Source organism: Haplochromis burtoni, unplaced genomic scaffold (genome assembly GCF_018398535.1).
Source record: "Haplochromis burtoni strain Fernald_Lab_line unplaced genomic scaffold, NCSU_Asbu1 Contig_65, whole genome shotgun sequence".
Classification (NCBI taxonomy): Eukaryota; Metazoa; Chordata; class Actinopteri; order Cichliformes; family Cichlidae; genus Haplochromis; species Haplochromis burtoni.
The window spans coordinates 171,468-233,807 of NW_024582426.1; the positions used below are offsets into that span (position 1 = coordinate 171,468).

Consider the following 62,340-nt stretch of genomic DNA (forward strand, 5'->3'; position numbering starts at 1 on the left):
ATGAGGTGGGCAGAGAGAGGGGTTTGGGCTTCTCTTCGAATCCTGTCAATGGGACTCAGACCCAGAAAAGTGGCAGAAATTGGATGGATGGATGGATGGAGAGACAAATAAAAAAAAATTAATTACATTTTCCTACGCTAATTATTGTTAATAATTCACGAGATATTCTCTCATAGTAAAGCAGTAGATATGAGAATATTTCCTCAATTCTCTGAGGTATAAGTCACTTTAATTTCTGGAAAAACACGAAAAACGTGCAATTATCTTTTTTTTGTTGTTGCTTTTCAGTCCATGAATCACAAGTCCGACATATTCAATTAACCTTTATGCACCTGGGACCACAGGTGATCAGGAGATGCCACAAATGTCCTTATGACAAAATGATGAATCCGGGATTCAATTTCAGGTATTTCATTACTGCTACAGTGCTAATTATAATTACAGGGGTTGCACACAGGTTAATCAACGTCGTTCCCCCTACATTATGTTTCGCCCACGCCACGGTTTGTAGGTCGATAAAGTAATGGGCCTATTAAAGTGATCTGCAGGTCCGCTAGGAACTAGAGAGCATATCGCTGTCCGGCTGCTAGGAACAGAAGCTTGAAAGAGAAGCTCTGGGCAGAGCAAGCATTTCCTAACATAGACGAAATGCACAGCACACAAACATGTTGAGACACATCAACTGATAAAGGCCAAGTTTTACAGTTAATACCGCTAACGTTAGACGTTAGCCGTGATTTGCGACATTTTTTTCTCTCGCGGGTTTATATGTGTACACACAAAAAAAAAAATTCGACTCTAAAACAGTAAATAGAGTTAACTTTATTGTTTCTAATGCTGTCTCTGAAACATTATTAAGAAAATAAGCATAGTATCCTACCGCTAATCGAGATACTCACAGAAAACCTTCCGACTCCACTTTTAAATCCAGGAGCCCATAACAATAACGTGATTGCGTATGACGTAAGGCACATGCCTTCTGGGTTTTGTAGTCAAAAGGTCCGTAATTATTTTTAGCCTCAAAATTACAGAGATATCCTCGATGTACACTCACTTAGTAAAATACACTGCATTCTAAACGTATTCTAGTTAGCAAAAAACAAACAAACAAACAAAAAACAGTTCAAATATACCCCGAAGCTAAGATTTTTCATCGAGGACGTTGATTGGCCAAAGAACACCATGTCCCACAATGCAAAGCTCAATGTTGACACGCAACAATGGCGGCTTCCAATGTAAGCGTGGAAAGTGTAAGACGACTGTTAAACGACAGTTTAACAAATCTGGGATTTGAAGTTTACCCGTTAAAGGTATAATGAATTGTATAGTTTTATATTGAAAAGTATGAAAAAATCATTCTGATCGTAGAACTATTTCTTTTATATTTCCCAGTTAAATATTTACGTTTAAATATTAATTGTTAAACATGCTACAACAAGTAAAAAATAATGATAGATGGTTGAATACTGCATGTTTACTGACGCATTACTGGTTCTTGCCTTTAAGGGAATGTGCGTGGATCATTTTTTTCTGTTCTTTTATCTCTTCCGCGGAATTGAAATTTTCAGCCAAATCAGATGATTTGTGATGCACTAACCTGCACATATTTGGTTCTTACTCCCTAACATGTCCCTCTGTTTGCAGATTGGCTGGTACAACTCTGTGCTACCTCCCACCCTGCACCTGTCGTATCCAGATGATACCCTGGCTGTGGTGGTGCTCAGCACTCCCGCCATGTTTGAAGAGGCCTTTCTGCCTTTCCTCGAGCAGAGGTGCTACCAGGGGCTTAATGACCCCATAGACCAGTGTGTTAGACAATGCATCACCTCTGCTGTCTCTCAGGTGAGGATGGAGGAGTGGTGACCAGGGTTATTTTAGTTAAACTAATTAAAAAGTAAAACTAAATTTTGAAAATGTAGTAATAATAATGATGATAATAATAGTAGCAGTAATAATAATAACAAATATACAGGAAATATTTCTAGTTTTAGTCATTTTTTTTTTTTATTAATGAGAAGCCAACATGAGAAGCCACTGAGGTCTGTACTACAATGCAGGATCTTGGCTTATCCAGGTAATTTTAAGGTTAACTCTTACCAGGGTAAATGGTAACATATACCATAGGCCTAACTCCTTTGAAGCCGATTATGTTTCAAATTAGAGATCAACAGGGACAAAATTACCACCTACTGATCAATCAGTTGACTGGAAAATAGCACTTCTGGAAGATCCCTCAGGCTGTTGGCGGGTCTGAAGCTTTTCAGTAGCGTCTACACTCATACCACTGATTTGTCTGCAGCTGCCAGCACACTTATCCATGTCTGTGATTTGTCAGATGCTGGCAGTACCACTCCTTTCATGTGAACATGCTCGTAGCTGGATTGATAAACCCTGAGTTAATTTTTGAGTTGATAAGCGGCTTCGTGCGACCGCTCAGTCTGATCGCCACTGTTAGGTTAAGTGGGTCCAGACAACGGAAAGATACCCTGGGTATGCTGAACTTTCTTTGTAGTGTAGAGCTCAGATGCACATGTGTATTGAAAACAGGATGTCTATGTTTGCGTAGTTGTGTTCCAAAATCATACTGTTTTTAAATCTTTCTCCTTCCCTCTGAAAAATGCCACTTATTTCTGAATAAAGGAAAACCTAAAAGTAGCACTGAAACTGATCAAAAATTAAACTAAAACTAAAGCGAATACACTAAAAATGGTTAAAAATACTTGGCTATAATAATGGTGGTAGTGATTGCAAAAATCAGTTTCAGTGGTTCACTTCATTTAATTTCAATCTGCAGTTCATTCACTGTTAGTGACCTAATTATAATTCTTCTCAAATGCCTGCATTCTTTTGTCCGTATTCTTTTTCACTATGACTGACTTTTTCCAGCATCCTAAGGCCTGTATTACAAAGTGAGTTCAACTTACAGTATACCTCAATGGGTATTTGCACTGGGAAAATACAAAGGCTTTAAATGCTATTGAAAAACTTTAGACCCTCCTATTCTCCATACACAGAAGTCTCAGGTGTCTTCCAAGTATTGTAATGCTATTTTCCTGAGATCTGATTAGTCAGAAGGCGGTGATTTTATACCTATTGATTTTGATTTTAATCTGGGGTTAACCCTAAAGTTACCTGGCTAGATGAAATCCTGCCTTGGAGTGCAGGTTTCTGCTGAAGGCCAGTCTTGTATAGCGCTGCTATTTTGAGACAGTATTCGAATTCTAGACACTTATTTAACCACATGTATTCCTTCTTTTTGACATTTTTTAGCTTGGCTAATATAATTAGCTTTTCTTTAATTATCAAAGAGCCTTTGCAGAAGTGCTGGCTTCTGAAAATGGGGCTCTCCATGCAGTTATGTTATTTCCAATATTTCTAATTAACTTCACGTTGGATTAAATGGAAAAATAAAATACTCACATACTAAACGTCTAAGTCACTCCTTCATTTTTGTTGTTTCTCATTAAATTTTTCTATATGTTCAGTCTCAGTTAGTTTCCAGGCAGTCATTGAAGTCACTTAGCTTAGACTGGCTGTACTTGACATGAGAAGTCGCGTGTTTGATGAGCCCACTGGATTATTGAACAAGGCTGTGCAATCAGGGTAATACCTATAAATCTAAAGAGCTGCCATCCACTAAGGATGTGCCTTGTGTCACCCTGTTTCTTATCAGATTCACTGAAATTTAATAGGTTATGGTGGAAGCTTGTTTCTGCCACTGCAAAAAGGCCACCCTTTTCCTGACCTGCAGATCCTTTTTTGCCATCTGTAACTCACATTTTCTGTCATTATCACATTTTGAGTCAAGTATCTTGAAATGTCTCCTTACGAACTCGCACCTCTGAGAGAGTAACTCAAACTTGAGAAAAATAACCCAAAATTTTCACATACTTCTGGTGACTTATGGATGAAAAAAACAACTTTTTTTCAGTGCTGAATCAAGCTTCCATACTATGATCTGTCTCTGCACCGTGTTTACTAAAAACTGATGTGACTTTTTTTTGTTTTGTTTTGCACGACTGAACAACGCTGATTTATTAGACCACCTGTCATAAAAACAAGAAAACAAAATATTTTAGAAACCTCTCAAAAACTTGTTTAAATTAAAAATTGCATTGTTATTTATTAGACAAATAACAAACTCAAAGTCAGAAATGAATCATAACATTAATGGTAACGTTCAGTGACCAAAACGTAATTTTTGATTTCATTCAAAATAACCATAATTTAGCATCTTATTCAAAAATGTATATTTTTAGTTATATTTTAGAATTGAAAATATAATTTTGATTAAGGCGCTTGTGCATACTGGTATATCAACTGTTATGGAAATATAAAAAAAATATTTTGTAATAACCAGTGCTGCTAATTTAGGGCACTTGTAACTTAAACCTTACATTGCGTGAGTGAGCTTACAGTTTGTGTGTGCATACAGTTTAAACACAGTGTAAAGGTTACTGGAAGCCTATAGCACATGAAACTTTATGGGAAAGCCTCTGACGGTCTCACAGCATCATCATGCCGGCTAACTCTATTTAGATTGCAACTATAATCATATTCATGAACTTTTTCTCACGTTTAAACATATTTCTTACTTGATCCTGCCCTGCAGTGTTTTCCAGGAGAGAAGGTGGATGTGAGGTACGACTATGAGCTACTGCCCAGCAGGAAGCCCAAGTTCTTGGCTCAGACTGCAGCTCACGTATCGGGAGCAGCTTTTTACTACCAAAAGGCTGATGTGACGGAGCAGCCCTGGGCTGAAAAAGTAATCACATTCTTGTTTGCTCCCTTGGCACATTTTTTAAAGGCAGTCTTTACCTTTCTTGTGTGCTGTGATCCTTTGATCCTTTTGCTTTCAGAAAATGTTTGGAGTGTGTGTGCATCCGCGGTTTGGGGGCTGGTTTGCCATCCGAGCTCTGTTGGTGTTTGGAGATGTCACGGTGGGCTCTGAGCTGGTGCAGCCTGTTCCTCCTGACTGTGTGCCATCCAGAGAGGGCAGGATAAAGCTGCTGGAGGCTTTTAACTTTCACTGGCAGGTAACATCTTTTAGTCATAAAACCTGCATCACACACAAACTGTAGATAGACACCAACAACTGTTTTATGCTCTGTGATGGAGGTTTTGTTCTCTGAGAAGAATTGACTGCGCTGTAGGGGTGATGTGGAAAAGGACCCATGTTGTTGTCCTGTTTCCTATTTCATGACGCTAAAAAATTGGCAAATTTGATGAATTTCATATCATTGGTTAGTTTTTAAAGCTGCATTTTAGTTTTCCAATCTTTGGGAAGTTTCAGTATGTCAGATTAATGTATAACTGAATTTTTCCACCATTCTGCCTCATCAGGATTGGAGCTACCGAAACATTATCAGTCCAATCCAGACCTACTCTCAGAAACAGAGGGACTACTTCTCCACCCCTCCTGCCCAGCGTGTGGCTCTGCTCAGGGCTTGGAGCTATCTGCCAAGTGACAATAATCAACCTGAACCCACCTCGGACACACAGAGTCAAGAAATTGGACATGGGTGAATTGTGGAAGCACCGCCTGTCCTTTCTGAATTTAAACCTCTGCTGTATCTAGAACTTAAATGAAGTCTTGGTTGAACACCTTTTTAATCAAACAGCTTCTTATTGAGACCAAAGCTGGGATTTTAATGTAGGCTTGGCTTTTTGGTGAAAGCTGCTTTTTCAGGGTTGAAAATGTGTTTGATTCTTTGTTTTGTTTTTTTTCTTAAAAGTTTAACACTACTGGAAATATCAGTAACATATCAGCTTCCTCTACGTCTTGTATTATTAGGTAATAGCTGATATTATTGAGTGGATGTTTGCCGAGTAGTATTCTGTTCAGGAAAGCAGAGTTTGCAGTCTGATGTGCTTTTGCATAGTAATGCACTTTAGTTTTTGTTGTGTCCTATCGGGAAAATGGAGAATGTGTGTGTCCAAGTAGCAACAGGAAGGTTTTGCTTCACATTTTGAATGACTCAAGTTGAAAATTGAGTTAAGCCATGTGTCATCAGCATGTTTAATCTGCATGCAAGTGCCTTGATTAAAAAAAGAACACTATTGTTTTTCTGTATAATGTTTTTATTTGATTTAACAGTGAAGCAATAAAAGTTGAGACTAAATGGCAACATCGCTTTAGTCTGTGAGCAGAATGACTCAAAAAATTATAGTTGCTTGAATATTACTTTTTTTTTGTCCAGAGATGAGACTTAACCCAACAAACTGAGAAATATCTGAAGGATTCTTTAACAATGCTAATTCTTGTGTTATGTCTTTCTCTATGTTCTTTTCATGCTTGCGTGGATTCCCTGTGGATACTAAAGCCTCCTCTCACAGTCCAAAGAGATGCGTGGGGTTAGTGTAATGGAACTCTAAACTGGCCCTAGGTGTGAATGTGAGCGTGAATGGTTGTCTGTTTCTGTTTTAGCCCTGTGACAGACTGGTGATGTCAGCTGGGATCGTCACCAGCCTCACACGACCCTGAATTCTGAATTGCATAAGCAGAAGACAAAGTATTGATGATATATGACAATATATTCCTTCTGGATCCAAGAAGGATGTAAACCTGTATATATGCCATCCATGCATGCAGTCTTTGTGCAAGGCTTTGAGAAAAATATTGATCACATCTGTAATTTTTTCCAGAACAGTGTACTTGTTACAGGAGTTTTTCTTTAAGTTTATAGTTCAAACTGAATGAACCTACTTGCAGAAAATCAACGCTGAATATTGCAGCACAAAGTCAGAAATTATTATTTTGTTAAAACAAACAAACAAACAAACAAAAAAGTCCATCCAGTTATCTGTCTCCAGTATTCATTCCCTCCATTGTTTTGTCCTTGTCTCTAGTTTACCTGACACTCAGCTGATGCATTATAGATGTGAGCAGCCTCTGCCCACCTGCCTGGTGACAGACTGACTACCTTTAACTGTGACTAACCTCGGTGACGTTGAGTGAGCACCCAGCGTGCTACTGTGATCCCGAGAATTCTCACTTTGTCAGGTTTATCTGCTCCTGTCTGTTTATTTTTAAGAGAAATGAGTACAACAGAGTCTAATGTGCACTGAGGGGTTAACTGCATCTGTACGGGTTCAGTCCAGGTCACGTTTACACTTACGCCTCTAGGTGTCGCTGTTGTCGTGAGGCTGAGGGTTTGCGCTGCTGTTTCTGAAGCATCTGCAAATGTTCAGCACTTCATAAAGTCAAGTACTGACTGCAGATAACCTGCCTCAGATTATGAAGTATACATTTGCACACAGCTCAGTGAATCTCAGACAACTCTTTCACTCTTAGTTAAACGGCTGTCCTCTCTGCTATGTTTTACTTTCAATTTTGGTAACTTTTTTACTCCACTGAGCCCTCTATTGCTTAATTTCCTCTTTAATGCTCAATCCAACACCCCATCCCTGACTCCTTTACTCTCCTTTGCTCTTATTGCCTCTCTCTCCTCACCCCTTTCTCCCGCCCGTGCTATTCTGTCTATCTGTGTACTGAATCAGCATTTCAGAGCAGTATGCCGCAGGCCTGCAGAGAGCCAGACCATGGAGTTAATTATACTCCCACAGATACTCCATCTCTCCTCTTTCCCCCACCACTGTTACTCCATCCCATCCCACCTCACTCTCCCCTTTTCTTGCTTTCTCTGTGTCATTTTTTTTAGGAGGGGTCTTCATTTCTCAGCCCAACATACTGTGAGCTTCTAACATTTGATTTTCTGAATTCTGAATTTGATCAAGAAGACAAGTTACTGTTAAAGTTAGTGAAGCAAAGTTATGTAACTTATCTTTGGCTGTACTGAAGTGAGGCAAATTCTGCATGCTACATTTGCAGATGCAGATGTTTAGCACGGGTGATATATTTGGCACAAATTTACACACCAAGAACTGAAGCAAGCACAGAAATCATTAGCAGAATGATGCTTTTCTAGCTTTTTTTCCCTCTTCTTTCCTTCCATCTTTGGTTAGTTCTGAATAGTCATTCTGATGAGGTGCAGGGGTAATTTTCTTTGTGAAAAAAATGGGAGAAGCCAACTCTCGGGTTTCTGAGTCCGTAGAGGTGAGTAGTATGCCTCACCTCTCTGCAGCTGGCAAAAAACACATATATGGAGCAGAGCATGTCTGAAATGAAGCAAAAAGACAAGCAAGCGGGATGTAGGGAGATACTCCTGATGATCAAGCTCTCCCTTCGCATCTGTTCAGTATCCTGCAGGAAAGCACATTGCAGATCGTGTTGGCAGGCAGAACTGCAGGCAGAACTGCACCAGCAGGTTCTCATGCTTCCAGTGTTTTTGCAGAACTACACAGGCAGTTTTTGGACTTTCACTGAGTTTAACAGATTTGATTGTTGGAAACAGTAAAATGGTTTAAAAAAAAACAACCCTTTTCATGATTCACAACAACACGAACAAAAACCATCAACAAGAACATGAAGCACCCAGATTCTCAGATCTGTCATAGTTTTCTAAATAGTTCAAAAATAAAACAAGTTATGAATATATCTGCAAGGAGGAATGATGCTAAAAGTATACTGGATGCTGCTCCTCTAAAATCCAAAGATGGAAAAACAACTCTGGGCTGTAATTTAATGTGTTTGCTGCACAAATTATCTGAATCTCAGATAGTTTTGGGCAGAGATGAAAAAGAGGAGGAAAAAAATGAGTGGTGTTTCATGAGTTGTGGATCAGTGAAGCAGTGTTATCCGCCCACAGACATAAGCTAACAAGAGGAGAGGGGAAAGGGCAGCAGAGTACCAGCAACAGAGGAGGAACTGAAAGCCGAGTGGGGGGAGGAAAGGACCGGCATCTAGAGAATTTAGTGGAATTTTGAATTTAATGTTTATTATGCTATTCTGAAACTGAGACAGAAAAGGGAGAATTTAACACTGAACATTTAAATAACCGAGGTTGAAGTTTATGAGAAAAGGGGAGGATCCTAATGATAACTCTTCTCCATTTCCTGCACATCCCATATTTGCTTATTCTGACGAAATAGTCTCACTTTATTCCTCAAAAGGTCTGCCTCTCTTTAAACCACACTGCCTCGGTGTGTATCTGTGTGTTTTAGGAGGTTTTAAATTTTTAAAACCGCCTCCTTATCACTTTCTTGGCTTAGCATAATTAACTAGTCTTTTGCATCAGAATTCTCCCTGCAGCCAATTGGTTATTTAGCTGTGCCTGTGCAGTCCAATGGTTGTGGACAGGGAGTGGTCAGCAGGGGAAGAAGGGAATACTGAGAGAGAAAGCGAGTGGAGGTGGGTAAGGGGAGAACTGCCCAATTGTCTTATCAGACACCACCTGCAATAGACTAGAAATCCACCCTCTTTACACAACAAAAAATAAAATAAGCACAAGTACTATTTAAAACATCAATAAATCAGGTGCATTGCATCATCAGCAAACCTGCTCAGTTCCCCCAGCTGTAAAAGTGCAGTGAACATGTCAATGTGTACATTTAGTTTGTCAGAAAGGGAGAATTTGGCTGATCTGTCTGTGTGCAAACTCTTCATTTGTGCTAAATGCCATCGGGTTGCTTGCACATGTACTTAAGTATTGCCATCATTTATTTTTATGTAAATCCAAGTATATGCAAACTTAAAACAACAACAACAACAACAACAACAACTAAGATTTATTGAATGTGAGGCTAAAGATATTACAACGGCAATATTTCTGTTTCTTTTGGACAACAACATAACAACGTTCACCTGACACCGCATCATCTCCACAATAACCGAGCCATCACGCAACAGGGTGGCAGGCAGACAGCAGAGGATTAGCTCGAGCTAAGACTCCCCTTACATAATCCACATTTTTAGATTAACTTCATTTCCTTGAGACAGTGATATATTTCAGCCTTTGAACCATAAAAGAGGAATGCAGCCTCACAAAAAAAAGAAGCAGAAAACGAAACGGAGGGTGGTTGTCATTTACAACATAAAATACTCTCCTGTGTCTACTGAGATGGAACGTTTATGCTGTTGTGGAGTACACACAGCAGTGCTTCTTCAGTTCTGGGAGTAAAAGAGGCCTTTATAAATCTTGGATGAACCTGCTTTGGTTACTAGCAACAGTTATGGAAAAAAAAAACTGGAGATAAAATTTAGTGGCACAGGAGCAGAGATAAAATAGAAAGACTCAGTAATGCCTGTTATGCTTCAGCCCCAAAACAGCTATCGTGAGCCATCAGCATGAACTGCTGCTCATACCAGATCGAGTCTGCAGCAAAAACCCTAAATGTGTTTTTATGTGAGAGAAAGAAATGAGAGCATCTTATTGGTTATGGATTCGACATTTACAGAATGAGGAGCGAGCTATTATTTATTGTCCTTGTCTTATAGTTCTGCTTTAAGGTCAGAGTCGGGGCTTTTTTAAACTCTTCATATCAAGCCAGCGAAGATGAAGTCAAAGCCATTATTTCCTATTTTCCTTATATGGAGATGACCTGCTGAAACTCAAACCGATCATCAGAATGGGGAAGAAATGTAATTAAAGTGACTTTGAACATGACATGGTTGGTGGAAAATGGCACCAAACCAGGAGAAAGGTGTCTGAAAATCCAAATAATACTTCACATCCATGAACAAGAGCAGTGATTGATTCCTCTTTTGTGGTGAGGAAAGTTATACTGCACCCATTTTTACCCCTCAACCGTAAATATCTGATGCTGTTGTCATACCACTGGGCGGGTGGGAGGGCAGGGTGGACACCCAAATTTGTGAATGCAATAATTCGGGAACGAGACAATGTAGGATTTTGAAATTCATACTATAGGTGCAATCTCAGATGAGTTCAAATCCTGGTGACCTCAACCTCAAGGTCAAGATCAGAGGTCAAGTTTTCTGAAGGAAGAAGTAGGATTTTCTCCATACGCACGTCTACTAGGAGTCTGAGGAGTGGAGTTGGCAACCACCAGTACTTTTTCGATTCGTGGTGGGGAGTGTTCTCGCTCCTTTCTCCTCGCTTTCTATTGTTTGATTGCAGTGAGCTCCATGCTTCATATGCTTGGTCTGCTGCTCTCTACCAGTGTTGGTCAAGTTACTTGAAAAAAGTAATCAGTAACTTATTACTGATTACTTCCCAAAAAGTAATCCCGTTACTTTACTGACTACTTAATTAATAACTGATTAAGTAATTAGTTACTTAGTTACTTTTTAAAACATGATTTATCCCCTAAATGGGTAATAAAGCAATAGATCTTTCAGCCCAATTCTACTTTTTCTGCATAATCAATCATATAAAATGTAATCAAATGGAAAAGTCTCTTTTTAAAACTTGTTTTATTAGTTTTAATCTTTTAACTTTATGCATCAAGCAAACATTAAATTATATGCAACATTCTCTGACTGGAAGAAATTTGTTTAACATTTAAACCTATTTTCTGCACATTCCAGCACATAAAATAAAATAGTTTTTTGTGTTTACACTCACTCTTTCAAATAGATGCAAGTAAAACACAGCAGAAAATAAATAAAATCAAAGATCAGCGGCCCTGTTGCTCTATTTTCACCTGTATAGCAGGAGTGGGGCAGGCGGAGGTTTGCCCTGGTGCAGGTGTGCCGCAGCAGTAGGGCAGTTTCTCTGTGAAGGATTTTGGAATTTCACATTCCAGCGGCAGCTTATTTGGTGCTTGCTCGGACGTTTAGGGTTCCCACGCATTGAGCAGTGGACGCTAATGTTTTTGTCACTTTTTATGGAATCAAACTCAAAGTAAGGTCAGTACTTCCACGCTTTAAACGCTGCACGCTCATACTCTCTCCTGCACTCGTATACTGATCCATTGTTGATCTGCACACAGCTGTTGCCACGTAACGCGCACTCGCTTACGTCACTGTCATGAGACACTCTCCAAAAAATCACGGTTTTAGTAACGTAGTAACGCAGCGTGCTCCTACGGGAAAGTAACGTAATCTAATTACCGTTTTTGCAATAGTAATCCCTTACTTTACTCTGTTACTGAAAAAAGTAATCGGATTACAGTAACTGCCCATCTCTGCTCTCTACTAATGCTCTCATACACATATGTGTTTATCAGCTAATTTATAGCTATGCATTAAGCGTTACATCACAGCTGCTGATGAACTCTAAATCTGCCACGTATGAGTGAGGCCTCTTAATGCGTTTCTCTGAAACACAAGGAGAAACAATTACATCATTCACCTCAGCTTTGCCTTTCACTTTTCCTCTTCTTCTGTTCTCTCTTTCTACATGCGTGAAGGATTTTTTGAAGGAGGTAGAACTGTAGAGAAAATAGTTTGATCATCTTTCTGCGATGTCCTCCTGTGTCCTCGCAGTTTGTCGTATTGGATGGGACTCATTCATAATTATCATTAACTGTTTTGAATTGGCAGAGGGAACATTTTTCTAGTTCTAAAGTGTACGTAATAGACTTTTTGCCACAATACTGGACCTAAAATGTATTATGCCAGTCACCTGTAAACAAAAAGAAAAGCCTGTGTGGAGTTTGATTGTGCACAAGTGTTTTAACCTAGAAGTAAAACTTGATAAACCACAGAAATATTGTCCTAAAGCATTAGGTGGTACAATCACATGTTTATATTTATATTTAACATCCACTTTGCTAAATCTGGTGTTTTGCATTCGACATGATATATGGGAATTAGGAGTATGCGTATGTGCCTGTGCATTGTGATTTATTTTTATGTAAATGAGCTCCATTCTGAAGCAGCATTGCTTCTGCACTGTATGGCTGCAATCCAGCATAATTAAATTGATTTTCATGCACATGCACAAAGCAAAATCCTGTTCAGTGTTTGTCCTTAAAGTCAGAACAGGGCTGATGTGGAGCTTCTGGGGATTGGTGACTTAGTCTGATTAGTTGTGTGGTGTCAGTGAGCCAATGATCACCTCTAAGTAAAATATCCCCAGTAATGGAGATGTTCGCTGGTCAAATCTTATTCAAGCCAAATGCTTAAATATTCACAGGCTGATGTGGAACTTCATCTGCACCCACTGAGAAGGCAAGAAGAGGCTGCAGGCTTTGCTTTCAAGCTCTTGAGTACTCAGCGCACCTGTCGTTCACCATTCAGCGTCAATAAGTGTAATGGGAGAACAGCTGAATTCATTAGGCTCAGATTGACCTGCTATGACGAGCAATTTAGTTTCAAACACAGTTAGGCACCTGCGGGAGAGAGGAAATTAGCAATTTAAATAGGGACGATTATAGGCCAGGCCACTGTGTGCGTGTATGTCCTTGTGTGTAGCCAGACACACAGGCATCTCCACTCTACTCACTTACTTGAGTAACACATCGTCGAGGTTTATACCATCTGAAATATTGACACAGCATAATGCTCTCCTCCCACGCCTCAATGCACTTTTTATAAATAGAGTGCCTGTGCTGAACGCAGCTGGAGAGCACTTCTGAGAGTGCTTGAATCTGACACAACACAGAGAAACCACTCTGCCTACTCCTACATTTAGCTGGCAGGCCTTGCAAAGTAGTTACCAGTTTGAGCATTTAAATTACAGATGACTTTGATGTGAAAGTTACAGAAAATGAGTTTTAAAGTTATGGATACAGTGTCAACTTATGCTAGAGTTTGTGCAAGATGCTTACTTGATCATTTAGTAACTTGATCATTTATTTAGTAACTTGATTGGGTGGGTTGTCTAGTGGATTTTATTAAACTATTTCTAGCAATGTTAGTGGAGCGACTGGAAGTGATTATACTGTATTTGAACAGAGTGACCATTTAAATCACTTCAAGGAAACACTCATACACAGTTAATTCAATTTGGGGATCTCCCATCAACATGCAGACCAGAAAATCATCAGATTGGACCATGACCTTCAGATGAGAGGACAATGTACACACATTCATGGTTTCCAGAAGATAAATTCTATATTCTTCAGTTATCTCTTGACTTTTCCTCCACTGAGGACTTTCTTACAGCCAAGAAAGCACTGATCACTGCGTGGCCAGGCGAGAATGATCATGTTGTACACGTTGGAAATGTTTTGAGATGTTTAAAGTGTAAAATTAACCACACTGACTAAATTTTTTGTTACTATTACAATATTAGTCTCTTTCAGCAGTCTAATGCACCCTGCCACAAATCAAAAATGATTCAGAAACAGTGTTGGTCAAGTTACTTGAAAAAGTAATCAGTAACTAATTACTGAAGTAACTAATTCTTACTTCCCCAAAAAAGTAATCCGTTACTTTACTGATTACTTATTTTCAAAAGTAATTAATTACTTAGTTACTTTTTTTTAAAAACACGATTTACAACCTGAATAGGTGATAAAGCGATAGATCTTTCAGCCCAATTCTACTTTTTCTCATAATCCATCATACAAAATGTAATCAAATGGAAAAGTCTCTTTTTAAAACTTGTTTTATTAGTTTTAATCTTTTAACTTTATGCATCAAGCAAAAATTAATTATATGCAACATTCTCTGACTGGAAGAAATTTGTTTAAATTTAAACCTATTTTCTGCACATTCCAGCACATAAAATAAAATATTTTTTTGTGTTTACACTCACTCTTTCAAATAGATGCAAGTAAAACACAGCAGAAAATAAATAACATCAAAGACTAGCGGTCCTTTTGCTCTATTTTCACCTGTAAAGCAGGAGGGGTAGGCGGAGGTTTACCCTGGTGCAGGTGTGCCGCAGCGGTCAGTGAAGAATCCGCGAGTTTCTCTGTGATTTCCCATTACGTCGTTGCGCACTCGGTGCTTGTTTTTGTCACTTTTTATGGAATCAAACTCAAAGTAAGGTCAGTACTTCCACGCTTTAAACGCTGCCGCTCATACTCTCCCGCACTCGATATATTATCCATTGTTGATCTGCACACAGCTGTTGTCACGAACGTGCGCACTCGCTTACGTCACTGTCATGAGACATTCTCGCAAAAAATCACGGTTTTAGTAACGCAGTAACGCAGCGTTCTACGGAAAGTAACAGTAATCTAATTACCGTTTTTGCAATAGTAATCCCTTACTTTACTCGTTACTTGAAAAAAGTAATCGGATTACAGTAACGCGTTACAAGTAACACGCTACTGCCCATCTCTGTTCAGGAATAACTGAGGAGCACAAGAACGAGTTCGAGGTGTTGACTCGGACTCCAAATTCCCCATTTCTCAGTCCAATCGAACATATGTGGACAAACAAGACCAGTCCATGGAGACCACGCTTTGTCCATGCTTTGACGAATCAGGGCTGTTTTGGCAGAAAAAGGGGGAACTTCTTTTGCTCATAATGTTATAAAACTGATCGGTGTATATTACGGTATGTATAAATCGTCATCTGCCACTAAATTCAAGCATTGATTGGGGATCTAATTTTGTGCAATTGTAACTAGGAGTTAAAATGATCGATGCATTAATCTCATTTAAGGTGGTAAAGTACACTTTACTAAGATATTTTGCCAGATTTTCTTAAATTATTTTCTCCTTTGTGACAAGGTTATGACAACTAATGATGCATCAAGGGGGCAGCGTCTACTGTATGCCTCCAGGCAAAAGGGGGACCACCTGCCTGCAGAGTATTAGGCAGGTTGTCATAATCTTATACCTGATTGATGAATAGTTACCGTCAACTCGTTTTTTTGTTGTATTTTTTGTGGTTATTTTTTATTTGTTGTTGGGTTTTTTAATTTCCTTTGGTGTGTTTGCTGAACAGTAGGTGGGTGGAGAATATAAGAATACAGTAGATGTAACTTACACTACAATTCGCTCCAGCATGCAAATGCTTTCCACTGCGAAGGCACTCACTGTCCTAAATCCATTAGCACTGTTGCCTGCAGTCACGAGTTATCTCTCTCATCGCAGAAGAACTCATCTCCTTTTCTGTAAAAAGGCCAACAAGCCAAGTTTAACATGACTTAAAATTTATGACAGGAGTTCATATCATGTTCATGTCTCCACCTTGTAGGGAGACATTCTTCTACTTACCTGTGGTAAAAAGTATTGGACCATCTACATATTACAGCTATGGGAGCTTAAATTGCACCCCTTTCTAAATCCATAGGCATTAATACGCAGATGGTTTCCCCCTTTGCAGCTATATCCACTTCTACTGTCCTATGAATACTTTCTGCAAGATTTTGGAGTGTGTCTCTTGGAAGTTTGGACGTTCACCCAGAAGAGCATTTGTGAGGTTAGACGCTGATGTTGGGTGAGAGGATCTGGTTTGAAATCTATTCTAGTTTGTGTCAGGGCTCTGTGCATGCCGGTCAAGTTCTTCCACACTAAACTCATCCAACCATTCCTTTATGAACCTTGCGTTGTGCAATAGGCACAGTGGGGGGAAAAAAAAGGGCCTTTCTCAAACTGTTCCCACAATTTTGGAAGCACAGAATTATCCAAATTGCCTTAGTAAGGGCAGGCATAAAGATTGATTTTGCAGTGTTGGCTCAGAGCAACCCCATACCTCAGGCTTTACAGCTGGCACACTGCAACCAGGCAGGTCCTATTCTCCTGCCATTCACCAAACACAAACTTGTCTATCAGACTGGCAGAGAGAGAAGCATAACTCATCACTCCACAGAACAGGTTTCCTCTGATCCAGAGTCCAGTGGCAGCATGTTTTGCACCACTTTATCCGATATGTTGTGCTTGGAAATGCAAAGCTTACATGCAGCCGTTCAGCCATGGACATGCATGCCATGGAACTCGAGGCTCACAGTTTTTGCTCTGATGTTATTGCCAGATGTTTGGAGCTCTGCAGTTAGTGAGTCAGCAGAGCGTTGGTACTATGTGCCTCAGCACTCAGCGACCCCTCTCTGTGACTTTCATCTGCCACTTTGTAGCTGAATTGTTATGCTTCCACTTTGCAATAATACCACTTACGGTTGAACATTACATTTCTAGTAGGGAAGAAATTTGAATTTGCTTGTGAAGCTGTTGGGTTTCTAGTGAAGTTCATTGCCAAAAAACAAACTCCAAACATACTTTAGATTCAGACTGGCTGAGTCAGGCTTGTCGAAAGATATAAGCATCTGCTCTCTCTCTCTCTCTCTCTCTTACATGCATGCACACATACACACAGTCATGTATCCATGACTTCAGATGGCACTGATTTGAATTCATCCAGAGGTTTATTCTGACCTTTACCATACTATCATACTTGGCTAACCTTAACCTTTTCATAATTTTAATATGTGCCTTTAGGCCTAAAATTGAATCATTTACATTGCGGAGGCATGTGTCCATGTGATTATGTAGATGTTTTAGGTTCACAAAACAGACACACACACACAGAGCGAGAGGAAGAGAGAGCGAGTTCATATATTGGATCAATAGAAAGGCATCTTTCAGAAAAGAGGGAGGCTCATGTGGATGGCAGGAAATGCAGAGTTGCATCGCCTCTTTTTTCTACTTCTTCTCTTCCTTTTCTTGCATCTTCTGTTCTGCTCTCCTGTATTGATCCATAAAGGGCTGTTTTTAGCTGCAGCCTCCAGTATCATATTTGACCCTCCTTTTTTTTTTCTTTCTTTTTCCTTTTTCCTTTAATTTTTTTTATATCTTGTTTTTGGGTCACAGGATTTTTACCCCTAGGTCTGATCACTTGATCATGATTGAAGTGAATGTTTTTCTCTGTGTTTTAAGTAGGTATTAACTCCTTCACATTAATCACAGTAAATAAAGGCGGATTTGCAAATAATGAAATAGTCCATGTCTTCTTGGGTGTTTCTTGAATTGTGTCATCTTTCTGCGGTGAACGTGCGTCGTCTTTAGGGAGGTTGTTAGCAGTAAGCATGTTCAAGGTGGATTGTTGCGGGCGTACTCTTTGTTCTCCTGGGAAGTGATAAACATTGCAGTCAAACTCATCAACACACCACTTGGACTTGGACAGAAGGGGAAATTGGGTTGCAGTAAAAGTACTGAGTTCATGACGGTATTCCCTTGATAGCAGAAAACTGCTGGTTAATAAGAAAACTTTACATTAGGAGTGTTGCGCTGGTGTTTCAGCCATTCTGTGCTGACAGATATGCAAGAGCTTGGACTAACGGCGCTGTGTTTGTCCATCTCACTCTTACCTTCTGAGCTCCAGTGTGCAGTTTCATTTGAGTGGGCTTCTACTTGGCTATTTTCAGTGTCTCCTGGGAGCAGTCGGACTACCCCTCTACCTGGAACAGGATCAAGAGGCTATCCATCACACAAGCCCAGCTACTAAACCAGCCTTCGCAAACTGCTAAGCCAGCAGTTTCTGAGAAAAGGGCATGTAAGAATCTGTCTTTTATTTGTGTTTTGACAAAAATGCAAGGTAAGCATAAATGCGTTACATTCCCTGAGGTTAAACAGCTTACCCCTGTTGGGTGTTTCTTTTCGTGCAGACCCACTCAATGATGAAAAATACAAAGTGGACACACTCAGCTAGTGTGCTTGAGACGCTTATACTTTTACATGATTTTGGATTTTTTTTTCATTATTGTTCAAGTCATTTCTTGTTTTATTCTGTAGTTGTAAGCCTTCCTACACTTCAGGTAATAGTTTCTGAGGCTTTGGTGCTGTTTCCAGCTCCCACCACTGTGTTGAAAGAACACAGTTCATACTTGCACATGTGCCGACCTCAATATTTGAAACTTATCATGCCATGTGTAATATTAGCATATACTATTGTAATTGTATATACACACACACACACCAACTACTTTGTTAATGTGGGTACATCTGCTTAAAAACACACCAGGCGGACTCACCAAAATTAAACAAAGGAAAAGGAAAAAAACTGCCTGGTCTGAAGGATCTCAATTTCTGTGGCAATATTCAGATAGTAAGGCCAGAATTTGGTGTAAACAACATGAAAAAATGGAGTCATCATGCCTTGTATCAGCCATTCAGGCCACTGGCGCTGTTATAATGTTCTGGAGGATATTTTCTTGGCAAAACATTCATGTCAATCCACTACATTACTAATATGTTAACTGAAAATTCCCAGTTACTCCGATTTGTCTGAATCTTTCTATGTGTGCTCGCTATATTTAAAAAAATGTTTTAATGTTTAGAATTATTAAATATCATTAAATTAAATAAATTCACAGTCAATTCACACTGCCCAAGCACATCTCATGCTAAATAGGAAGTCTTATTGTTACGGCTGAGCAGCTGGTGTGTTTGAGGAGCAGACCCAAAAGCAGACGCACAGGAAACAAAACTGAAGTGTAACAAAAAGCAAGATGTTTATTTAGGCTGATAGCAAAACATAGAAAACAAAAGGACTTAAGGAACTAAGTCAAAGAACAAAAGCTAAACCAAACTGCAAACAGTTAGAGCTAGACATGAAAACTATGACAAAAGTATGAACATGAACAGGGGCGTGAAGACATGAAAACTATCCATAGACATTAAGCGAGATTAAATAGACGACCGAACAATGAACAAAGAGAAACAGAGGACTTAAATACGCAGAAGGTTAATGAGGGAAGTGGAAACACATGGGGAACAGAGCTGACACAATTGAAAATGATGCCACAGGGAGATACAAAACTGCACACACTGAACATGGAGACACAAGACTTTCAAAATAAAACAGGAAACATGGAGGGACATAAACTGGGACACGCAAGCTTGACACAAGAGACAGAAAGAGGGAGTGAGGGAGAACGAGAGAGAGGGGAAGATTTAAACACAGGGGATATGGGAAAGAAGGAACAAGACATGACGGGCTACAGAAACACATGGACACACACGATAGACCAGGGACACATGTAAGCAGGACGGGCAGACGAGACACCTTGCCCAGACTACATGGAAACAAATATAATTAAACATACAGCCACAGTAAAGAATAACTAAAAACTTACTAATAAAAACTATATTTTACCTTGGAGTGTGTGGATAAGATCAACCTATGCTGACTCCACACTCTGTTCTAAAACCCTTAAGTTAGAGGACATACTAACGTCCACACTCAGACATGGCTGTTCAAATAATGAGACTGAGATGCAGCAGATGGCAGGTGTGACACATGATGCTTGTAGTGTACTTTTTGTATGCCAAGGCATTCATATCAATCATGAAAAACCACTTCTTCATGATGAGGCATTCTCCTCCACATCATGGCCCTTTCCTTTATAAGGATGCCCTTTATTACTGCTCTAACATCCATATCACCGAGGCCATCTATGGGGTTTGGGGTTGCCCAGTTAGGCACACATGCACACACTGAAGACTCACACCCTTATTAATGCGTGTCCTTGCACAAACATTGTTGGGGCAAACCAGACATAAAATAACATAGTTTGCATTCATAGGGAGAGCTAGTCAGTCTGCCAGAGTTTGTTTGTGTCTTTGAAAAGTCTGTGAGTCTGACAAAAGAGTACCCAGTTTGTTATGTTAATTTAAAGTCTTTCAGGAGCTCAAATGGTTGTCTCAGCTAATGTTTTAATTTGACATCTCAGTAGAGCAGCAGAATAAAAATTATGACACTGGGCTAAGAGAAGAGGGAGAGGGAAGAGGACAGAGAGAGAGAGAGAGTAAAAGACATGATGAGACCTCATTAAGGCTATAACGAAGTGTGTGTGCACGCTCATGTTCCAGTACGTGCCAACGCACTGGGCATGATCCAGTCATTTTTGTGTGTGTCTGCGTCAGTGTGTGCAGATCTAAGGAGCCCCAGGGAGGGTTAAGTAGGGAAACAGAAGAGATTGAGGTGGGGAATTCTCATCAAAAGCTTCCAAATCAGGAAAGGTGTCGACAAGAGCCACCCTGCAAAGGGACAGAGGGGAGCGGAGGCAAAGGAGGGGAGTGTGTGTGTGTGTGTGTGGGTGTGAGTGTGCGTGAGTGTGTGTGCGTGTGTGTGAGTGTGTGTGTGTGTGTGTGGTTGTCGGGGATTCTGGTGAAAGACAGAAGAGTCATGTGTCTGAGATAAGGGTGGCAGCTATCCTTATAGAGAGAAAGGCAGAATACAAAAGTAGGAGGAACGGGAGTTACTTAAGATTACTGATAATAGTGGTGAAGGGGAGGTGGAGGTGTATTCATACAGAAACACGTCACAATGCGGATGCTCCACCCAACAAAAGGACATGTTGTTGGGTGGGGGTTTGGTGATGAAGGCAGGGTGAGGTGGTTGGGGTGGGTCCTTGGAGGCATTCCTGTGGTAATGAGCTGTTAGTCTCGGAGGAAGATGAGCTCTATTCTAGGAACACTGAGCTGCTATTCTGAGGTTTAATCTGGCTGGTTCACCTTCTGATGCTGCTCAGCACAGATACACCCCCTTTGACAACCCTCCCCCTTTGACAACCACCATAATGTAAGGAGATCTTTGAGTTTAGCTTCAAGAATCAAATCAGGTGTGACAATCCTGCTTCATGTGACTTCTTACAAACTGCTAAAAGGTCCAAGTTTAGGGCATTTAGAGAGATTTTCCATCAGGTCTGCAGGAGGGCAGCAGGGCAGTAGGTCGAGGTCAGAAAGTCAGATGAGGAGGGTGGGGGGAGGGAGGGTTGGAGTCTGAAATTTATCTAAAAGCGGTATACCACTGATTATAAATCAATGATATCAACCACAGGCTTTTTGTAGTGAATTTAAAGCTCATTCCAAAAAGAAATCCCTACTTTCATTTAATTGTTTGCAGCTTTGTAGTGCTCTGACTCAAAGCTCAAATTAAAAATATTAATATTGTTTTGTTTTTATAAAGCCAGTTTTGCCTGTAAAATGCTGGTATTCCTCTAGGTTACCCTCACTGGCTGTAACTATAATTGCAACACACTTCAGGAGCAAGATAAAATCAAAACAAAAACCCAGAGCAACATATCCCAGCTGGCTGTAATGGCTGAAGGTGACAGCCATCTAGTTACTGTCAACTAAACAGTCGGCTGCTGCTTGTTTGATGTGTGTAATTAAAATGGCAAACACAGTGGAAACACTGGTGCATAATGTCTTAATGTAATAACTTACATAAAGGTAGTTTAATGGAATTGACACCTATCATAAATGATGATAAAAGATGTTTTGACTCTTGTATCATAAACAGTGACATCTTGTGAGATTATGCAATGAAATGTGAATACCTTAGAGTTGGAGGTCTCCTCTAGCAAAGGAAGACCCAAGCAATGGAAACGCTTAATAGAAAAAAAAGTAACGGTGGATTTATTAATTTATTTTAAAAAAAGAGACCAATATGTTCAGCAGCCTAATTAACTCAAAATAGGAAGCCACTGACAATGCAACCACGGGAAATCTAACAAAACAGCCAGAAGATAAGACAAGATAAACACAGGTGGGGGGCAGGAGCTAAAAACCTCAAAAAGACAAGAAAAAAGCAAAACGGGATGTAATTAAATGTAACACTGTAGCCTGACATTCAACAGTAGGACAGTGAAAAGGGAACGTAGATGGAAATAAGGGAACAGGAGCACAACAAAACCAGCATTTATATACGAGGGCCATAACATTCTGTGATTTCTATGCTGCTGTATTGCATTCTGATAAGTTTCCCAAAACTAGCTTGTTCTCAAAGTCTAAATATTGACTCAGTTTCTGCTTTCTTTAATATTTCTCTCATGAATTTAAAGTTTCAATACATAATGGCTGTAATTATTTTTTTAAATATGAAATATTAAAGGTACAGTCAGTCGTTTTTAAGGTTATTTTATGAGCGAAAATGCTGTACTCAAATATATATATTGAATATTGTGTAATTACACCTTCCAGAAACCTGATCCAATATCACCAACCTGAGTAATTAATCAGTTCAAAATACATATGAGTGGGTTTGTGAAAGTTTGCATGTTGCTCCTCTATCTTGAATAAGGTGAGCGAGATGGACGTGGTATTTCTGCCAAATCTTGTTATATGTGTGCAGTAGAGATCAGCCAGATACATATATATAATATTATTGCAGTTGCGTACTGTCACCAGGTTAGACATGCAACCCTTCTGTCTCGGGACAGTTGATATTAAGCCAGTTAAACAAGAACAACAGCTGGTTATAAGCTAACATTATGCCAGCTGATGTTAGGCTCAAGCATGATAAACAGTTTGTTTACATTTTCACATAATATGAGAGTTTATTTCCAAAAATGTCCACAAATGTCACATCCACTTCAAGGAACGTTTAATTAGCAGAGGCTAATAGTGGCATAAACAGCAGCACTTACTGACAGAGAAGTTAAAGATATCAACAACTCACCTGAGTATCCATGTCATCGGATATAAATGAGCTTCACTGATTCATCGTCTCGTACTGGACTCCATTCACAAAGTTTTACAGCCTCTTCTAGAATAAGTCGATGTGGACATCTGGTATATAGACAGCTCACAGTGGGCTGACAGCGTACACTCACTGAAGATGAATGGTGACCAGAGTTTTTGAGGTCATTCAGGTGTAAAAACTTAAAATGCTGCAAAATATTTTATTGGCACATATCTGGAGTTTTTTTTTTTTTTTTTTTTCATTTTTATTTCCTGATTTATTGCTAGTGAGACCATTATGCTTGCTGATTTTGACATCACCTCATGTGTCGATCTGGGATGCAAATCTTGATTTGGTGACTGTGAGACGAGCGAAGCGACCATTGCGGTAGTTATACTGGGACCTTAAAAGTTGATATGTTGTTGAAATATGTAAAAATAAAGTGTGCACAAAAACATGCTTGGATTGTGCATGTGAATTGGAAAGGATAAGAAAATAAACCTCAGCTGACAGCAATCTGCAAAATACTGACGTCTAGCAATGCATCTTTAAATATGAGCAAATAAGCTGCATTTAGAGAACTGTGAACTTTAATTTTTCTTATTCTTCATCCATCCATGTATTCATGGGTCCAGGTCTGGGTTGCAGAGGCAGCATCCAAAGCAAAATGCGTAGACTTGCCTTACTGTAGCCTTTTCTTACAGATCCTCTGGTAGGAAACCAAAATATTCCCAAGCCCCTAGACCGACATGATCTCTACAGCATACCAAATATGCTGCTTATTATTTTTTAATTATTAAGCTATGAAAGACTTTTTAGATTTTGAAACAAAGACTGGTCTGGCAGATATTGTGAAGTGAAACAGTTGTAAGAGTTGTGGTCATCCATTTACTCAGTGCAGATGGGGAGTATTTTTCTTGCTGCCCGACTGCATCACACGGAAAAAAGGCACAGAAGGAATGTCTAAAGCAACTAAATCAGACAGTCATTCTTACAGATCATTTTCTATCTGGTTAGGATGGCATCATCTTTGTAGCTGTAGCAGAAAGTACAAAATAAACTTGAGGTAATGGACTACTAAGAATGCACCTGGATTGACAGAAAGAACAAAGCAGAACAGGTATTCTCATTGCAATCTTCTGCTCCTTAAAATGGCTAAAAGAGAAAAGTGCACTTTAGTTGATTGAAATGAGTTTTTTTGTTTTTGTTCCACAGTGTGGCAGTGTGACCTGGTGACACACTGAGCTGTCAGGATCGATTGTGGCTCCTCCGAGCCGGCGGTAGAGACCAGGCCTGGCATTCTTGCATTGGCGTGCTGTGTCTGGTCAACCATTTCTTCCCAGAAAGCCCACAGCCACAGTGACGCATCGTTCATCAAGTGGAGCTGCAGCAAACACTACTCAGACACACTTCATCTATGCAGACACAATCACGCATAAACACAAATATTTTACACAATTTGCTGGGCTGGAAGCCTGAACCTTCACACCTACAGATTGTGCAGCAGAGGGATAAACTGTCCACCTGCGTGTCACTCCCTCTACTTCCCTCAGCTGTGTATCTGTTTTTCCTCCCTCTCCCTATGTTAAGTGCCAAGTGAAGACAGCTCCACTGCAGTATCTGACCCAACCTGGCAGAGGTGACGTTGGATAATAAAACCACTGTTCCTGCCAGAAAGACAAGAGGAGATAAAGGAGGGAGGTAAAGACAAAGAGAGTGAGGCAGAGTGGGAAAGAAATAAGAGCAAGAAGGAGAAGGGAAAATCACTGGGGACACGCAGGAGATGGAAAATTTTGACTGGGAATTTGAAGAGGTTGAAATATAAACTAAACAAAAATATAGTTTAGTGTTGACATTGTTTGAATGAAGTTGCAGGTACAACGCTATGTATTTTCTCTCTCTCTCTCCCAACCCTCAGTCCCTCTGTCACTGCCATCTCCAGCGCCAGGGTGTTGGTGCAGAGGCTAAATCAATCACGATTTGCTCTCCTGCTGCACATTGTGCTGACATAGGATGTGTACTTTTTTCCACATCACCATAGGATACCCAAGAAAGGGACAAACAGAGAAGACACACTGTTAAAAAAAGGAATGAAAGCACAAACATTGGTTAAACATCAGTCTATTGATTTAATTGATAGTAAAAGATAAAATGTTACTTAATATAAGTTACTGCAGTATTAAATAGCCAGAACTGCTAGTCATACAGTACAGACAAGTTCTGTGAAGATTTGTACAATAGTGTGTGTGTGTGTGTGTGTGTGTGTGTGTGTGTGTGTGTGTGTGTGTGTGTTGTTGTGTGTGTGTGTGTGTGTGTGTGTGTGTGTGTGTGTGGTGTTTTGGAGTGTGTAAAGCCAAGAGAGACTAGAAAGAGAGCGCTACTGCAAGTGAGAGAACCAAGATAGGCCAGCGATCAACAGGATGTGTGTGTGTGTCAGAAAGGCTTGGGTAAATTGCTGCTCTGTATTGTACTTGTTTTTATTTATTAGCGTGAGAGCACATTGTGTGTATCTAGTGTATACGAAGTGTGCCATTTCTATAATTATGAAACTAAAATCTGTCTCTGGTCCACTTTTGACCTCTGACCTCTACCCCAACTATGTCACATCTTGATGTGCTAGAAAAGATGGTTGACACGCCTGAAACTCCTAAGATTGTGCCAGTCCCCAGTCTTAAACCTTTTAAATCGCAGCATAAACATGAACTAAGACTAGTTCTTGCTCATCTAAAGATTATTTTAATCTAACAAATACAGATTTATATAAAAAAAAGAGTCCTCACTTTAACTTTTAATTGTACTATAATGTTTTTTCTAGAATGGACATCTAGTGTGACGGTGATTATTTTCTCCTCTTTTGCTCAAGTACCTATAGGCTGGTCTGTTTCAAAGACATCCATCTACTGACTGAAAGGTCATGTTTTTCAAAGCTTCTGAGCACCCTACCTCTTGTAAGAGGGCCGGTGTTAATGGAAAATTACAGTTCAACTTGAGTTTCGTTCCCGTTATTGTAGCTATTCGGACTCATGTCTGGATTGATAAATGTGTTGGTTGGAAAATGAAGTCAACACAGAAGTTACAGCTCCTTGAACAGCCACTTGTGTTGCAGTGTGACGTGCCCCTACAGTCTATAGATGCTAACAGCTTGTTAGTTAGGCTTGCATGCATTGACTGATAAGCTGGTTTCATTATAGTGGAAACATTATATAGTAATAACATGAAGCACTTTATGGCAAGATTGCAAAATAGTTATTTTAGTAAAATAAAAGAACTATTGTCATTGTTTTGCTGCAGTAAAATTGCAGTAGAACAATGTAAATGCAAACAAGGACTTCATGTGCGCTGGTTGTTTTGCAGCCATAGAGCAATGTTGTCATCATCAGTTAACATAATTACTTATTAATGTTGCAAATTATAAAAATTATGAGCGAATGTTATGTTGGCATTATGTCATGTGTTTGTAGGAAAACCTGTGGGTGAAGTCACAGTGCATTCTCCCCCACTCTTAAAGTGGGGTTGCGCTGAAAGTGATGCATAAACAGTTGTTGATTTTGATGTATCACCTCCTCCTGGTCATATTCTAGTATTCCTCCTTTGATTTTTACAATTTTTCCACTGTAGCTGTGCATCAGTGGTGAGTACAGGGAATATAATGGAGAATAATAAAACTCAAAGGATCAGCAAAGACAAAATGTTCACATTTTCTTCTGGAAGGCTATTTTATGCTGTGTGTGTGTGTGTGTGTGTGTGCAGTGATGGGTTGTAATATTGACTTATTGCATTAGATGGTCTCTGTGCTTCATGCTTGCACTCTAACTTCACCCTCAGAGAAATAACGGGATCAGATCAGACTGAACACACAAACTAAAGCACACACCCACCCACACACATGCAAACGCACACAGTAATGGTTGTGTGAACACAAAATGTTTTGGCTCTTGCATTGCTGTTGTGCTTCTGGGGTTTTGTGTTCTTAGTATTGTATAAAATTGCCATTTCTGTCCGTCTGTCTGCAAGCCTGTCGGTCTTTCTTTGTCCATTTGTCAGCCCGCAATCCTTCCTGTCTCTCTCATGGAAAGCTTTTAGAAGCGCCAAAGCTCTGAGATCCAGCAGGCACAGTTTTGAGGGCCGTGTGAGGGATTAGGGCTCGCTCTCTGCCAGTGGTGTGAGTGGAGCGGCTGAGCAGTTGGCAGCACAACTGAAGTGAAGGGAGGAGGGAGTGGAAAGAAAGGGAAAGTGGAAGGGTGGGGTGCTCCGAGCCAAGCAGGTGGGAGCAGGGTGTGAGGACAGATAAAGAGGAGAAAGAAAAGTTGTCAGGCAAGAGAGGGGAGAAAAAACATTCATACGTGCATTCACCAAAGTCATCTGTGAGCCTCTGCTTCCTGCTCTAAGCCCCTGATGCTATCCCATTGCCACTGTGCAGTGTGTATGTGTGTGGCGTGCAGTCTCTAAATTCTCTAGAGGCACACATGACAGACAGACGGACTGTGTCTAATATATAGGAAATGGAGCCAAATATTGCTCAGATTTATGAGAATGGACTATTTCTATTTTTCCCTCAGTGTGTGTGTGAGAGAGCGAGAGACTGAATCTAAGATTGCTCTTTCCAACCTCACTGAGCTATCTATGAAACTGAGTTCCCACAGGCAATTGCAGCAAAAGCACACACCTGCGCATCAGTACCAGAGCACGACTACACAGTTTAAAGTGAGAACCTTCGGGATTTCACTCATAGTAGATTTAATAACTTGTGTGGTTATTATTGTAGTAACAGCTTGAGTTGCTACTTTGTCATTAATCTCCATAAACAGATATCTGAGCATGAAAATGCCAAATCTGCAGAGTTTTGGTAAAGAACTTCCCAATATGTATGCAAGTGAACCGTTTTTGTGTAGATTAAAAGAGGTATGGCATGCTGAAATGCAATCTAAAAAGCCATCAGCTATTGTCTGACACTGATTTTTTTTCTCATCATCTTTTTCTAATTCACCTGCATTCATAAACGATGCCCGGAACAGGAAATCTTGGAACAGATCTTTACTGGCTTCAGTATAAGCCCAGAATTGCTGGCATCGTCTCCAGATGCTAATTAATCAGACTAGCCAGTGGGTTCCCAGATTGCTCATTCATAAACCATACGCATAGCAAAGACTTAGCCTCCAAAAGTAAAGCCAATGTGGACGTGAACCTGTTTTTTTCTCTAAATGGCCGGCAGGGCCAACTTTTATGAGGAAATGAACATACTGCTAACTTGATTTGTGACCTTATTGACTGTCCTGATGAGATAATGGTCTCAGTTGCTAGTTTCACTTTGAATACAACGTGTTATTAATTTTCTAAATAATAGTTAAGAAGTAAAATAGCAAACCATGGTAGGCTAACATATGGTTGCCAGTTTGCTACCTTCTAAATATGCAGTCCCCTCCTTGAATCATCACGTTAACGTGGTGGAGGGATTTGCATGTCCAGTGATCACAGGAGATATGTTATGTGGGTCAATCTGCCCCTGGTCGGATCTCCCAAGGCAAACTGGTTCTGGGTGAGGATTCAAGAGTGACTATGTTATACTGCAAACATCCAGCAAAGGTGCACTGGATCCAGGACTCAGCGCTGTTAAACAAAAGATCTCCACTATTGTGGTATTAAAAAAATCTTACAGTTTTTAACTGAGTAGTTTTTATTCATATAAGACAAGAATTCAAGTCATTTTTCCAGTATTAACAAGTAAAATCTTAGAAAACTACTTTTCATCCAGACTTCATCCTTAAGTTCTTTATTGCTTATGATCCATGATGTACAAAACTAAAGAAAAATCTAAAAGAAATGGCAAAGGAACTAAAAAACATGATACACAGTATATAAGCAGGTCTGTCAGAATCTAAATCAGACCTCCCCCCCCACACACACACACAGACACGTACACTGGGGACTGTGCTGTCGCCTTCGAGGACATCTGCAATCTGCAGCTTCAACAGCAAGCCATCACAGCACCTCTGACTTCTAAACAGCACACCAACGCTGCTTTCTCAGGCATTAACTTGTGAATTTTCCAGCCACACACAGAGATACATCCTCACACGCTACAATGACTTCTTCTCTACTAGCGGCCTTGATGTTTTATTCCTTACAGAAACCTGGATTCGCCCTGGTGAGCTCATTCCTTTCTCTGAACTTCTTCCTTTGGACTGTGCCTTTTTTAGTTCACCGAGGCTTTCTGGTAGGGGAGGTGGTTTAGCCTCAGTTTTTAAAAACGTATATAATGTTCGGCGACTTCCCTCACCTAACTTTGCTAGTTTTGAAGTTCAGTTATTGGAGATGACTGCTTCCACGACCACTTTGTGTGTGTTGGTCTATCGACCATCCAAATATTTTTGTTTTTGTTTTATCTCGGACTTTGCCGACTTCTTGGGTTCCGTTCTATTTAAATATGATTCTGTTCTTATTCTTGGTGATTTTAACATACACATCTGTTGTAAGGATGACCTGCTTGCTAAAGACTTTCTTGCTTTAATGGACTCTTTTAACCTCCTTCAGTGGGTAAATGAACCAACCCACGTTAAAGGCCATATTTTGGACTTGGTCTTTACATATGGCCTGGATATCTGTATTAAGGATATAAATGACGCTGGGATTTCAGATCATTTTCCTATTTCCTTTGATATTGGCTTATCTGCCGCTGGACCGCAGTCTGGAGCTCTTTCTCGTCCGCTACGCGTACTCAGCTCTGAAGCTGTGTCAAAGTTTGCTGTGTCTTTTTTAGATTTGGCGTTTATGATTCCTGACTGCTGCTCAGTTCGCTCATCTGATGGTTGTGCTGATATTTTGTTATCATTATTTTTCATCTACCCCTGATTTGGCTGTACCTGACGACTGTTCTTTCTGCTCGGTTGATGGTTGTGCTAATATCCTGTTATCTTTTTGTTCTTCTATTCTTGATTCTGTTGCTCCCATCAAAATGAAGCGCCTTAGAACCTACTCTCATTGCTGGCTAAATGACACTACACGTGCCTTACGACGTGTTTGTCGTAAGGCGAGGTAAGAGGAGGTAAGAGGAGGTGGAAAAAAGATAAACTTCAGGTTTCTTATGACATGTTACGGACTAGCCGCGCACAGTTTCAAACTGCTGCTAGAATGGCTAAGGCATCTTTTCTTTCCAAAGTCATTTTGGCTAATGGTCACAACCCCCGTATGCTATTTAAAATTTTTAATTCTGTTGTTAATCCCTGTCCTGATATGCCTTTACTGTATTCACAAGCTCTTTGTGAGCGTTTTTAAATTCTTTTTTTAGATAAGGTTTCATCCCTTAAGCTTTCCTCTTCGTCTGCCTCTTATCCCGTCTTTTCCTCTGAGTGTAAATTCAACTTTTCATCAATTTGAGCCCGTGTTACTTTCAACTCTGAAGCAGCTGGTTGATTAACTGAAAAACACCAATGCTGTGTTTGATATTCTCCCATCACGCATTGTTAAGGGCTGCTTTGATGTAATTGGACCGAGCATTCTGTTCTTAATGAATTTTTCTCTACTCTCTGGATCTGTCCCACTGGCCTTTAAGCAAGCTGTAGTCCAGCCTATTCTGGAAAAAAAAGAATCTTGATTGTTATGATCTTTTGAACTATAGACCAATCTCTAAGCTTCCGTTTCTGTCCAAGATCCTGGAGCAACGAGTTCTTTCTCAGCTTCAGGCGTATTTAGACGCGAACAACATTGCAGAGAAATTTCAGTCTGCCTTTAAGCCACGGCATAGCACTGAAATGGCCTTGCTTAGAGTTCTCAATGACCTTCTTGTAAGCACTGACTCTGGACGCTCTGTGGTCCTGGTTTTATTGGACCTTTCCTTTGCTTTTGATATGGTCGATCATAACATTCTTCTACTAAGACTTGAGCATACTGTGGGTATAAGAGGCACTGCCCTCAACTGGTTTAAATCTTATCTTGCTGACAGGTCTTTCTCGGTTAATTTGGGCAACTTCTCATCTTCCTCGGTACCTGTACGCTGTGGTGTGCCTCAAGGATCTGTATTAGGCCCTATTCTCTTTTCACTATATCTGCTCCCTCTTGGAGCAATTTTTGAGAAGTATAATATTGCCTTTCATTGCTATGCTGATGATATACAGATTTATTTTGAGATTACTGACGATCTTGCTATGTCTTTTCACTATTTTCGTGAATGCATGCGTGAGGTTAAAGATTGGTTCAAGAGTAATTCTCTTGTCCTGAACGAAAAGAAAACGGAGATCGTGGTGTTCGATAGTAAAATCCCCCGCGACCAATTGTGTGCTGCTCTGATGCCTTTTGCTAGCTCCCCTTCTGATTATGCCAGTAATTTGGGCATATTACTGGATAGCTCGTTTAAATTTGACAAGCAAGTGTCTGCTGTTGTGAGGTCTAGTTTTAATCAGCTGCGCCTCATTTCTAAGGCTAAGCGCTATATTCCGCACAATGACCTGGAAAAACTTATTCACGCATTCGTGACTTCCAGGTTGGACTACTGCAACTCTCTTTACATTGGCCTTTCCTCCTCCCTTCTCGTTAGATTGCAGACTGTCCAGAATGCGGCGGCACGCCTTTTGACAGGTAGCAGGAAGTTTTCTTCCATCACTCCTGTTCTTGCTGGCTTGCACTGGCTGCCAGTTAAATACCGTATTCAATTTAAAATACTACTTTTCACTTACAAAATTATTAATAATTTGGCGCCGAGCTACCTCAATGAGCTTCTTAGGTTACACACTCCTGTCAGAGCACTTAGATCTGCTACCCAACTTCTTCTGGAGCAACCTCGTTCTCGGCTGAAGTCTCGCGGCGACCGTGCGTTTGCTGTAGCTGCCCCAGTCTTATGACAATCGGGCGTCTGACTCTATGCCACTGTTTAAATCACGGCTGAAGACTTATTTATTTAATCTTGCTTTTCCACCTAGTTAACATTTGGTGTGCGTTGGTACATTTTTATCCGTTATGCTTGTTAACTACTTTTATATATTATAATTGTCAAGGTTTTATAATTGATACGTGCCAGGTCCTTTCTCTTTTCCCTCCCATCTCCTTTTTCCTATTTTATTTTTTGTCAAGCACCTTGGTATACCCTTGGTTTTTTAGTGTGCTTTATAAATAAAGTTTATTATTATTATTATTATTATTATATATTATATTATGTGTAAAAACATGACGAGAGGAGGGGAGAAGTTACAAAGAAGCCCCCTCCTCTCTTTCCTCGCTTGCTTTGATCAGCTACACCCAGAACAGAGTCCACTCAGTGATTTTATCAGTAATAATATATTAAATTGTTTCCAACTCCTTTCCACAAACTCATGCTCATTCATTAGATGCATTAGTGCCTTTAAGATGAGATTCATAAGCCAAAGTAGCTTCCTACCAAACATTTTAAACTTCCATTCGCCTCTCAGCTAATTACACAATCTGATGGTGCTCACATGTGTGCACAAAACAGAAGCCCTCTTCGATCAGTGATATTTTTACCCTGTCCTGTGCTCTGCCCTGTGACGACTTCACACCAGTATAGCGCCTCACCTTTTGGCACACTGACTGACTCCCCTCTCCTCTGACCTAGTGCTGATAAAGGACTCACATTTTCTGTCCGCTAAACAGCTCTATATTTGTCAGCAGCATAAAACTGACAATCAGCCCAGCAAAACAGATGTACGCACCAAACAGAAAGTGCTGTCTGCAAGTTTAGGTATAGGTTGCGAGGTCATGCCATGGTAGGTCACATGCCTTTTTATGAATGTGATGAAACATAGATACCAGCCTTCCACAGGTCCTTTTAAAATCTGCACTGACAGCCTAAAGATTTAGCAGATAAATTATAGATCCAGGTGTATCCGTGTGTCTTTGTGTGCTGGCGTCATGTGAGAGCTGATGACAGTGTCGGATTGAGAATGAAGGGGAAGGATAAGAGGATGTAGTGATGCATGGTAAGAGAGACCAAAGCAGGAGTGTTAATGTTCTCAGGCTTGCTGCTCTGACTTTAGTGATGCCCTTGAGATTTATTGTGCATGTAGGAAGATCTATGTGTGCGCATGTGTGTGTGTGTTTAAATGGGAGGGTGAGCAGCTTCCTGTGATTGAGTGAGGGAGGAAGCGTGTCTGTGAAGATGTGACAAATTTTCATTGGAAGTTAACCGCTCATTGTAAAAAAATAAATAAACAAATGAAAAAGCTGTTGTCGCTCATCCGCACCCACATTAGGATATACTGTTATGATCATAAACCAAGCCACAAAAAAAACATAAACATGCACTCTTTCACACACTCACACAGTGACGCACACGCGTACATTCTGCCAAACCCTCTGGAGATTCATCATTTAACCGTGCCCATTCATCCCGGGCATTTGGATCCACTTAGCCCACAACATCAATAAAAGCCTGGCTATCAATCAGTCTTTCAATACAGCTGCTAAATACATCAGTCAGGATGAATTCCTGCTTCAGATGGTGACCCCGCTCTTGCTCATCCCCACCTCTATCTAAAGTTTTATTATCGCTAACCGCCTATCCAGTCTCTGACAGACAGGGTGGAAGCGGAGCAGGATGAAGGAGGAATCGGTTTTGACCTGTCTGTGCTCATAAATCTCTCATCCACGCTGGTAACAGAGATGCTCTATGATCGCTCTACCCCACTTAAACACATACAGTTACGCATACATGAAGACAAACAGTAATATTACTACTACTACTGCTCCAGAGGCACACTTCTATTCTGACAGTCGGGTTATAGGCTGCAGCCCATCTGCGTACGTGATATGGGGTCAACTAAGTGATATGTCTAGCCACATAAAGCAGAGTCATCCGTGGATGTACAACTGAGTCAATCACCCTGGTGCTGTCTTCATGTGCAGCCACCATGAACCCGCCCCACTTTTACAACTACAGAGCACGGGAGAAGTTTGGCTTCAGGGCTTTCAAAAGCCATTTTCACACATGCACACACAGAATCAGGTCGGGACATTGTCCAAAGCTGCCTTTTCTTACATGTAGGAAATAATTCTTACTACAGAGGAATACTCTGTGCAGATTAGCCTTAGGTGCTATGAGGGTAGAGCGTGCACGAAGCAGCAGATCAACTTGCTCGCGGTCAATTCACCGTGCAGTTGCCTACGCTTTTCTCACGTGTGCAATTGGACATCACACAGACACACAAGTTAGCGTATAGTGATTGATGTGACAGGGTTAAACTGAGGGCTGCAGTGCATGTGTGAAAACAGCTTAAGAAGTGGCTAATGTTGTGGCAATGTGTACTTTAACCACCAAAAGCATCTTTTCTCAAATGCAACTAATTAAACTTTGACTTTAAGTTTAAAATAATAATTGAATACTTGGCTCAAACTACAGACTTCCTGGGTGAAAGCCTGACAAACACTGTCTGACTTTCAGAACAGGCATCCTGCCACAAAGAGAAAGACAAACTTCTCCCACAAGCACAATAGCAAGATGGAGACTACGGCAAGCAACTACTGCAGCGCGACTCACGGTGTGGCAAACCATGTACTGTGCACACAGAAACATGAAGTCAGACATACACATAGTAAACATGAGATTTGACAGTCACTTAGTGTCACTATAGGTAGACTTCTCCTATCTGTTATTACAGAGAAACGAGCTTTGGGAGCAACTTAACATCAGGCTGAAAAGCACCTCAGTCACTGTTCTGCACGGCCCCTATCTGAGTTGGAGACGTTGGGGCAACGGCACGTAAAAGCACGTCTTTAAATGTCGAGTGAACCATCCGCTCTAGTAAGAAACAGCAGGAAATGACAACATCAGATTTTTGTGAAATACTGGGGAAACTGTAGCTACCTTTAAATAAATAGGTGAAATTAACACCATTAATTCAGCACATTTCCCAGAATGTTTGAGTAGTACTTTTTAAAAGGGTCAAAACTGTTCTGTCTTTTACAGCTTGTGTGATTTCACTTTAACATCTTTTAATCTGTCTTTTCTTTTCTTTTCTTTAGGTCAACATCAAGGATATGTTGTGGAAACTCATTCTCAAGATGTCACAAGTGTTTCAGATTCTTGCAGACATTTTTGGTCCCAACACTCCAAAAGGTCTCTGGTCAGGAATTCAGGAAAAAAAAGTGTGCTACAAATTTGCATTACTGTCTGGATATAGTAACCACAAAGTCTGATTTTCAGCTGGTGTTAAGTTGCTTTGTAAAAGGCACCCTGTGCAGTTTTCTTGTCAACAAAGGGAGTTGTTTTTTTACATTCAAATAAATTCATTTGCATCTATCCTCTAGGCTTATATAAATACTTATATAAATACCTGCCGACTTAAGACATCGGCATGCATTGATAACTAGAAACCTTCTAATTTTACTTAAAACGTTATGTGTCAGTCAGTACAGCAAAACTGACAAACGCCCCAAAGAAAATGTTGCTCCATAGCACCATTTACCACTTAGACAGCTCCACAGGGTGCCTTTTAATGTTAAGAGTAACACGGCAAGCTTAGTTGGACCACCTCTTTGTTCTTTTTTTGTACATTCACATTATTTTGACAGTCTCTGACATTGTTCGATCTGTTATGACCCAAAATGTGTTTGTTCTCTGTGGACATATTCTGTCTATAGGAAACAGCGGTGACTATAGAATATTTCAAGTGAGTTGCCTTAAGGCTTTCAGGAAAATCACATTTAAATACGAAACTAGATCCCCCTTTAACTTTGGAGATAAGGCAAAGCTCTCGTTGTGACTCCCAGTACCTTCTTATGTATTTTGTATGATTATACTGTGTGTGTGTGTGTGTGTGTGTGTGTCTGTGTGTGTGTGTGTGTGTGTGTGTGTGTGTGTGTCTGTGTGTGTGTGTGTGTGTTGTGTGTGTCTGCGTGTGTCTGTCTGTGGTGTTACTGAAGAGTACTTTACATATAGTATGAAGGTACATCCACCCACTCAGAGAAACCAGCAGCTCCGTAGACTATCTGTGCAAAGTGTGTGTGTATGTTTGATTGTATGTGTGTGTGTGTGTGTGTGTGTGTGTGTGTGTGTGTGGTGGTGGGGGGGGTTATTGCTCTCAATAATCTCAGAGGTCATTCTGTTTCTCCTGAAGTGAAGGCATAGTCATCCTTATTGCTGTCTCTGTCTGTCTCTCTTTCTCTCTCGCAGACACACACTCACACACGCGCGCGCGCAGACACGCACGCATACACACTCACTTTCTTATATGTTAAGGAGCATATTGCAATATCTAAATCTGTAACAAAGAGAGACAGGCAGATCTTAGTTCATAGCAGAGCCTTTGGTCTCAGACTCCTCTCATCACTTCAAGTTGCTCCTCTCTGTCTTTTCTTTCTTCCTCTTCCAATGTTGTTTCACATCAGTCTGTCACACTTGCATGCCAGGCTTGCTCAGATCACCATTCCCCTGGTTCCCACCTCCCCCTCCACCTCCCCCACCTCCACCCATCCCTCCCCTTTCGTCCTCGTCATCGCTGTCCAGTTCCTCGCTCTTTCGCTTGCTGTAGCGTTCGTACAGCACCATTAGCACGCCCATCACCCAAGCCGACACCGTGCCGGCCGAGAAGATGACAAAGCCGATGGCGATGAAGAAGAGGTAGTCCCAGTAGCCCAGGCCTTGGTGGCAATCTGCCCGCAACTGCATGCCGACCTCCGCCAACCGCTGGCCAGCCAGCTCCGGAGGGTTGTGGCAAACTGTCTGGCCCTCATCTGGAGGTGAGGAGAGAAAGAAAAAGAAAAAAGAGAGCGGAGGAGTAATGAGAGAGGAGATTAATGAGGAAAGACATATCATAAAAGAGAGCAGTGGCAGAGAATAATCAATGTGTGGTTGAGGATGAAGGGCAGAGTATCGGGAGAGAAAAGGGGAAAAAATGTAATTACTCAGGAGAAAAAGGTATGCAACATCAAACGCCAGGATCCAAACAAACAGCTTTTAAAAATGCACTGATAACCTTTGTGATAAAGGATCCCGAGAGACACAACAGATTTCCTCTGAGTAATGGGGGTCTTTGGTGTCTAGGGCACGGGATCATTATTACGCTGCACACATACTCATGCACATGTATGCAAGGAAAGGTGACTTGACTGCAAGCCTGGGGCACATAAACGCTCCCCTACGCTCGTGTACATCATTATACACCAGCAAATCACTATGCACTGGTGAGAAGATAAGGAGATGAGTGTATTCTCTGACAAAACATCTGCTGCTCGTAATGGGAAAATGATAATCAGCCAGAGTAACTGTCATCCACACAGTAAAGCAGAAACACTGACACTTTTAAAACAGTAAATGACTTATTTATGGGGTTTGAGATTTAACAAAAGAGAGGTCAAAGGTTAGGGTCAACTACTGAAGCCAGATAGGTCCCAATCTCTTTGTCCGTGCTTGTCCTAGCCTCCTTGAATCAGTTCATTCTGCTACAGTGAATTTGCATTAGCATATACAGTACCCTCGTGTATATCAATTAATATGAACACAGCGCTAACAAGAGAGAGGATGGAGGGTAGAGGGACTCGCTCTGCATGCATCTAGTAGTGTAATCAGAAACAAGAACAGTATGCGCTGTTTCCTATCAGTTCATCTTACTTTAGAAGCACGGCTAATTCCCATGCTTCTTCATTCCCACCCTCCCTGCATGCTTGATTGCATTTGTCTACATAAAGGGCACGAGCTTTTTGTGTGTTTTGCTTTTTCTTTTTCTTTATTCCAAGCTGGGGGAAAACGAGAGAGATGAGAGACCGAAAAAGAGATAGACGGACAAATCGAGATGAGCACTTTTAAAAACCGAGAGAAAGATAACGGCACAAAACAGGGACGGAGGAAGAAAAATGCAAACAAATGCACAGAGAAAGAGTGTATGCACACACTAAATAGGAATCACGAGATAGACAGAACATAGAATATGAGCGAAGAAGTCTCTGGCGCTCCATTCCTCTGATGGATTATTGCTGTTAACAGTGTTAATTAAACTGCAGTCATCTACCAATGAAGCCAAAGGTCTGGACATGGAAATGAGCAATGGGAACAGAATGACTGGATATGATCTATACATCTCAGACTACTTGCCAGGGATTTGCAGAAGCAGCACTTTGAAGTAAGAACTAGAAGGATGCCCAAATGAACCTGAAACCTAAAGTGTTTTATTCTGCCCAAGATAACCACGAGACACATTATACTGGTGGTAAGAAAAGTGGAATCAAACAAAGCAAATTTGGTGTTTTGAAAAAGGTTTCCCAAACCTGCTCGGGAGAACTTTCACAACACATATATCTGCAGTGGTTTTATGTTTTTGATCAATACAGCGTTGCTTATCACCTCCCCCGGGGGCTTTCTCCCACTCTTGAGAAGAAGAGTTGAGCTGATGTTGTGTCAAGTCTGCTGCATGTGTCAAGTGATGGATTGGTATTCTTCTGTAACCAAATAGCTTTGATGTTTTTTTCTTTTTAACAGCTGTCCATGTGAGTGCTGAGAGTATGAGGTCACTGAGTTAGTATTTAACACCATAAAACAGGATTAGTTGTCAGAGGCGCACAATTTTTCAGTGGCAAATAAACAACTGAGGATAAACTGGAACATATTCTGCATGTAACACCTTTTTTCTTTATCCATTTTTGACAGTCAATCAGAAAATAGACGCACAGAGATTTTACATCGCCCCTCTCTTGTCTCTGCTCGCTTCCCTTTTAGAAGTAATCGTAGAAGTGATCGGCATGAAAAAGAGACCTGATTTCAAAAGCTGGGAGAGAATACTGAGAGGGGACAAATACAGTGGTTAATGCAGAGTGTTCAGTGGGCAACACAAAGGGCAAGATTATATACTTTATTATTAGACACAGACATTATGCTGTTTGTATTTTAGTTTTGTAGTTTTGTAAATGGCATTAACCTTAGAGTGTCTGTAAGTTAATAGGCCAAAATTGGACCGACGGATGAAATTTACTGCTGGAAATGTGAAAGTAAAACAGGCGCATTCCTGAATGTAATGAAGAAATTCTTTTATATTTCTCCTTTGTGGAAATTAGTTATCAGAAAGTGCTGGAGAAAGCAGGGACAGGGCTCTTTAAACCCACCCAAACAAGACTTTACTGGCTCTTCGAGGATTGTTCTCCACTAAGACACTAAAGACGACACCTGATTGAAATGAATCATGGCCTTTGTCTGTTGCAAAGGATTTCTGATGTCATTCAGTAATTCACTATTACAATACAAAATATATATAGGCCTTAAATAGGCTGTCTGTGAACCCAGGGGATCAGATCACCATTGCTGCCTCCTTTAACTGCTGCCCAAGCCACAATGCAGCAGGCCACAATGGCACATCTACAGGCGATGGACCCACTTGTTTGGGCTGCGTCCAGCCGAGCTCCATGGATAAAGGTCTGACTACCCTTTGGGATCCCGATATCTACTAAGTAAGGTTTTTCAGGCATTTCTAACTGGGAGAAGACCCAAGGCATGCTTGAGAAATTCTGCCTCTTAGTATCATTGGAAGGGCTGCAGCAGGAGCCTGAGGACAGCTCAGGACAAAATAATCTGTGGAGGAAGTATGGAAGGTCGGTTCTGTTTTTATTTGATTATTTTAATCTGCTTGTCACTAATCTTTTATCCATGTTACCTTATTTATGTTGAAAGGTCTTCATATGTTGGAAAACTGCACTAAACTTCCTTATGTGTCTTCACTGTTCGTGGCTGTCCCTCTGTCATCGTCTTCCACTGTTTCTGGCACAGCTAGCTGGTCTGCTCTGTCTCATTACCTTGCCAATGTTGCCTCGAGGCTGGTGTGAGGATTTGTTTTCCTGCGTATATGCAGTGAGGTGTTTTCTTTTCTCTCTTGCAATGTAACATTCGTAACCGGATGCTGGAACAGTGAGGTGCAATCAGAGGCTGTGCAGACTCACAACAGCAAACAGGTCCCCCGGGGTATTGGGGTCTCGTTTGTTCTTCTTCCGTCAACATTTCATGTGTCTTGTAACAATTCAAACTCTGGTCACAGTTCTTGGCTGCATGGTACTGCTGCCTGTTCTTCTCTAAAGTGTGATGAAAGGCAGTATACTGATTGAGCATGCTCCACTTGTATTGTATTGTATAAGTGAACAAACAAGAACACTGTCTCACACTAAAACAATCTTTCAACAGAAAACTCTAATATTTAAACAATAGATAAGCATGAAAGTACGATGCATCCACCATGTTCCTGTTATTTAGTGTTAGCTGTTTAGACCCCCTGTTTCATTTTAATGGAGAGAGGCAAAATATCAACCAAAAAAGTCAAAAGAAAAAACATAAAAGTTAAAAATTAATTTGCAGGTTATTGAGTGAAGTAAATATTTGATCCCCTATGACCCAGCCAGAATTCTGACTCCCACAAACTGGCTGTATGCCCTTGTAAGACCCAGATTATAATGAATCAGTCAAATAATTAAAGAGACTCCTGATCTATTTATGACCGCACCAGTGGCTTCTTCCAGCAGAAAAACCCTCCATGTCACAAAGTTTAATCATCTCAAACTGGTTTCTGAACATGAAAATTAGCCCACAATAATCAGATATCAATCCAATAGACTAATAGGAGATGTGCATCATGGGTGTAAAGTGACCAGCGAGTGTATGTAGCCTGTTGTATTTAATCTAAAGAGTTAAGAGTTTTAGACTGTAACATGGTGTGAGCTGGGCAGGTGTCATGTGTAAGGGCTTCTGTCAAAAGCACACACAAAGCCTGATGTTAAACAAGAAAGGTGTAAATTTAATGCAAATTTTGGAAGAACATGACCACAAAAAGCACTGCAGAGTTGAGCAGGATTTACCAAAGTCGAGCAGTGAGTCAAATAAGTAAACAATGAGATAAATAAAAATGCAGAGGATCCCCAAATGGATGAGAGGCATGCAGGAGATGAACACGATAAGATCGAGTAATGGCTAAACACAGACGAGGAGAGAAAAAGGATAAGCCACGGGTGGAGGGAAGGGAGTAATAAGGAAATAACTTTTAGAATACAACGGGTAATAGGAACGGATTACAGGAGAAGGCCTCTGTCGGTGCGCCCCAGGGTGGCTGTGGCTACAATGTAGCTTGCCATCACCAATGTGTGAATGGGTGGATGACTGGTTGTGTAAAGTGCTTTGGGGTCCTTAGGGACCAGTAAAGCACTATACAAATACAGGCCATTTACCAGTTGGTTCTGTGTCGTTCAACAGGAAGATGTCTGAATTCCCGCCCACAAATACATTTATCCTGCACACTTGTGGCTATGCTTTGGAGATAATTCACTGCCGCTTCCAATCCCAGATAAGAGAAAATAATGTGAGTATTACTGGAGAATACAGGAAAAGGTGGCAGCCTGGATGATTCACTCTGTGTTCAGTCTCTCTTCACCGTCTGTTTCCTTGTCACTCACTGTTTTCTCACTCATCCCATCACTCAGCCATCACTCTGGCAGCATGCCCATGACATTTTCAGTAGTTGTCCCTGTTTTTCACAGTCGCTATTTTTCACTGAATTTTGTCTTTAATAAGATATGCGCTGGTACCTTTGGTGAATGTAGTTAAAACTGTTATTTTCTTGTTTAAAGTCCAGCATTTTAGGCATTGTAGCCATTCTCTCCGGTTAATATCTAATCTGAAGACTGTTTCATTAAATGTCCAGTTATAGTACCCATTCAGTACAGGTGCTAATTCATTTTAAGCACACCTTTTTGAAAACTTAAATGTGTATAAAAGGGTGTTACTTGCAAACTTGTGCTAACATTTGCCCTTCTTTCCATTTGCCTGTGCAGTTAACCTGCTCATTGTCTCATTAAAACTTCTCAGTAGGTGCAGCACTTATACAATTCTGCAAAATGAAACAAATACCCCGACAGCTAAACCAAGGGTATTTTCAGGTTAGGAACCGTGTGGATGTGCATGAGAAAGGCTCGGAGAGAGAGAGAGCAGAGAGCGAGTGTGGAGCACAAAGATAAAGAGATGTGTGCCTGCGCTATTTGTTCCTGCAGAGTAGTTTGAGTGCAGTCTAATTCCAGCAGTTTCAGGACAGTTACTGCAGCCTCAAAAAATTGACAGTTTGCATGCTCACTGCACTGCAGTTTCCCCATTTTTCAAACACACCTTAAACAAGCTGCAGGGCAAGGCATACACACTCATTATGACGTAGTGTGGCCTGAACCAGGTGGTTTCATATTGCCCTACACTTAGATTCTGCAATATGCAGTTGGTAAAATGTTATTGCTGTCTGGTTCTTGGTTTCCTGCATGGTGTACACCTGCCTGTTTTTTTGTACCTTTTACCCAATTATGTCTGCTGTGCATGCCATAACGTCACCATGTTACCATAATGTCATGTCAGTGTGCTAATGACCGGACACAAATCCCTGCAGCTCACTGACACCTGGCCAGTGCTTATAAGGATAAAAATATCACAGGAGGAAATAAACATGAGCAGTCAATCATGTAACACCTTACTTTTTAAAATAGACAAGCGGATATAAAGGCACACAAGCCCAAGACACGAGTAAGCACCTCTCTAAAAGCCTCAGATCAAGCAGAGCTTTCCAAGAATTGTGAATGGGAACTAAGACTTCCTGTTTTATTTGAAAGAGTGCACAATTTAGCAATCCAGTGACTATAAGCAGTGTATGTGTGTGCATATGCATCTGTAATCAGAGGTCACGAGTGTTTGTGAGTGTCAGTCACTGAGCCTGGGTGATACAGTCTCAGTGTCTAATCATCAGCTGGGTAGATTCCAGGCTCGGTGCTGACAGGAAAGCGGGCTCATTGCTTCCCCGGAGGTGTTGCTAATGTGGGGAGGAGATGCTGCTGAAAAATGCTGTTGACTCGTTGACTTCACTCTAACTTGTTCACTAGTCTCTGATGCTCACTCACATAAGACGGCAACGAGCAGCGGAATAACAACTGCTTTTGTTTTTTATTTTTATTTTTTTGTGAATGCACACAAAACAAGAGATGCCTGTAGTTTAAAGGACCTTAAGACGCAGGTTATATTTCTGCATTTTAAGCTCGTGTGTGCATTTACAGTATGTTCACATTACACACATGTATGATCAGATCTCTGAGCTATTACCCTGCAGGGGCAGAGATGCTATCCTGTGAAACAGGAGCGGAGCTATTTATAAACAGATTAATTACGCCAGTGCACATGGTAATTAGTACAGTTTTGGTCCTGTACATGTGGAAGCTGTAGATACGAGCAGCCTCTAATACCTTCAATCACAGAGAATTAACTTAAGTCTGTTTTACATATTTCTGTGTGTTTACACGCTTAGTGGAGGCCACTATTCAACCAGACACCTTGACTGAAGCCTTTAATCAGCTACCCTGATGATACGTCTCTGACAACCCATTCTTCTGTGCTGCCTTTATGACCTCTGACCTCCAGGTGGAGGAAGAGTACTAAGAACAGAATTTGAAGAATTATTTATGAATCAATAAGATTACAGTGGACAATAATGTCCTTAATACATACTATCATTCATTCAGGGATTTGTGAAAATTAGACCATACTGCAAAACCTGCAGATTTACTATCAGATATCACTGTGTTATTTGTTGTGTTATTTGTATATTATGATAATAAAATTGTTCCGGAACCATCACTGCAATTCACCAGTGTTGTTTTGATGTCTCAGATTTGTACTCAGAGGCAACATCATAGAGTGTGCATAGGTTCTGTAAAGTAACGCCATCTTGGCGTAAAACCTGAATTCTTTCTAATGATTAGTAGAGTAGACATCTGTTAAATCACATTGTATAGAAGTCTAAAAGAAAACCACCCCACTGCTTCAGTGATTTTATGGCACCACTCACTAACTTTAAGTCTTTCTGAATACAAAATTATGTTAATTTTGTAAATCACGGGCCCCAGTACTGACAAGAAGCATGTTAAAGATCCATACTGCGCTGTAGATATCTGGTATCAAAAGGGTCACATCAAGGGTTCAGAAAAAGGGCTTTGCACGCACTGTATGGCTATGTCCACCTTTCATTCACAGTCTATGGAAATTACTAAAGTTGGCTTGTTCTGTATTGGAAAGCACCTCCATAAAGATGGAGCTGTGGTGGATGACTTCCCTATTTCAGCAGCCGGCAGGATCGGAGGAAGGAGGCAGGCGATTGAAGCAGCTGACAGCAACAGAGTTCGAGGTGACAGAGAGACACAATAAAGTGCACAATAAATAAAAGTTTTGAGAGCAGCCATATCTGAGTCGTTCTGGGTCCTTTCACATAGCTCTATCGGGATCACCTTGTTGGTGGAAAAATATAAATGTATGCTTGTGTTTTCTTTGGTATTTTTAAAAGGAACAAATAATGTATTTTTGCAACAGGCTGCAAATAATAAAGTCCCTACAGATACAATTCAATACAGGTTATTTGCTACTGTGTAGACACAACACCGGCTCATGAGGTAGGCCCATTTTTATTGTTGAATGATTCATAGGTTGATGTTAAGTTGCAAAAGGAAAGAAAAAACATTCTTCTGAAATTGGTCAGGCATGGGGACTGAAAATGAGTGAAAAACAGTCAATTTTGAAAGAAAAACCCTTCAAAAAGCCTGGAGATCTATTGCTTGAGACAGTCTAGCTCATTGAAAGGAAAATATTTAAAAACGAGGGGTGGATCAAGACTTTAGACTCTGCTGTACTTTAAATAACAGTTACACGAGATAAGACATAAGGAACGATGCATACATTATAATTTCCATTTAGAAAACGGAGACTTGATTTTTACTGCTTTACCTAAAATGCCTAGACATATTTAGATCTCCAAATTTTCCCAGTCATGCTCATTACAAGCCTACAAAATCCAGCATAAGACATTCTGGGGGCCCTCCCCTCACGGCGAAGCTCGGATATCTCACCGTTTAGCCAGCTAAATGCATCATACTGGGGAAGGCAAAGAAGACTAAGAATAGTTGACCTTTTCTCCATCACATCCACTAGGGCTGAATAACACACGCCTTCACACTCTTCTCAAATATGGCATTAGTCAGATTACCACCATCCTCCTATCTATCATTTCTCCATATGATCCCTTCTTCCTTTGGCAGAGAATGAGTAAAGAGAGAGAGAGTGAAGGTCAGATAGCAGCAGCTCCATCTCTCTTCTCTTTCCTCTATCTCTTGTCACTGCCCCCCTCTTTATCACCTTCCACTTTTCATTCCCGCTCTAGCACGTTTGCATTTGTTCTCCTCTTCAGCCCCGTTTCCCTCATCTTCTACATCCTCCTATTTCCCTGAGTTTTTTTTTTTTTTTTTGCTCCGTCATCTTCACACTCTCCGCTCTCTTTTCCAATTTCATTCTCTTGGCTTACATGCTTGGTTTGCCACACGCACGTGCACATACGTGCAGCATGTAAACGCAGTCATGCACATGAACTCACACACCTGTGCCATCTCCCTGCTGTGCCTCAGGTGATCACATCACAAACACACCCACACAAGCATCACATCAATCCTGCGTTCGAGCTCACACAGTAAAATGCACAGAGACATAAAAATACATAGAGGCTACACTATTGAAGGAGACCAGTTGAATTTGATATGCCTCTCTGCACCAGATGGGTCTGAGGAATGGTTCCAGCTGATAAATAATGCATCATCTACCTGTATTAAATTGAATCGATGCCTCCTTGTCATAATGAATGTTTTAATGGGTTTGAGTGACAGATCTGGGGCATAGATGATTGGTAAGTCCTCAATAGTCTGTGTGTTTTTTTGTTGTTGTTTTTTTCATTTTATTTCTCCTTGCTGTACCCAAAGTTCATTTTAATCTCTTTGCCCGATTTATTATCCCTTTCTGTCCTTTCTCATTTTGTCCTCTCTTCTTTTCCTGTGTTACTTCAGCTGCTCTCTCTCTTCTCATCTCATCTAATTTCTTCAGTAATTAAAGATTCGCTTTCATTAAAGTCAAAATCAGGTGCAATTTCTGAGAAACCTAACGTCTTTCTTTCACTGTGACATCTTTAAACTGGCTGACCTCTGTTTGTCTTTCTCATTTTATAAATATTTAACACTTGCCCCATGCGTGGCCCCCCTGCCTTGGCTCTTTGCCTCTGGGCTCCCAGCCGTCCAGGGGACTGACGAGCAGCCAGAAAATACTTTCCCCAACACTGGAGTCATAACACTACAAGCTCTGCCAGCCCGAAGGCAGGACAAGCCACTCAAAGTCTGTGTATTTAGCTGAGACACTTGTCAAATATCACCCTACAGTGAGTACAGCAAGGCATTTAACAAGCTGAAATGTTATTATGACAAGGGAAAGTACATTCCCTGAGTACTGACAACTCATAATAGAGAATGGAGATCAGAGCATGACAGGTAAGTCAGAGTTGTTGGAACGCATGACCAAACAGACAATGTTATATAAAAATCTTCCTGAACGTACCTTTTTCTTTTTGATTTATTGCCATGACAAACAAGACTCGTCCGAGACGGCACACCTTCAACTGAATTAAGTCCATGGATCCAGGTTATTCTCTGATATCTTCTTCAGAGCAGCAAGGTGATCGCTCTGTTTTATGTTTTTTCAGTTTGATACGTGGTTGCAAAGATTTGGATATTCTCGCACCTTGCCCTGTCTTGCAGCTGTAAAAAAGTTTCCATATCCACATCTAAATCATTTCTATGTTAAGCCAGACTCCACTTTTAGTGAAACTGACAGATAAACAGAAAAAAAATCCCATTTCCTCTTTGCTGGATGTAATACTTCATGCAAACCGTGGCGTGTGAACATCAGCATCATTAGACAGCACATGTCCCAAAAGCAGAAAATCAACACCCGACACACTGTGAAGTGCAGCAAAGTGAATGAGTTATTATTATTGCTGAGAAGTTTGCCTGTAATGTAAGAAGTTATGTCCATGACTGACAAATGTCTCCGCACTACAGCGTTTTATGTGCACGACACAACAAAGTAACAAACTGAGGTTATTTTTCTCTCCATGAATATCATGTTTGTCCCTAAAACTGCATTTATTATTTTTTTCTCTTGGGTGCAGCTTACACATGCCAGAAGTGGCTTTGTTAGATGAATGTGGCTAACATATTAGTGAACAACTGGCTGTTTTTACATTGGAGTTGCACGCTTGTCCACCTGATTACTGATAGTCTGACATTTACTGTTTTTCCTTTCAGCTCTGATTTATTCATTTGCTCTATAAATATCAGGTTCTCTACAACTCACTGCTGCAAAATGAACTGAAACTGATCTCCAGGCATTACCCCACACAGCCATCTCTAGGGCTTCGAGAAAATGGCCTGAAAATGAGAAAATATCCAGCGAGAGGAGAACGAACAGACTGCTGTTTATAGCATGAGAACAATATCTTAAATAACCACCTGCAACAACTGAGGAATGCACTTCAGACCTCGAAGCAGCAGAAGACCACCCTGGGTGGCGTGCCTATCATCTAAGAACAGAAATCTGAGGCTATGATTGACATCACGACTCACCGAAATTGGGCAATAGAAAATTAGAAAATGCCTGGTTTGATAACTCAATTTCTCCTGCAGACAGTAGGTTCAGAGTTTAGTCTAAACATGAACACGTGCCTTAGTTTTGACGTGTTTCAACAGTTCAGGCTGCTGCTGGTCTAATAGTGCTGGGGAAATCTTCTTGGCGCGCTTTCCCCCCTTAGTACCAACTCAGCATCCTTTCATTGCCACAGCCTACCTGAGTATTGCTGCTGACTAGTCATTGCTCTCCATCTCTTTATTGCCACAGTGTGCCTATGTTCTGATGGCTGATTCCTGCAGAAAAATGCACCATGTCACAAAGTTCAAATCATTTCAAAATGGATTGTTGAACATGGCAATGCACTATATTCAAATGACCTCCACAGTTTCCAGATGTCAATCCAACAGAGCACTTTTGGGATGTGGTGGAACGGAAGATTGACAGCATTAATGTGCAACTATCATGACAAATCTGCAGTAACTGTGTGACACTGTCATATCAAAATGGACCAAAATCTCCCAGGAATGTTTCCAGCACCTCGCTGAATCTATCCCATGAAGAAGTACGGCATATTTGCAAACGTAAGGTGGTCCAGCGCAGTAATAGCAAGGTGCACCTAATAAAGTGATCAGTGAATGTAAAACAAAATAGCTGAAAGATGCTAAAATGCTTCACAGAGCTGAGGAAACTGCTGAGTTAAGTGATAAGTCTATGTCATTGTGGCAGGGGGCAGTTACAAAACAACTGCAGGAAAGAAGACCAACAACGCCACCAGGGGATTTTTTCAGCTCAGTAAACATTAATCTAATAATCCCAAATTATATCAACAATTAGTAACCAAAGCACACAGACTTGTTACGGGCAAGGCAAAGGTGTGACAGATGAATTTCAATACTTTATTTGTACAAGTCGATAACTCAAAAATAAGTGCTCCAACAAAAGAAAACAAGTTAAAAACCACACAAAAACCCACAAAATTTGTTAAAATATTACTTTATTATAATATTTATAAAAGAAGCCAACTACAGTCACAAAGCTAAAAAACATATTAAAGTACCACTCAAGGCAAAAATAACTAATTAATACAACTAGCTGGGGGCCACTTGCGGCGACAATCTACACTGAGAAAGGCTCACTCAGGGTTGCAACCAGCGACTCACCAAATGTGTCTCACTGCGACTGATTTGTCAAATAAGCCATTGAAATTAATCTGTCATACTTCTGCCTTGCCACTAATGAGTCTGTGTGCTTTAACTACCAATTTGCAAAATAATTAAGGTTTATTAAATTAGTATTTCCTGGGGTGCAAATCTGCAGGTGGTGCTGTTGGTCTTCTTCCTTCCAGTTCTCTTGTAACTGAAACCCCCACCGCCAAACCCCACACCTAGCGCCATTATGACAGAACTCCTTCAATATAGAGTCAAAATATTATACATGACTAACTAAAAGTATCTTTACTTCTTTTCTCTTGGTTAATTTTAGATCCTTTTTAATAACAGCAGCTGTTTCACAATTACATTAAGCTTCCCTTTCTGAAAATATCATTTTATCTAACATTTTTTTTCGAAGTCTTTCTTGACCAGGAAGAAATTTACAACATCGACCATAAAACCCGACTGCTTGCACCTCTAGCTCAGACTCGTTCTCTGTGACAGAGACTTTCCTGACGGTTTGTCTTTTTGCTTTTTTCGTGACTTTACTAAAGAAACGCATCCACTCTGTCTTTGTGTCTCTTCGTTCAATCACTCTGTCGCTCTCTCTCTTGTTGTCTCTCTTTTATTATGGCTGCCAGAGTCAAGTCATGTCAGCCTTTGTCAGTCACACATAACCAGCACAAACAAAAAGACAAACTGGGTGACTTTCTTAAAAATGACGGGCATGTAAATACCTAACAACGACAAAAAGCACAAAATCTGTAACAGAAACACAAAAACAATCAAACCAAACTAAATTTGGTTTGAATCCAGGTATTATAACCTTAAACATCATCAGCAGCAAAACCGAAAACAATCCTGAATTAGTTATTGTGTCTGTCTGAAGATGAACTCTCACAAGCATACACACTTGCATGCACCTGATTCATATTCACACTGAGAGGTAGCGACAGCTGGAGTCTCTGTGCTTTAGACTCACAGCCCTGCAGTCTGATCAGGAGGCATTCACGACCACAGAAACACAACTACATGCTCTAACACACACACGTGCTCGCTTGACCCCGTTCACTTCGTTAAACTGGTTACGTGTTTGTTTATGAATGCCACGTTCATACTTGATTTGTCAGCCTGAGCGATAGAGGGTGTGCGATATGTGTTTCTCAATGAACAAAGTCTGAACTCCACTGATCACGTTTCTAACTTTTATAGAGCGGTGTGATGATGAATGAGTGTCATTTCATAATTATTAACTGTTACAGGTGTGAGTGTTTTTAAGGCAGAGTGGCTCAGCTGTGGGTGTTGGATTGTGTCACTTACAGTTCAGAAGCTCTCGGGTTAGAAAATGTGTTCTGATTTTCTTAGTAACTGCATGTCTAAAGGTGGATAACAACTTTGGGTACTTGTTGTCTTTATGTGGCCTTCCTCTAAAGCTCTGTGTCCCTTAATACTTAAATTTCCTATGGGTCCTGGCCTGAGGGTCCCCCTTAACCTCTAGCTTCCACACTAAGTGGGGTGAGTCACTCTCTCTCTCACAGACAAACACACACGCTTCACACATGTACGTGTTGTCCTTAGTAAGAGCACAGGAGGCCAATTTTTTAGAGCATCATCATTAACCATCTGGACTGAGGGGCCCAACAATGTGGCTCCAGTACACCCAAGTGGGCACTTTGTTTGCATGTGTGTTCATTAAAGTCTCTTCTCTGTGTGTGTGTGTGTGTGTGTGTGTGTGTGTGTGTGTGTGTGGTGTGTGTGCGCGCGCGGGAGAGGCTAGTAAAAAAAGGTACAAAAGGACACAATCATCCTCTTAGCATTATCTCTGCCTTCAGGACTCAGATAAACAAAGCAGTGACATTGATGGGATGAACACCAGCTGTAAGACAGCAATCCATTGTCCCGAGCGATAACCCAATTCACCTGCTTACAGTTAAGCTCAATTAACCTTTATGAGCAAAGATCACCTGAGCTTGTCCTCTCTGAGAAGGTCACAAGTCCACAAATTCTTCGTGGGTCATTCTTCCTCTGTGTTTAAGGGATTTTACAGCCGAGGTGCTGATGCCTTCCAGGTAAGAACAACACGAGGCTGCTTATTTGTTGGGGTAAACTCAAGGTATTACTGAGACGTGAAGGGCAGTTTGGAGGGACTGTGTTGCAGAGATCAGCAGGGGAACAAAATCTTCAGATTACTTTGACTCTGAGGTCAAACTCTTAGCTCTGGAGCCTCTCTCTCTCTCTGTGAGTGTGTGCTTTTCAGAAAGAGAGAGCATCTGACTGTGCATCTGTTCACACCTGGGGGAGGTTGGAAATATGTGTGTATACATATCAGAATAAAAGGAGAGCAACAGTGCAATAAGTGGCCCATCATCAGGAGCTAAGCCATCCACAAATGATGAAACCTTTAGCGCAAGGTCTTAAAAGTAAGAATAGTTTCTTTTCCAGGAAAGAGCAGCCAAACGCACAGTGATCACCTCACAAAAGACTGCTGCCAACTGAAAAATAAACATGCATATATGGACCAATTTATGTGTTGTGCTATGTTCCATATAAAAGTAAAAAATACATTATCATTTTTTAAGTGTTTAAAACCCATCATAAATGCCAGTTTGTGTATACATACAACCTCACCTTGGAACTTGTATCCCTCTATCTGCAGCCAAAGGCAGAGGTCCTCTGTGTCACAGTCGCATCTCCATGGGTTGCCGCTGAGCCCCAGAGACCTCAGAGCAGGCAGGGCGATCAGGCTGCTAATGTTGAGGGTCGTCAGGTTGTTCCGGCTCACATCGAGCACCTGCAGAGCCATGTTCTCTGCAAAGGCATCCGGGTGGATCTCCCCCAGACTCGGGTTATCCGTCAGCCGGAGCATCACCAGAGACGCTAGGGGCCCGAAAGTCCGGTCCTCGATCTGCAGCAGGTTGTTGAATGACAAGTCCAGATAAGCGAGTTTCCTCAAGTTCCCGAAAGTGGACTCGGAGATTTCTGTCAGTGAGTTGTTGCTACAATCCAGATACACCAGATCGGAAAGGTAGTTGAGCTGCAGCGCCGGTAGGTCCCCGATGCGGTTGTTCGAGATTATGAGCTGCCGGGTGGCCAGGGGGAGGTCATTGGGAAACTGGGTAAGATCCTGGCCAGCGCACTGGACCACCAGCTGGTCGTCGCACACGCATCTGTCAGGGCAACCGGCAGTGAGAGCCGGTGAAGGGGCCACCCCCATCACGAAGATAAAGAGGAAGAGGAGTCGGAGGGACTGGGCACTGGGCTCGGGCAAGAGACGCATGACGAGACCGCCCAGAGCGTCATGAACTCGGGCTGAGCTGGACCAGGACTCTCCGGCGCTCTCCGGGCATCCTGCATGGGTGTGAGTAGCTGGGAGAGAGCCGGTGAGTGTCTGGCTGTCGCTGCCTGAAATCCCGGCTCCTGTTTATATCCAGGCTCTTTCTCTCTTTCTCAGAAAGGCTATCGGTCAGTCACTCACACGCACGCTGGCGCACCACGCACGTCGCCACCAGACATCATTTCAGAAGGTGACCGCTTCTCAGGCTCAGTGGGTGAGACTTGTGCAGCTTATCGGACTTTGTCCCACCTGAGGAGACCAAAGAACCATTGAATGTTGTCGATCGCCCCCTCCGAGTCTCATCTTTGTGAATTAGTCGACTCCATCGGAGAGCATTGTTTATTTAGTTTCCAAACAAATACCATGACTTACGCAAAAAAAAAAAAGAAGAAGAAATTAAAACAAATCCCTGAATCCTGAACGCAGAGTCCGCGAAATGTTCTCCGTGGAGACGCACTCGGCTCACATGTGTCCTTGACTGTGTTTGTCTGAGTGATGTGCGCCACCGTCCAGCAGGCAAGTCGTGTTTTTCCCTCAGGAGTGCAACTGAAAGTGCGTCCTTCCACTGCGCTCACTCAGCCCTGTGTGACCGTGGCTCACTGCCGCGCTGTACTGATGCTGTCTCGCTCTGTGCGCCCTCCCTTTCTGACTCTCCATCCGCGCGTATACTGCAGCTCTGCACACACAAAAGTCCAGTTTGTGGTGTGTGTGTTGGCTATGGGCAATTTGTAGTGGTGACGTCAGCAGGTGTTGCCCTCTTTAGAAAACCAGACGTCCAGAGAGCAAACCGTCCGACCATCCGGTGAAACTCAAAGTCCTCGTGCCGTTGTGTGTTTGTGTGTGCGCGCATAATAATAATAATAATAATAATAATAATAATAATGAAAACAACTCAATCATAATCTTGTCTGAAAGCAGCAGCCTCTTAGCCATGCACAAATTTAACAGGCCTTATCTCATGTGGTCCACTGGCTAATTTCTCCCTTGTCTTTTCCCCCAGCGGCTTGTTGACAACATAATGCATTCAAATTGGATTGCGCGTAGTTATTAATTTTTTCCAGCATAGTCAGATTTTAATTTGGTCAGGCAGTCACACACTCCCTTATCCTCATGCCACACGTTTTGTTGTCTTACAGTTGGAAGGAAGTTGACAGGATGTTGACTGTCACATCCCATTAGTGTCATTCAAAAGTTCACTTTCAAATGGGAGATGAGTGAAGCAAAGGTGTAATGCAAAGCTATGAAACAGGTGTCAGAGATGGAAATAGTTCAAAAGTCAGAGAAATTAGGTCAAAGGCTCCTTCGTTAAGGGGTCACATAGAGGTATGGACTTCATCAATCCAACTGTAGTTAAACTGGCCACAGCTCAGCTACAAATCCCCTTTGCTTCTAGTAAAAAACAACAACCCTAAATTATATTTTAGTTTGTACAAATATCTTGTCAGCTATCCAAATTCAAATGAAGCAATACTAATGCCCTGTAATTTTTCTTACGGAAGACCGTTTCACCCCAAAAACACTATCGCTATCCAACATGTCAGGCCAAAGGTTAAGGGTTTAGGGCAGAACTTCCTCATTTGAGCTAGTAGCATAGTTAAACCACAGCAGGAGCTTAAGCATGCATATAAGAAATAGTTGGTTGTGTTTTGTCAAAGGTGACTGCTGTCAGGAGTCTAAAATGTAGCGTAAATTTTTTGTTTCTTCTGAAAACATGAAGTGAGGAGCATAAAATGCCACTTTCAACAATCTTAAACGGAATTAACCCAATCTGGTATGAACATGAAACCAGAGATCAAGAGAGTCAGAGTTCTTTGATTTACAAACACCCTGGTGGCATTTTTATTGCAATCAATGAAGAACCTTAATCTTGGTTTAAAAAAACAAAACAACAACATTGGAAGCTTTAACATATTAGAATGTCAGGGGTAAATATTAATTTTCAGGAGCCAGTTAGATCAGCATAAACACCAACACCTTTAAAACTTTAAATTAGTATATTTAATCCTTTTTATTTAAAAATAATGAAAAGAAAATTACAAGCACAGTAACTATTTCTTTGTTTGTGGTCTCTCATTGTTTTCCATCTGCCTTCAGAGCTACTTGTCAGGTTAGGGCTGTGTGCAGGCAGGAGTGGTGGTAAGGAGGACCCAAAGTGCAGACGCTCAGAGGCAAAAGTGTATTTCAAAACTCAGCTTTTATTGCTGGAAAACGTAACAAAAATCCAAATAAACTTACATGCGCGAGCAGGCAGAACACACAGCATAAATGAGGGTAGACAACAACACAGAGAAACACAGGGCTTAAATACACAGGGGGAGCAATCAGGGAATGGGTAACAGGAGGGAAACACAGCTGGGGCAAATCAGGCCTAACGAGACAAAGGAAGCAAAACCAGACGCATATACATAAGACATGGACTTTCAAAGTAAAACAGGAAACATAACACAGACTGAACTAAAGACACAGACTCACATGCAGGCACTGCAACAGAGGGAACAGAGACATGGGACCAGGGCAGACAGACACTGACTGGACACGGGGATAAAGCAACTAAGGATACACAGAGACGCGAACTCGACAAGGGGAGACAGAGCAACTAGAGAAGACAGAGACATAAACCATAAGACAGAACTCAAAGAAACCAAAGACTAGAAATGATAAATAATATAATAAACTCAAAAACCCTTGGTCAACGACCCAGGCATCCTGACACTACTGTCTGATAAATCTGTTATTCATCCTAAAAAGTTTATTCTCCAAGAAACCCAATTTCAAGTTATTCTAGCAGTGTAAAATTTTTTTATCAAATATAGGAAAACAAGAATAAGATTGTTACTTTAATTAAAACAGTATTTAAGACAAGTGACCTTTATTTCACTGCTGTGTGTGTGTGTGTGTGTGGGGGGGGGGGGAAGGCTTGAAATCTAAAAACATAGCCCAAAAAAGCATATTTACAAATGCCCAACTGGTTTCCAACCTGGAGTCAGGACTGCTACGAGTAGGTTGAAGGCGAATAAATGATCAAAGGTTGGTTGGATAATTGCACAGCCCCTTAAGATGATATTTTTCTAAGAAAGGAAAGTCAGTCGAGTAACATGTGGCCAGAGGAGACAAGCAGGCGCTGCTTCATAATAAGAGTTCACACAGATAACAAGCTGTAAAATATTACAGCTCTGACACCTACATCTTTTCATTTCAGAGCTGTTGTGGTCCAGCATGGTTATCTATCTCCAGTCTGATGTATGATTATTGAAGTAAAGCTCCACCGAGCCCTGAGCGGCCTGGAGAAAAACGAGCCTATTTGATCAGTGTCGGTTTCTCTCGGCCCGTCTGCTCCCTCTGTCATGGGTTTCTGTCTAAATGGCCCAGCTGGATCGTGTTCGCTGCTAACTGCCTTGGTAAAGCCTGGTGATCAGAATCATTAATGTGACTTTCCTCCCTGACTGCTCAAAATGGTGTCAGCTTCCAAAGGGGCTTGTGTACATCCATGTGCTTGCATGCGTGCGTGAGCTGAGTGAACATCATGTGTCCAGGCTACGCGGCATTCGATGTCTTGTCTCGTACGGTCACGTGAGAGCGGCATGCGCTCTGTGTCATGCTCGTCTGCATGGATGTGACAGTGCACCTGTGTGGAGTGTGTGAGCGTATCCTTATTTTTTAATAAGGGTGTGTTCAGTGTCAGCTGTCAAGTGCCAGACAGACTGTCTGATCCCCAACCTGAGGAGAGGACTACCTCTACCATTAGAGGTGTCACTCACCTTTCCCTTCAGATCCACTACTTCACATCTTTTTGTTTTTCTTTGGAGAAATTGCTGGACTAAATAATGACAAGACAAATTGTTTTTCTTTTTGTAACAGCTGAAAATACTCACTTTTCACGAGCATATAGCTATAACTCCACTCTCCCTTTCTCTTTTTGTGGCTCAGTATGGTTGTAACTCTTCTCCCATTTTGCACAATCCCTCAGGCTATAAGGCCAAGGCTCTTTATTTTCAGGTTGTGTCCAAGTCCATCACTTTAATGTAACTGAGCCAAGAGTACAGTCATCTATCAGTCACACAGACTGCCTCCATACTGGATGCTATGGATAGAAAAGATTAAGTATAAAGAGACCGAACATGTGGACATTACATTTTATTTACAGCCTGTAATGGCTCAGCTTGGCCATAAAGAGGACTAATCTGAAAAAGGTCAAAATCATATTTTCATGTGCAGTGCTGTCCAGGGAGCATTTGAGTACTTAACATAATCCTGTGTTACATTAACATATTTAAGTGTTTTGCAGTTCAAAGGGTTCCTTATTTATATTTAACGCTGCTTTGGTGCAGCTCCTGTCAAGAAAAAAATATCTATTTCACTTCCTTCGCTTTAAAACAGCTTTTACTGCCCGTCTCTCACAAAAAGGTTTGAGGGTGCTCACAGCCACACATGTGTAGCAGGTCTGGCCATACTATGAGTATTGGTGCTCTTTGACATCATAAAGAGTCAAGAATAAAAAAACCCAAAAACTAAATGAACCTGTGTGCATGGAGCACTCAGAAGGCTGACTGGGTTACTTAAACATATGCTGACCTGATAATTTGACATGTGAAAAATGAGCATGTACCACTGTAAACAGGATACCTTTGTCCATTATTGTGAACACATAAAAACAGCTCACTGCTCATAACTATGGTCAAGGTTCTCCAACATGTAGGCTCATCTGGCTCAGGAGGTAGAGGAGGTTGGTGGGTCACTCCTCTGCTTCTCCAGTCTCCATGTCAAAATATCCTAGATCATAGTGTAGGTGTGTGTGTGAATGTCAGACAAGGTGTGTATAGAAAGGTTCCTGTTGTGCATATTTGGATGAATGAGGATTGTAGTAAAATGTGCTTTGAGTTCTCAGGGTAAACACGTGCTCTAAGAAGCAGACTGGGTGATGTTAGCTGCTGTATGTTTACTTATTTTCCAAGATATACTTGAGTAGCACTGTGGATACTTGCTAGATGCACACCCTGATCAGGATTCAAACACCTGGTTTATTCCAAAAACAGTAATATTTTCACTACATTATCCAAATGCATCATTAGCACCAGAATCAGGGGCTGAAGGATCAGCTGGAGCAGATGTTCTGGTCTATAATGGTCCCAGTGGTAATGGAAGGGTTAGGCACCTAAACTGGAAGCATGTCTCCAGCTATATATATATATATATATATATATATGTATGTATGTATGTATGTATTAAAAATTCAGTGAAAAGACTAAAACCAGCAATGTCAAGATTACTGCTTTTTAAACTTCATCTGTGGAACTCAATTCCAAGTCACACGAATCCTACCAAGGATATAAATGAATATATCCCTCATAAATAAATCACATATGCAATAATTTTCCTAAACAGCTGGGCAAAAATTAACATGTGAATGTGCAGCTTTCAGTTTTCAGCTGTGGGATACCAAACAATGGTGCTCTCCTAAGTGCATAAGGCATCAGGATGAAGTATGTGGGATTGAGTAAAAATAGATTAGTGTCTATGTTCATTTTAATAAATGCACATGGAGCCAGTGCAGCAGCCTAGCTCACAGATACAGATGGAAATATCTCAGGAAGTGGGCTTACATGAAATTTTAAACAGACATTTGTGAACCCCTCATTTACCGTGTTTCTCCTCTTTCTCATCATTGTGTGACTTTTTTTTGGTTTTGGGGGTCTTTTGGTAAAAATATAGACATTTACCAGATGTTTCCCTTTTTTTTTTACACTTCTGATTTGTAGTTGATGAGTTACATTTTGATAGGATTCTGTTGGCAAGCAAACGCAGCTTTATCAATCTGTAGTATCATCAGAGAATATTTATCCACTCCACCTACAGTGTGCTCACGTAACATCCTTCTCTGCCCCCTCACAAATCCCCTCACACACAAATCAGGATCACCTGAAAACACATCTGCTCTCATTTTCTTTACCTAATCACTCTTCTTTCCATTGCCCCCCCCCCCCCCCCACACACACACACACAGACTTATGACACTGAGATACTTATAAACAAAGAGGGTATTGTTGCACAATTCTTGTTTCTTCCATAGGTATGTCAGTAAATTAAGACCTTGTTTCTTTATAGGTGTTTATAAGAGAATCAAATGTGTTAGTATTACAGCATATCAGTGTGATGAAGCACTGGATGTAAAGCTCAAACGCACTGCACCCGCCCTGTTGAGCTCATTGTACCTTCTTACTTTTCCCAGACATATCTGGTAACTGAATGCCACTCATTCCCTCTGACTCACGCCCTACCTCATCAGCCATCACCAGCCCACTGTGCACAAACTCAGCCGTGGGCTTTAATGAAGATAATGCTGAAAGCATGTCTGAGAGGCCAAATAAAGGCCCTCGTGAACAGAGTTCACAAACCTCGAAACAGCCCTCTGATACGAGGCTGACCCCTGCAGGAACGGAGGGGAATCAATGTGTGGTTGACACCGAATAAAGTGTGTTGTTTCTGTGATGTTTGTTAAAAGAGGATAAAGTCTGAAAATGTAGGTCTTGGAAATAACCACCAAAGTCATGAAAATGCAGAACAAATACTTACTTCTCTGTTTTTTTGTAAAATGGTGGAATAATAATCTTCGCCTGCTTTTGTCCCAGAGTGCTGGAGTGATGCGAGTCCAACCTGTGCATCTTTTCTGGGAACAGACTGTCTACATCAGTCAGAGTCCATCAGGCTCAGTTTCTGTCACTCACACACCCTCACACTCAAACTGTGAGTGTCATCTTCTATCAGTTTTCCGTCTCAAGGCACACATGAGAAGAGGAAGGCAAACCTGCCAGACATCAAATCTGGACAACCTGTTCTCCTCCAAATCTCTCAGGTAACTTTCCACCTCACTGCAACAGAACCTACAGACTAATGCAGATCTCTTTTCTCTGTCTCTTTGCCTCTCAAATGAAGCGTTATCAGCAACTGAACATTTATATTTAAATGTTTCTTACGTTACCTCTCATTCTTTTTTCCTCTATTCCCCCTTTCTTTTATTTATTCAATTTGTCTGTGATTAGTGGTGGAATTTATATAATTAAAAAATTGTGTGTTTAAATATGCATCTGCGCAATTATGGGCATAGTTTCAATCTCACTTTCCCACTTCTTCCTGCCCACTCTCGTGACCTGACACCTTGCAGCACACACAGCCAACTACACATTGCACCGATGATTAATTTACATTTCAATTACAAATTAATATGATTCATTGCCCAGAGCCATTGGCATCCATGTTAATTAGGAAGGGTAAACAAAGAGAGGCTGCATTAAAATGGACTGAACAGTGCCGTGGCACACTGGATGTAATCTGACTGATTTGAATGTAATCAGATGTACTTGAAAGTTAAAATAGAAACACAGACCCGACTCCTAATTTCAGGCCGTTGTGCCATCAAAGCAACTGTCTGGCTTCGTGATTGCATAAGCTATAAAGACGTGCTCAATAATGCATGGTCAAACTAGACATGAGAAGTCTGACGGAAAACCTTACCTCAACAAGCTGTGTGATGTCTGGCCAAAGACTGGACACTCCAGAGACAGGACAACAGGCTGGAGGACAACGTGTGTTTGTTGTCATATGGTTGGGATCTAAATGTCTTTACAGTCACAGTGGAGGGACTTAAAATTAAATCATAATATATTTAATGTGAGAATTGATTTCATGTTCAGGTGATGTCAAGACTGAGTGTGTGTGTGTGTGTGTGTGTGTGTGTGTGTGTGTGTGTGAGGGAGATAAAGAAGTAAAAATAAATTTTCACAACACAATTTTCAGTCTTACTATTCTAGAAGGAAATAATGACTGTAATCAGGAAGCATAAAAATCCCACGTTTTAAAAATATGACACTAATTTCAAACATTTCACTGTTACATCATAAAAGAGTGACTCTCGTGGGTACTACCTTGTTTCAGCCACTCTTGCACTTTGCTTCCAGCATGCTGGCGTGAAAAAGGGTCATTAGAATCCAAGTCCCTCCTCTCACAGGAAGAAAGCAGCATTAAACTTCCTGCAGCGTTAACTTTTGTTGCACGGTCTTCCTGCTTTTAGAAGCTGCTCAGCAAAGTAAAAGACAAGCATGACAACAATCCTCTGCAGACTGACAGGGCCGAGGTGCTTATTGTGGAGATACGGGGCTGTGATTAAGAGGGAAACTCACAGCCGAAATTCCCATGTGATTCCGCAGGGAGGAGCGCGACTCCTGGCCGGCGGCGGTCGGCCTCTGACGGGATACAGTCGCGCACAAAGCCGCAGGCAGCACACTGAGGCGGCGGCTGCCGTAGAGGTGGATTTAAAGCGGTTAGAGGGGAAAGACGATGGTAGGGGCACTTTTTGCACAACAGTATGATGATAACACGAAAGTTTGCAGAAACATATTTTTGTGTTTGACATCTTCTCAACGCTTTAGTCTCACGGAACCCCTCGCAAATGTCAAATTTCTGTGCTTACTTGCTCCCACAGGTTGTCGTATTTCTAGATTACTGTTGAAACGGGCGGTTGTGTTGAAGGACATTAATTTCTTCTCATGAATTCAAACTGTACTTTTTAACATGACAAGGAGACTTCACATAAATGAAATATGGAGACTCTTAAAGTATGACGTGAGGGTTAAATAAATCAGTAATTAGGTTATATATCAACACCGAGCTCCAGTACTGTTTTATTACTGATTAGCAGAACAATTGTTTAAGTATAGATGCATAACGCGTTACTGTTTATCAGAACTACCAGTAAACATTTATTTAGGCGTGTAGTAAGAAAGTAACCACATTCTGCTGGGAGTTGAAAAGTAGTGCCCCCCCTTATTTCTTTAATTTTGCACGAAGTTTTAAATTTCTTCACTGACTAAATCATTAATTTGCTACTCTTAATACATTTTAATTCGAGTTATGTGTTTAATGCATAGCAATGTGTATTTTTAATAAGTTTCATGCGCACAAGCAAGCCATTTTCGCATTGTGCGAACATATTTTTATGTAGCTTTATTGTTTCCATGTTTATTTTGCATGTTCGACATTATTTTTACACATGTCATGTGTCAGGTTAAAGGAGCACATTTTAATCAGAGTGTAGCATCCAGTCAGTTAAACTTCTGGGATATTGATCTGGTCATTTACCGTAAGTAGCAGTGATCGGTTTCAGGTGCTTTAGTGTTAATTAAATTAAGAACAGATACAACAGAGGAGTAACAATGAGACAATGCTCAAAACAGGAATGCATTTACAGGTGGAGGTCACTAGCAGTTTCTTCCCTTCTCATCTTTCCTGACTTTTTTTCCCATTAGTTTTGCATAAGGCTAGGGTCAGTGTCACCACTGTTAGCATGAGCAATACCTGCACCCTACAGAGGTGGCACAGGTAGTGCAAATCCTCCAGGATGGTATAACAATATTGCTAGAAGGGTTGCCTTGTCTCCCAGCACAGTCACAGGAACATGGAACTGATTCCAGGAAACGAGCATATACTTTAGGAGAGCTGGACAGGGCCATAGAAGTCCTTAACTCATCAGCAGGACTGATATCTGCTCCTTTATGCAAGGAGGAACAGGATGAGCCCAACAGATTGACCAACAGGAGGCCAATGGTGTGAATATCTCTGGCCAAGCAATCAGAAATAGACTTTATGAAGGTCAGCCTCCTCCAGTGGGCTCTGTGTTCACTGCCCAGCACCGTGGAGCCCAGTAGGCAGGTCCACCAGTGGCATCCTGTGCTTGTCACAGATGATAGCAGCCTCACCCTGAGCACAAGTGACAGACATGGGAGGGCCTGGAATAGTCGCGGTGAACATTATGCTGCCTGTAACATTGTTTCAGGCCATCAGTAGATGGTAGCATATCAGTAGATATATCCCACAAGAATCTGATGAGTTTCTTTAATTTTCTTTTAACAGCAGAGTATTTTAACACGTATATGTGAGCGTTTTAGGTTTCAACTGGCTTTTGTTACAAATTAAATATTTTCGTTTCAGGATATGTTTTACGTATTAGGCCTACTAGGTGTCTTACAGACAAAGGTGACTGTAGAAAGCCGATTCCCTGGCTTGATACTCTTGATTTCCATCATGGTCACGGTGGAAATAAATAGTTAATGAACCCACATTTTTACTGAATTGTAAACGGCATGTTTATAAAAATTCAGCAAGATTAATTTCTAGCTGTTGCCCTTTATTCCTGTTGTTGCTTTCTTTTCCTCAGGGATCGTAGAAGTGTTGATGTGCCGGCACAAAGCCAGAAATGCTCTCGGCAATGTGTTTGTGTCACAGGTAAGCAGACTTCCACGTCTTTCTCTCTCTCTCTCTCTCTCTC

At 41.1% G+C, this 62,340-nt stretch overlaps 4 protein-coding genes across 4 annotated transcripts in view; 2 read left to right on the forward strand and 2 right to left on the reverse strand.

The window, feature by feature from the left end:
- LOC102297168 (centrosomal protein of 128 kDa) overlaps positions 1-1,087 on the reverse strand; it is a 13,808-nt gene extending 12,721 nt beyond the window's left edge. The window contains exon 1 of the mRNA XM_005923201.3: positions 900-1,087. The gene's annotated coding sequence lies outside the window, so the exon portion shown is untranslated. The remainder of the gene's footprint in view (positions 1-899) is intronic.
- A 61-nt stretch (positions 1,088-1,148) lies between these two features.
- mmachc (metabolism of cobalamin associated C) lies at positions 1,149-6,800 on the forward strand. Its single transcript, XM_005923202.2, has 5 exons — positions 1,149-1,310; positions 1,645-1,842; positions 4,613-4,765; positions 4,860-5,036; positions 5,344-6,800. The coding sequence occupies exons 1-5, from the start codon at positions 1,221-1,223 to the stop codon at positions 5,524-5,526; spliced, it is 801 nt and encodes a 266-aa protein (XP_005923264.1). The 5' UTR covers positions 1,149-1,220; the 3' UTR covers positions 5,527-6,800.
- A 29,643-nt stretch (positions 6,801-36,443) lies between these two features.
- On the reverse strand, positions 36,444-52,719 carry LOC102310936 (leucine-rich repeat-containing protein 52). The gene is made up of 2 exons (XM_005923349.3): positions 51,317-52,719; positions 36,444-36,784 (listed from the first exon to the last, which is right to left on the reverse strand). Exons 1-2 carry the CDS (start codon positions 51,963-51,965, stop codon positions 36,444-36,446), a joined length of 990 nt encoding a protein of 329 aa, XP_005923411.1. The 5' UTR covers positions 51,966-52,719.
- A 7,307-nt stretch (positions 52,720-60,026) lies between these two features.
- The window catches only part of echdc2 (enoyl CoA hydratase domain containing 2), a 5,819-nt gene continuing 3,505 nt past the window's right edge, over positions 60,027-62,340 (forward strand). The window contains exons 1-2 of the mRNA XM_005923205.3: positions 60,027-60,356; positions 62,230-62,297. Coding sequence (XP_005923267.1) covers positions 60,116-60,356; positions 62,230-62,297 — 309 coding nt within the window. The 5' untranslated portion in view covers positions 60,027-60,115. The remainder of the gene's footprint in view (positions 60,357-62,229; positions 62,298-62,340) is intronic.

Coding starts and splice junctions, on each gene's coding strand:
- mmachc (XM_005923202.2), top strand. CDS start 1,221: ATGGCGGCTTCCAATGTAAGCGTGGAAAGTGTAAGACGACTGTTAAAC. Junction 1,311..1,644: donor TTGAAGTTTACCCGTTAAAG/GTATAATGAATT, acceptor CTCTGTTTGCAG/ATTGGCTGGTACAACTCTGT. Junction 5,037..5,343: donor CTTTTAACTTTCACTGGCAG/GTAACATCTTTT, acceptor CTGCCTCATCAG/GATTGGAGCTACCGAAACAT.
- LOC102310936 (XM_005923349.3), bottom strand. CDS start 51,965: ATGCGTCTCTTGCCCGAGCCCAGTGCCCAGTCCCTCCGACTCCTCTTC. Junction 36,785..51,316: donor AGAGGGATACAAGTTCCAAG/GTGAGGTTGTAT, acceptor CCTCACCTCCAG/ATGAGGGCCAGACAGTTTGC.